This window comes from Hypanus sabinus, chromosome X2 (assembly GCF_030144855.1).
Source record: "Hypanus sabinus isolate sHypSab1 chromosome X2, sHypSab1.hap1, whole genome shotgun sequence".
In the NCBI taxonomy this organism is placed as follows: Eukaryota; Metazoa; Chordata; class Chondrichthyes; order Myliobatiformes; family Dasyatidae; genus Hypanus; species Hypanus sabinus.
In genome coordinates this window covers 24,999,760-25,071,848 of record NC_082739.1, presented here as the reverse complement: position 1 = coordinate 25,071,848, position 72,089 = coordinate 24,999,760, and the positions used below count along the sequence as shown (strand labels likewise).

The following is a 72,089-nucleotide window of genomic DNA, read 5'->3' as shown; positions in this document are numbered from 1 at the left end:
GGTGAGAAGAGAAGGGGTGGGATGGTAACCAGAATGGGGAATTGAAAAAGATACAAAGAAGGAGGGGAGGAGTCTCTCTTAAATATCAGAATCAGAATCAGGTTTAATACGAGGAAATCTGCAGAAGCTGGAAACTCAAAGAACACACACAAAATGCTGATGGAACACAGCAGGCCAGGCAGCATCTATAAGGAGAAGCGCTGTCGACATTTCGGGCCGAGACCCTTCGTCAGGACGGGGTCTGTGTTCCACCAGCATTTTGAGTGTGTTGTTCAAGTTTAACACCACTGGCATATGTTATGAAATTTGTTATCTTAGTGGCAGCAGAACAATGCAAGACATGATAAAAGTATAAAATAAAAAATAAAATAAAATATTTTAAAAATAAAATAAAAAAGATTTACAGTAAGCATATGTAGGTATATTAAATAGTTAAATTAAAATAAGTAATACAAAAACTGAAATTTAAAAAAAATAGTTAGGTAATGTTCATGGGTTCAATGCCCATTCGGAAATTGGATGTCAGAGGGGAAGAAGCTGTTCCTGAATCTCTGAGTGTGTGCATTTATATTCCTGTACCTCCTTCCTGATGGTAACAATGAGAATAGAGCATGTCCTGGGAATATCCCTAATGTATCTGCGTTTTCCACAACTCACGGCAACATGTTCCACACACCCACCACTACTGCAATGGGTCAAATAGCCTCTTTCTATATTACAAGGGAACATAAATATAATAAGAAATCAAAGCAATTTATCTAAACTTCTATTCGCTTATGTAACAGGCAGTTGCTAAAGACCCATCCAAGATAATACAAGACTAAAGTTAAACAGAACACTGACTTTTCCACTGACTCAGTCTCAGCACTGAACAGGGAGGGACTCCTACATCATTACTGTACTCACCACAAGCTTCCTCCTCTGTCCCTCTTTCCAGCTCCAGCACAAAATGTTCCCGGTGAATGTTGGCCGCGTTTTGTGATGATGCATCAAAACCTTTATCAGCAGTTCTGTAAATCTGCAAGCTTCAAGTTATTCCATCATTCGGGAGAATGGTCCAGTTCTGATTTTCTTCATTATTTTATTTTTTTATTTATTTAGACATATAGCATAAAAACAGGCCCTTCAGTCTCAATGAGCCCCAACTGCCCAATTACACTCATGTGACCAATTTATGGGGGATATACTAACTCCTTACAGACAGTAGCAGGAACTGAACCCCAGTCTCTGGTGCCGTAATAGTGTTACACTAACCACTACACTACTGTGCCACTTGAAGTTGGATATCAATACCTCTGTGACCCAAAGGTCCTTTGGAAGGCAAAAATGAGACACAAAACTTGTCGCTTATGGCCATTTTGTTAAATGTTATGAAGAACAAACAAGAGGGAGTTGAGAGAAAGACAAAGGAAAAAGCAGGTGGAGTTGTCTCAGAGATAACAAAAACTCCAGTGATAACATGTAACCTATAAAATAGCCAGATTCAAGCAACGTGACACCTGCTACAGAAAATTATGCTGTCTCTAGAAAACTACAGAAGCAACTGTACCATAATTGCTGGAAAATTCACTGAACAATTACATGATGCAAGTACAAAGAAGGCACATCATAGGCTATATTTCATTAGGATTTTGAGGACACATGGTATGTCACAGCAAATTTCTACAGATATACCCTAGAGAGCATTCTAACTGGTTGCATCACTGTCTGTTATGGAGGGGCCACTGTACAGGATTAGATCAAGCTGCAGGGGGGTTAGAAACTCAGCCAGTTCCATCATCGACATTAGCCTCCCCACCATGGAAAACATCTTCAAAAGACAATGCCTCAAAATGGTGACATCTATCATTAAGAACCCCTACCACACAGGACATACCCCCTTTGCATAACTACAAACAGTGAGGAGGTTATTTATCTATCCATCTATTCATTTATTTAGCCCTGGCATGATGGTGGCACGACTGCTCGAAGCGACTTCTATGGGGTCAACAAAAGGTGCTACCATTATATTTAAAAGTACGCTTAATGATCACAGGATCCTGCTATATATTAAGAATTCAAAGTACTGCGGGTCTATACCTTCTGCAAGTAGCTCGCTGGCACAGATAATGAAGGAGCTGTGCAATGTGCTGTTGCTTGAGTCGATGGAGGCTTATAGTCAAATAGTGAGTGGCCATCATAGTTGCTTTTCTTGTGATAGCAAGGCCCCTTTGGACATTGTTAACCTGGTACGCTGCAAGTTCGATTCACTGATTTATGAATGCAAGCAGGGGCAGATGGAGGGGGCCTAATACTTGGCCATAGTCAGTATTAGGCCTGAAACCACAGTGCCAGCTGTTGAAGCCACCTGGAGTGAGGGGACGAAGCCATTGCAGTTCACTGGGAACAGTGTGGCACAATGCCCAGAACGGTGTTGGAGCTGCCCTCTGAAGGCTTCGCTTGTTGTGGCTGACTGAAGAATTTTTAGTGGCACTCAATGGACTCAGGCTTCAAACTGCGGGGTAGCTTGTTTGTCAGCCGTCCGAGCCACCGCACTCTACTGAGGTGGCATAGCACAGTTGTAGCGACTGAAGATTTAAAATGGACTGATGCATCTGAACAATATGTGTGTGTGTGTATGTGTATATACACACACACACATCTGGGTGTGTTTTGACTAATATTCTCTAGGTGCATGTATGTGTGAGGACTGGGCCTCAAAGCCATGGATTCAGCTCGCAGGAGTTGGGGGCCAGTTGACAGATGATATCAGTGGGCTGGGGGGGGATAATGGGGTTCTTGACTATACACACACACGTATTCTGCACCATTATATTTGTACTGATGTTCTCTGTGGGTTTGCTGACGTGGGGGGTGGGCCTCGGGACTCTTATTATGTGATTACGATCTTGTGTGTGCTTACTGTGTGTAACTATCAGTATTGTGTTTTGCACTTTGACCACACAGGAGGGCTGTCTTGTTTAGCTGAACTCATGAGTATTCATATATGGTTAAATGACAATTAAACTGGAATTGAATAGAATTATTTATTTGCTTGCTTGTTTGTTTGTTGATCTATTTATTTATTGATACAACGTGGATTAGGCTCTTCCAGCCCTTCAAATGCGCTGCCAGCAATCCCCTGATTTAACCCTAGCCTAATTAAAGGACAATTTACAATGACCAATTAACCTACTAAACAGCACATCTTTGGACTGTGAGAGGAAACTGGAGGAAACCCATGCATTCACGGGGAGGACGTGCATACAAACCTCTTACAGATGATGTTGGAATTGAACTACCATGGCACCCCACAATCAACATTTTGGGAACAGTTTCTTCCCCTTTGCCATCAGATTTCTGAATGACCTCACGACCTCACCATTTCAATCAACTTAAATAGATATATTTTCATGGAAAACCACAGGTTCCCAACACAGTGCTGCCACACGTCCCTCATTCTATCCTTTATATATGCTGTCTCTGATTTTTTATACCTCCCGCCCTTGGCACTCCTTCTCTGTCACCTGTCCCACACCCCCCGTGGTACTCCAACCTCGCCATCCCCAACACCCTTTGTTCATGCCAGATTTACAAACTTGTTCTCCGCTCCACATTGACAAATACAGGACTGTGCAGAAGTCTGAGGCACCCTAGCTGTATACTATATGTGCGTCTAAGACTTCTGCATGGTTCTGTATATAATAATACATTAGCATTTTGAACAACTTTAATAGCGCCATTTTTATGGAAAACCACAGGCTCTGACATCCTACCTACCTCCCTCATTCTATCTTTTATATAGACTGTAATTTCTTTTTCTCACCCCTTATACGTGTATTTTTCCCTCATTCTCGGGTTCTCTACCAGAGGTCTGGGAGCTTGAGGGTTCAGCACAGTAGCCTTGCTGTTCCTAGTAGAGTGCTATTCTGGACCAAAATCTCAGATATTGTTCCTGTGATTTGTTGGAGCCACTCTCCCAGTCCAGGTGTCACAGCTCCAAGTGCTCCTATCACCACCGGGATTACTCTGGCTTTAACCTTCCACATCCTTTCTATCTGCTCTTTCAAGCCCTGGTATTTTTCCAGCTTCTCATATTCCTTCCTTCCTGATGTTACTGTCATTTGGGATTGTCACATCTATGACTATTGCTATATACACAGTATATATATATGTGTGTGTGTATGATGTATATTATATAATATATATATATATATATTTCTTCATGTAATTTATAGTTTATTTAATATACTACAATGTACTGCTTCCACAAAACAAAAAATTTCATGACATGCTCTATGTCAGTGATAATAAACCTGATTGTGATGACACCCCACTCCCTGACTAGATGTGATTATATAAAAATACAAGCAAGCTTAGGAAGGTTAAACTACAAGAAAAATAATAATTCTACACCCTAATCCAAAATTTAATCTAGATCAAATCTATCTTTTTCAAAAGCAGAAAACTGGTGCTACAAATTCCATTATTGTTGCTCTGACTTGGTCAGTCCTTTTTAAGCGCTACAATATCTTCTTGCTTTCATCTACACTTTGTTACATTCCTAAAATTCTCTGCAAGAACTCCCCCAGCTTTTGAACTTAAAGCATTGAACAAGGGAGTCGGGCTATTGGCAAAGAGCAGACATAGATTACTTCTGTCCTTGAATCTGTCTGTAATTTTTCAGACAGGCTTCAGTGAGTTTATCCGTCTTATAGTATCCATGGTTAAAAAAGTTTCACAGAAGCAAAACATATCAAAACATTCTGATTCCATGTCGCAGAGAAGACAGAGAGCAGCTCTCCACAAAGGGAAATTGGGGTCAGATCTAATTAGAAACAGTGGGAGTCTGTTCAATTTTTTTTTCACAACAAATATATTAAAGATCTGTCTCTTAAACCAAGCCTTAAGCGCACAACAGCCTGTTTTATTGTATCGGAGATGACAGGACATGCATTGATCTCCTCATGGGCTTTAAGCATATCAGCATTCAGAACAACTTTAAGTGACATTGTCATGGAACACCACAGGTTCCGACAACCTGCTGGCTTGCCTCCCTCATTTAATCCTTTGTACAAAGTGAGGTCACCCAGAATTCTCCTGCCTGTGCTTCAAGTGCCAATATTCCATTCCCTCATCACCGGGGCTCACTGTTTTAGTCAGGTTTATTGTCAGATCCATAAGTGCATGCATGCATCTCTTGCAACAGTATGACAGGCAGATCACATCAGATACACGATAGTTGCAGAATGGTGGGCTAATGGGTCCAATCTAGCAAGTGCTTTCAGTGAAATTAGGCCGAATGGAAAGTTTTTACTCATCTTTTCCAGGGCCAGTGGGACCTCTACAAGATGGACAGATTGCACATAAAGTCAAAGCTGAGTTTATTGTCATAAGCACATGTATGCACAGGTGCAATGAAAAAACTTACTTGCAGCACCATTACAGACACATGGCATTGGATACACAACTGTTATGGTTATTATTCTGTAGATTTATTGAGTATGCCCACAAGAAAATCAATCTCAGGGTTCTACATAGTGACATATATGTACTTGGGTAATAAATTTACTCTGAACTTTTTCTACCATTTCCACATTCTATCTCTCATTTACAGACTAGGTTCAGTTTACAGCAGCCAAACAACCTGCCAGCCTGCATGTCTTCCAGATGTGGGTCACAGCGAGAATGTGCAAACTCCACCCAGATTGCTTCTGAGGTCAGGATTGAACCCAAATCATTGATGTTTTGAGCTCAGAGCTGGGGAGCCATTTAACATCCTGTTTCTCCTGGTGCCCAACACAGTTTGGTAGTGAGAATGAGCTACACCAGGGTACAGTAATGAATTTTGTCACAGTTAGACTGAAACCAGTTTCAATGAAGGCAATATAAATGATTATATTCTCCTGACAGGGCAGCATGGTGGTGTAGTGGTTAACACAACACTTTACAGTACAGGCACCTGGGTTCATTTCCCGACGCTGCCTGTAAGGAGTTTGTACTTCCTCGTCATGATGCGTGGGTTTCCTGCAGATGCTCCAGTTTTCCTTCACATCAAGCCGTGCCGGTTGGCAGGTTAATGAATCATTGCAAATTGTCCTATGATTATGCTAGGATTAAATTGGAAGATTGCTGGGTGGTGTGACTCTGTATCCCAATAAGTAAATAAATAAACAGCCCGAGTAAATAGTTATAGATGTATTCTGTGGCAAAAGCAGAATTTCTAGCACATTATTGTTGCTGGTTCTGATAGATGTAACAATGACCAAAATTTCAATTAGAATGCTGAATGTATCTTGCCATTTACACTTTTAATTTAAACTGATGCTAAGTGGTTCCAGAGGAGCGCTGAGGCTGCCAAACCTCTGACTATTTCTGAGCTGGCGACTGTACAAAACGGTCATCATCGAGTGAAGATTTGAAAGTTACAGAATACTTTATACAGCAGATGGATCTCGGTTATCTTCTTTAACACAAGCAATACTGTTTTACAGCAAATCATAAACACAAGAGATTCTGCTGATGCTGGAAATCCAGAACAACACACATAGAATGGTGGAGGGACTCAGTAGGTCAGGCAGTATCTATGGAGGGAAATAAAGAGTCGACACTTTGGGCCAAGACTCTTCATCAGGACTGGAAAAGGAAGCGGAAGGAAAGCAGTGTCTTGTGTCTCTCTTGCTTCCAGTTCTACTCCTTCGACTCTATGGTAATAGAATATAAATTCTGAGTTTGAAAGTCTGAATGGTCTTCATCTATTATCCAGTGGTACCTGCTGCACTTGTCCTCCTGATAATTGTTCAAAATGGGACCTTACTTACCCCGCAGACAACTGCTGGAGGCTCATATCCTTCTGCAGGTGCATAGCGGAGAGCATCCTAACAAGATGCAGCACTGCACTGCAGCAGACAGGAAGGCTCAAACCGCCGACTGCAACAACAGCAGCAGCCCACCCACCATCAAGAACACATATGCAGAAAGGCCAGCAATATCATGTGAAGGATCCCACCTACCCTGCTCATGGCTATTTGTCCCACTCCCATCAGTGAAGAGATTGTGCCAGGACCACCAGACTCAAAAAGTTACTTCCTTCAAGCAGCAAGGCTGATCAACACCTCCACCCACTAACCCACCCCTCCTCACCCCCAACCACCACAACTTCATCAATTCCTGTCAGTCACCTTATGTACAGACACTCCTATACCTAGTGTCACTTTATGGACATACAACCAGTCTATGTAATAAGCAATCTTTTGTATTTGTATTTAATGTTCTTTTTAAAAATTATTCTTTATCTTATTGTTTTTCTTTTGCTGCATCGGATATGGAGTAACAATTATTTCATTCAACTTCTTCGAAGGATCGGTGATCAGCTTCAAGTTCCCAGATGTTAACATCTCTGCAGATCTATCCTAGACCCAACATATTGATGCAATTACAAAGGCATAATGTTTCCTTTAAACTTTTCCCGCTTCACCCTTAACACATGTCCTCTGTTTTTTTTTCTCCCCTAGCCTCATTCTTCACTCCTCTTTTCAAGGTTACACTGGATGACAAATTTTTTTCAAAAGTGTTGCTTCCTTAGGTATTTTTTGTTTATGATAGACCATTTGAAGCTGAACACAAATACAATTTCAGACTACTTGTATCACAAGGAATTTGGAGAAGCAAGTATTTAACTTTTATTGAATATAATGCGTTTGATTAAACGACAACTTAAATTTTTCTATGCTGTGGGTATTTATATAGTAGTTGTATTATATAGTATACTGTGATGGTACACCTGTAGATATTTGCTAGAGTCTTTGATAACATACCGTTTCCTCAAACTCCTAATGAAATATAGCCACTGCCATGCCTTTGTAATTGCATTAATATGTAAAATCAGACAGAGAGTGGTTGGAGTGTGGGATGAGTTTTAAGAAAAATTTGGACAGGTACATGGATGAGAGATGTATGGAGGGATATGGGCCAGGTGCAGGTCAGTGGGACTAAGCAGAAAAATGGTTTGGCACAGCCAAGAAGGGCCACAAAGGCTTGTTTCTGTGCTGTAATGTTCTATGGTTCTATGGTAAGAATCTTGAACTTATTCTAATGTGACAGGAATGTGTTACACTGGATCAATTTTTCAAAGGACCATCTCTGGTCTGATGGGCTGAATGGCCTTTACCTTTCTGCAATGCATTCCAATCTCATGAAGAGATCAGAATAAAAATAATACAATTAAAATATTATTTATAGACATATATAAATGTTGAATATAAATGTTTAAATATCAATATAAATATTAATATTCTATTAAAACTTTAAGAATATTGTCCATTTGAGAGCAATTATCTTTTGGCAATTCATCCACAACAGGATCACAGCAAGATCTTGCAAAGAATCTTGCTGTCTAACTAAACACAGCACCGCTCAGGGTTTGAATTCAGTGGAGCAGCTTATTAAAACACAAGCATAATAGCAAGTCGTTTGCAGTGCACTGACCCCAGTGATCCAGTATCACAGTGGGGAAACTCTTCCGATTCAGCAGTAATGACATTGCTCCTCTTTATTTCAGATTAACTCAAACCTGCAACATTTACTGACTCCACTGGACTGTATGGCTTCTGCAGTTAGCCCGACAGTCTAAGGTTCAGCCAGACAGGATTTGAAGTTTAATGTTTTCAAGGGAATTATAAAGGAAAGGGTTTACCTTGGATAAGTATTTTCTACTGTATTGATATATTTAGACAATTGAAATGAAAATATTTTATTTTATTTTGCAATACAGCATGGAGTAGACCATTCCAGCCCTGTAAGCCAAGCTGCCCCAGCAATCCCAGAAACCCGATTAACTCTAATCTACTCACAGGACAAATTACAACAATCAGTTCACTTAACTGGCACATCTTTGGACTGTGGGAGAAAACTGGAGCACCCAGGAAGAACCCACACATTCCATGGGGAGGACGTACAGAGACTCCTTACAGAATAGCGCCAGAATTGAACTCCGAAATGCCACAAGCTGTAATAGCATCGTGCTATCCACTGTGCTATCATGGTACCCAACGTTCTCTCTCATTTGTAATGACCAGTGTGTGCAAAAACCTCGTGCTCTGCAACAACATGACAACATGTTCACATTGAATCTTTAAATGGAAATAAACTGAAGCTATTCTAAGGATAATTCATTGGTCATTGGGTTCATTGTTAATTTGTTGTTCATTGTTTAAAAGAAATAAAATAATACACATCAATGAGTCTTATTTCTCATATACTATATGACAGCATGTCAGTCATTTCACATGTTATTAAAGCACTTTGCTTCTTTGGAATTCAACATTGTGAATTAATAATTTATTCAATAAAAACAGTATAAATAAGCCAGTTCTAAAATCTGCAGACAAATCATCGCAAACTCCACTTTGTCAACAACGTCCACATCAGAAACCAGAAAAGGAAATGATCGTGTACAATCGTGAAATATACTTAACATACCAATGAGGTAAAGGGTGACAACTTTTTGTGCGCAGTTTAAATTCCTTTGTATGTTAGTAGCAGAAGATGTGTGTGCATGTGCAACCTTAGAGGGAACATTGATGCCCTCCATATACATAACAATGCAAAAATAATTTACATTTTTTCCTTTATTCAAAATATTTTCTTATTTAAGTAATATAGTCGAAGATTTTTGGATTTTTCTGGAGGTTATCCAGTGCTGACTCATTTATACAATTTGCTATGGTGTACTTTGTTTCCCTGACCACCTCTGTAGGATTCCAGCAATGCACTGATTAGAATTTGGTTTTCTTGGTGATCACCCAATAAACTGTCAGTACAATAGAATAGGAAAATGTAGTAAGGGAATGCAGGGATACCAGGACTGGCTGAGAAAGCATTAAGACAGCACAGTAGTGCAATGGTTAGCAAATGCTTTACAGCACCAGCAACCCGGCGGTTAAATTCCCACCACTGTTTATAAGGAGTCTGTATGTTTTCCCCATGACCATGTGAGATTCCGCAGGGTGCTCCGTTTTCCTCCATATCCCAAAGATGTACAGGCTAGGGTTAGAAAGTTGTGGGCATGCTATGTTGGCACCAGAAGCATGGTGACACTTACAAGCTGTCCTTAACAAATCTTTGGGCTGTATTGGTAGTTGACACATTTCTCTGAAAGTTTCTACATACAAAATATGCATAAAAGGACTTAAAGGACAGATGATCAACCCATCATGCTATTGAAAAATGGAGCAGACTCAACTGGCTGACTCACCTATTCCTTCTCCAAAATCGTATGAAGTCTTCCCAAAAAAAAGTTACCCTGTTGGAAAATCAAAATCAGCACAAAAGTGATTCATTTACTATTTAATAGGCAGGTTTACACTGGTGAGCTGACTAAATTTTTAAAAAATTGTTATTCCTTATAAAACAGCCATAATGAACACATGGTGAAGAGTTCATTAGTCAGTAGATATTATCTATACCTTAGAGATTCTGCAGATACTGGAAATCTTGTGTGACACACACAAAATCAGAATCAGGTTTAAGCCCATAAAACATTGGAGTAGAATTAGGCCATTTGTCCCATTGATTCTGCTCCGTTTAATATCACCGGCATTGGTCATGAAATTTATTGTTTTGTACATTGCAAAACATAGTAATTAAAAGAATAAATTACTGGAAATAATTCAGAAGATGTGTAGCTCGGGTGATTGATGGTTGGTTTGAGTTGTTCTCCAATTTTGGCAATTTACTTGCAAACATTTTGTCACCATCATCAGTGCACTGTTAATTGTGGTGTGTCCTTTGAATACTTGGCCTTGAAATGAACACTAACATGGCATTTGCCTTCCTCACCACCAACTCAACCTGCAAGTTAACCTTCAGGGTGTTCTGCACAAGGTCTCCCAAGTCGTTCTGTATCTCAGATTCCTGGATTTTCTCCCCATTTAGAAAATATTTCCGCACATTCATTTCTACTACCAAAGTGCATGACCATGCATTTTCTAGCATTGTGTTTCATTTGCCACTCTCTTGCCCATTCTCTAATCTGTCCAAGTGCTTCTGCATCCTACCTGTTTCCTCAACACTAACTACCCCCCACCAATCTACATATCATCTGCAAACCTTCATATCATCTGGTCCTTAATGATGGATGTCACTTTTTTGAGACATTGCCTTTTGAAAGTTCTTGGATGTTGGGGAGGCTAGTGCCCATGATGGAGCTGGCTGAGTTTACAACTTTCTGCAGCTTTTTCTCATCCTGTGCAGGGCCGCCTCCATACCAGACAGTGATGCATCTAGTTAGGGTACTCTCCATGGTACATCTGTAGAACTTTGCAAGTGTCTTTGGTGACATACACAATCTCCTCAAATCCCTAATGAAGTACAGCTGCTGTCGTGCCTTGTGTGTATGGTACAGGAACTCAGCAAATCAGGCAGCGTCTAAGGAGGGGAATAACCAGTCGACATTTTGGGCCAAGACCTTTCATTGGGACTGGAAAGGAAGGGGGAAGAATCCAGAATAAGGTGGCAGGGGAGAGGAAGGAATGCAATCTGGTAGGTGAGAGGTGAGATCAGGTGAGGTAGAAGGTGGATGGGTGGGGAGGGAATGAAGTGAAAATCTGGGAAGTAATAGGTCAAAGAGGTAAACGGACGAAGAAGGAGGATTCCAATAGGAGAGGAAAGTGTACCCTGGGAGAAAGGGAAGGTGAGGGGGTACCAGAGGGAGGTGATGTACAGGTGAGCAATAGAGAGAAAGTGAGAAGGGATTCAGAATGGGGAATGGTAAAAGAGAGGAAGGGAAACTGGAGGGGAATAAACTGATGAAGTCCATCATAGGCAATAGTCTCTGTAGTATCCAGGGCATCTTTAAGAAGCGATGCCTCAAAAAGCTGGCATCCATCATTAAGGACCCCGTTGTCCAGGTCATCCCTTGTTCTTATTGCTACCATCAAGGAAGCACAGGAGCCTAAGAACACGCACTCAACGATTCAGGAACAGCTTTTTTCTCTCTGCCATCAGACTTCCAGACATTAAACCCATGAACACTATCCTCAGTAATTTTTATTTTTGCACTACTTATTTAATTTAACTATTTAATATTTATATACTTTCTGTAATTCAACATTTTTTCTATTATTATGTATTACATTGTACTGCTGTCAGAAAGACAACAGATTGTATGACATATGCTAGTTTTTTTTATGCGGAGGAGGTGTAATGTATGGATCTATTTCTTTTAGAGCAAAGACGCCACCCCCCCCCCCCGTCCCTTAGCCCTACATACTGATCTGTTGTCCACACATTGTGCATTGTTCCCTTTCTCCCTCAGTGCAATGTTAAAGAAATCCCCTGTGTGTGTATTTATTTAATTGGTATTTAGTTGTGCACAAACGCAATAAATTGATGGCGAGTACAAACCTGAATGCCAGAAAATATCACAGACTGCACCGACACTTATGAGACAAAACAGCAAGAGTCAAACAGCACAAGAAAGCCATCACGGACACTAACAAAGAAACACATGAGTAACAGTGAAAGACATGCTGAATTTAATGTGAAAATAATGTGGTGATGGCTTCAATCGGGAAAGTTGATAAATCTGACAGTGCTAATGTAGGCTGGGAGATTTATATTGAGAGGGTTGAACAGTATTGTAACATGAACAACATGGAGGAGCAAAAGGAAGTCCCTGCACTTCTTAGCTTAATGAACGCAAGTACTTACTGTCTCTTATTTAACCTAGTATCTGCCGAAAAGCCAACAAGCAAGACGTTTGACGAAATTGTTGCAATTTTACAAAATCACTTGAGCCTTAAATCACTAGCAATAGCAGAGAGATTTAGATGTTATAAAAGGAACCAGTCAAAAGATGAAAGCCTTTCTGAATACATTGCAGAACTGTACAAACTTTCCCAGAACTGTGAATTTAGAGATGGACTTCCTGATGCATTAAGGGACAGACTTGTATGTGGCATGCATAGTCAAAGCACTCAATAGAGGTTACTGTCAGAAAGAGACCGAACAGGCATTGACCATTGCAATAATTGTTAGAGACTGCAGCAAAGGATGCAGCAGAACTACAGAAAAGGAGACTAGAATATGAAATGCACAAAATATCCCTGAATGGTGCAAAACGCCAAAGATGTTATCAATGTGGCAAATCCTCCCATGATGCAAATCAACTGTTGGCTCAATGAAAAGGTCTTCAAGTGTCACATACAAGGTCATATAGAAAGAGTGTGCAAGGCAGACAAAAAGCACAACTGAATGAAAAGTTTCCAACATAAAAATAAGCAAATGCATAAAGTTACCGAATGTAAAACAGAATCAGGCAACATAGAGTTTGAGAAAGGTGAACTGCATAGCATAACTGAAGCAGATCACAAAATCATCTGGATCACAATAGACGTGTCCAAAGTAAAACTGAAAATAGAGCTGGATACAAGGTCAGCTTTGTCCATAATTCCAGAGACTGACTACAACAGACTAAGATATCATTACAGAAGACCTCTGTGATGCTAAAGACGTTATCAAAAGTCTATGAAATCACCATGCAAGCATGGTCAGATCATGGTAACCTGTTGGTTCCAGAGTTCTCAGCGAGACAGGACCAACTGTTGGTATGTCAAAGAACTCTGATGCGTGAATCTCCTGTTGTGGTTCCCTCTAAACTGCGCACCAGAGTGTTAGCAAATTTGCAAGAAGGGCACCTGTTCAATTAGAGTAGGGGTCTAGCCAGTTCAGCAATTCACACAGTTGACCTGATTAATCTTGAGGGGGCAATAATTAGGTCAGCTGCAAGCTCAGAAAGATCAATACACCCAGAATAATTGCAGCCCAACTCCAGCCATAGACCTTCACTACAAAGGAGCAGTGGAGTCAGTTATTGCGAAATGCAACATTATCCACTACAAAAATAATGTTTGCACAATTGCTCTCTGTAATACTATCTTTGCATAAGTGTTATTAGGGCTGATCAGTGGTAGGAAGATAGACTAAACTCTGTGATTTTGAGTTGATGTAAATTTGACTGTAACAAATACGAGTCCAAACGTATGTTCATTTATATTAACTTGTTTAGTCGGTAAGTGTCTTCTTAATGACAGTTGATTCACATCCTAAATTTTATTGCGGAGAGTAACACACACAAAATAATGAGGGAACTCAACAGGTCAGGTAACATCAATGGAGAGAAATAAACAGTTACATTTTGTGTCTGTTGCTCTGGATTAAGTCACTAAATGGCTCTCTGCTCTTGGTGCCTGATAAATATTGCAATAATCATGATTAAGCTTTTATTTAATACAAACTAAATATCACAGTCAGTGGCTAGTTTATTAGGTACAGAAAGTACCTAATAAAGTGACCATTGAGTGTATTTCTGTACGTTCATGGTTATCTGCTGCTGTAGCTCATCCAATTCAAGGTTTGACTTGTCACATGTTCAGAGATGCTCTTCTGCACACCACTGTTGTAACACATGGTTATTTGAGTTACTGTCACCTTCCTGTCAGCTTCAACCAGTCTGGTCATTCTCCTCTGACCTCTCTCATTAACAAGAAATTTTTGCCCACTGAACTGCCACTCACTTGATACTTTTTGTTTCTCCCATCGTTCTCTGTAAAACCTAGAGCAGGAGTTCTCAATCTTTCTTTTGCTATGAAGCCTTAACATTATCCAAGGACCCCAGGTTGGGAACCCCTGCTCTGGAGACTGCTGTATTTGAAAGTCCCAGGAGATCAGCAGTTTCTGAGATTCTCAAACCACCCCATCTGGCACCAACAATCATTCCACGATCAAAGTCACTTTGACAACATTTACTCCTCATTCTCAATGAACCTCAAGCTGAACCTCTTGACCACGTCTGCATGCTTTTATGCATTGAGATGTTGCAACATGATTGGCTGATTAGATATTTGCATTAATGAGCTGGTGTACATCTGTACTTAATAAAGTGGGCACTGAGTGCATGGTACAATTAGATCCAATAAAGCATGGAAGATGGAAAGATCTGAAATAAAGTTAGAGACACAAGAGTGGAATCTGAAGCAAGAGAAAACAAACTAGGAGGAAGCTAGCAAATAAGGATCAGAATCAGAATCAGATTTATTATTAATGACACAAGATGTGCTCCAGACACTGGAAATCCAAAGCAACACACACTAATGACTTTGTGTTCTAAATGGAACTTCATTTAGATGGGGCACCTTTGTCAGCAAGGACCTGTTTCCTTGCTGTATGACCTTATGACATTGTGAAAATGCTGCGGGAGCTCAGCAAGTTGGGTAGAGTCTATGGAGGGGAATAACCATTTGATGTTTATTCCCCTCCATATGGTCCATGGCCTCCTCTTGTGCCAAGATGAAGCCACCTTCTTGGTGGAGGAGCAACAGATATTCCATTTGGGTGGCCTCTAACATGATGGTTTGAATATCGATTTCTCCTTCTGGTAATTTTTCCCTCCACTCCCCTTTGATTCCCCTCTCTGACCTCTTACTTCCCCGAGTCCCCTCCTCCTTCCCTTTCTCCTGTGGCCCACTCTCCTCTCCCATCAGATTCCTTCCTCTCCAGCCCCTTTCCTTCCCTAGCCACCTGACTTCACCAGTCACCTTTTAGCTATCCTCCTTCCTCTCCACCACCTTTTTATTCTAACATCATTCCCCCCCCACCCCCATTTTCAATCCCGAGGAAAAGTCTTGTTTTTCAAGTGTTTATTCATTTTCACAGATGCCGCCTGACCTGTTGAGTTCCTCCTGCATCGTAAGACCATAAGACAAAGGAGCAGAAGTCGGCCATTTGGCCTATTGAGTCTGCTCCGCCATTTTATCATGAGCTGATCCAATCTCCCCTTTAGTCCCATTCCCCTGCCTTCTCACCATAACCTTTGATGCCCTGACTACTCAGATACCCATCAATCTCTGCCTTAAATACACCAAATGACTTGGACTCCACTGCAGCCCGTGGCAACAAATTCCACAGGTTCACCACCCTCTGGCTAAAAAACAATCTTTACATCTCTGTTCTGAATGGGTGCCTTTCAATCTTCAAGTTATGTCCTCTCGTACTAGACTCCCCCACCATGGGAAACAACTTTGCCACATCCACTCTGTCCATGCCTTTCAACATTCAAAATGTTTCTATGAGGTCCCCCCTCATTCTTTTAAACTCCAAGCAGTACAGTCCAAGAGTGGTCAAACGTTCCTCATATGTTAACCCTCTCATTCCCAGAATCATTCTAGTGAATCTTCTCTGAACCCTCTCCAACATCAGCACATCCTTTCTTAAATAAGGAGCCCAAAACTGCACACAGTATTCCAAGTGAGGTCTTACCAGTGCCTTATAGAGCCTCAACATCACATCACTGCTCCAATACTCTATTCCTCTAGAAATGAATGCCAACATTGCATTCGCCTTCTTCACCACCGACTCAACCTGGAGGTTAACCTTAAGGGTGTCCTGCACAAGGACTCCCAAGTCCCATTGCATCTCAGAATTTTGAATTCTCTCTCCATTTAAATAATAGTTTGCCCATTTATTTCTTCTACCAAAGTGCATGACCATACACTTTCCAACATTGTATTTCATTTGCCACTTCTTTGTCCATTCCCCCAATCTATCCAAGTCTCTCTGCAAACTCTGTTTCCTCAGCACTACCGGCCTCTCCACCTATCTTTGTATCATCAGCAAACTTAGCCACAAAACCATCTATTCCATAATCCAAATCATTGATATACAACGTAAAAAGAAGCAGCCCCAACACGGACCCCTGTGGAACACCACTGGTAACTGACAGCCAACCAGAATGGGATCCCTTTATTCCCACTCTCTGTTTCCTGCCATTCAGCCAACGCTCTATCCACGTATGTAACTTTCCCGTAATTCCATGGGCTCTTATCTTGTTTAGCAGCCTCATGTGCGGCACTTTGTCAAAAGCCTTCTGAAAATCCAAATACACAACATCCACTGCATCTTCCTTGTCTCGCCTACTTGCAATTTCCTCAAAAAATTGCACTAGGTTTGTCAGGCAGGATTTTCCTTTAAGGAAACCATGCTGAGTTCTGCCTATCTTGTCATATGCCTCCAGGTACTCCGTAACCTCATCCTTGACGATCGACTCCAACAACTTCCCAACCACCGGTATCAAGCTAACAGGTCTATAATTTCCTTTTTTCTTTAAATAGCGGATTTGCAATCCTCCAGTCTTCTGGAACCAGGCCTGAATCTATTGACTTTTGAAAGATCATTGCTAATGCCTTCTCAATCTCCACTGCTACTTCCTTCAGAACATGAGGGTGCATTCCATCTGGTCCAGGAGATGTATCTACCCTTAGACTATTAAACTTCCTGAGTACTTTCTCCGTCGTAATTGTGACTGTGCACACTTCTCTTCCCTGACACCCTTGAGTGTCCGGTATATTGCTGATATCTTCCTCAGTGAAGACTGATGCAAAATACTCATTCAGTTCCTCCGCCATCTCCTTATCTCCCATTACAATTTCTCCAGCATCATTTTCTATCGGTCCTATATCTACTCTCACCTGTCTTTTATTCTTTATATACTTGAAAAAGCTTTTAGTATCCTCTTTGATATTATTTTCCATCTTCCTTTCATAGTTCATCTTTTCCCGCTTAATGACCTTTTTAGTTTCCTTTTGTAAGCTTTTAAAAACTTACCAATCCTCTGTCTTCCCACTAATTTTTGCTTCCTTGTATGCCCTCTCCTTTGCTTTTACTTTGGCTTTGACTTCTCTTGTCAGCCACAGTTGCATCCTTTTTCCATTCGAAAATTTCTTCTTTGGAATATATCTGTGATGCACCTTCCTCACTTCTCGCATAAACTCCAGCCACTGCTGCTCTGCCGTCCTTCCCGCTAGTGTCCCTTTCCAGTCAACTTTGGCCAGTTCCTCCCTCATGCCACTATAATTTCCTTTACTCCACTGAAATACCGACACATTGGATTTCAGCTTCACTTTCTCAAATTTCACAGTGATCACTGCCTCCTAAGGGTTCCTTCACCTCAATCTCTCTAATCACCTCTGGTTCATTACACAACACCCAATCCAGTACAGCCAATTCCCTAGTGGGCTCAACAACAAGCTGTTCTAAAAAGCCATCTCGTAGACATTCTACAAATTCTCTCTCTTGAGATCCAGTGCTGACCTGATTTTCCCAATCCACTCGCATATTAAAATTCCCTACAACTATCATAACACTGCCCTTCTGGCAAGCCTTTTCTATTTCCTGTTGTAATTTGTAATCCACATCACTGCAGCTGTTTGGAGGCCTGTAGATAACTGCCATCAGAGTCCTTTTACCCCTGCGATTTCTTAGCTCAACCCATAAAGATTTTGCACCTTCCAATCCTATGTCAACTCTTTCTAATGATTTAATATCATTTCTTACCATTAAAGCCACACCACCTCCTCTGCCTATCCTTCCGATACACCGTGTATCCTTGGACGTTCAGCTCCCAGAGACATGCATCCTTTAGAGACGTCTCAGTGATGGCCACAACATCATACCTGCTAATCTGTAGCTGTACAACAAGATCATCCACCTTATTCCTTATGCTGTTTGCATTTAAGTATAACACCTTAAGTCCAGTATTTGGTACTTTTTGCTTTGATTGTACTGCAACTCATCCCAATGGCTGCAAATTTGCCCCATCACCTGCCTGTCCTTCCTGACATCTTCACTGTCACTATCTTAGATTTATTTCTGTTTTCCCCCTCCTCCACTCTGTCATTCTGGTTCCCATCTCCCTGCCAACTTAGTTTAAACCCTCCCTAATAGCTCTATCAAACCTTCCCACCAGGATATTGGTCCCCTTCGGGTTCAGGTGTAACCCGTCCTTTTTGAACAGGTCATACTTCCCACAGAAGAGATCCCAATGATCCAAGAATCTGAAGCCCTGACTCCTGCATCAGTCTCTCAGACATGCATTCATCTGCCTGATCCTTCTATTCTTGCCCTCGCTAGCACATGGCACAGGTAGTAATCCTAAGATTACTACCCTGGAGGTCCTGTTTCTCAACTTCCTTCCTAACTCTGGAAATTTCTCTTCAGGACCTCCTCCCTTTTCCTATCTATGTCATTGGTACCAACATGTACCAAGACAGTTGGTTGCTCGCCCTCTCCCTTCATAATATTCTGGACCCAGTCCAAGACATCCTGCACCCTGGCACCTGGGAGGCAACACACCATGTGGGTATCTCTATCAGGCTCACAGAATCTCCTGTCTGTTCCCCTGACTATGGAATCCCCTATGACTACTGCATTCCTCTTCTCCCTCCTACACAACAGCACCAGGCTCAGTGCCAGAGATCCGGTCACCGTGACCATCCCCTGTCAGGTCATCCAGCTCAACAGCATCCGAAACGATATACTTGTTGCTGAGGGGGACAGACACAGGGTGCTCTCCACTATCTGGGCATTTCCTTTCCCTCTCCTGACAGTCACCCAGTTTTCTGACCCCTGTAGCTTAGGGATGACTACCTCCCTGTAGCTCCTGTCTATCACCTCTTCACTTTCCCTAATGAGCAGCAGGTCATTAAGCTGCAGCTCCAGATCCCTAACATGGTCTCTGAGGAGCTGCATCTCAGTGCACCTGGTGTAGATGTGGCCATCAGGGAGGCTGGAAATCTCCCAAGATTCCCACATCTGACACCCTGAACAAAGCACTAACCCTGTAGACATGCTACTTAATTCTACAGGAATAAAACAAGGAAAAATAAGTTACCTCACCAAACACACGAACTTTTTAAACCGTTAGCTGTGTGAGCCCTGCTGTTCCTCCGTCTGTCCGGGCCGATCCGCCACGGGGAAAAAGACCTACTTCTAAGTTAATCAGATTAATTTAAAGGAGCTGACCGGCCTTTCTTGACTTGGGAGCAAGTTCGTTCTCAGCCTCCTAAACCAAAGCCTTCCTACTCTGTCTCCCACTACTTCGTCGCCCGCTCGGTTAATCTGCTCGCTTTTTAAACTCTCCCGCTGTCTCACAGGCTGACCTTCACGCGCTTGCGCAGAGTCGTGCCCGTTCAAACTGCCGAAGAAATGACCTTGTGTGTGTTGATGCTTCAGGCTGTGACCCTCTTCAGGATTGGTAAGGAAGTGGGGAGAGGCCAGAATAGGAAGATGGAAGGAGGGGAAGGAGAAAGGAGGGAGCACCAAAGGGTCTGTTTCTGTACTGTATAACTCTTTTATTCTATGAAGAGAATTGGTCAGTTTCTTAATAGAAGATGAAGAATAGAAATTCCCCACCGTCAAAAGCAGCCATTCACTAGATCAGGACATGATTCACTATTAAAGTACACAGTTTCAGATGCAATCATGTTTTAAAGTGTTGTGTCTTCTTCCTTTTCCATAACGATCTCCACCTTCTTGCTAAATCTATCATTGAGAAGTCTTATATATTCAGAAAAGCCACTGCTACGAGCTGCATAAGGTTGAACCAATATGTAGAATTAATTCAGTAAATTAAGTCATTTAAAGAAATAATAACTAAAGAGTAACATCAATAAAAGAACCACATTGCTTTTCTCCTAATTATAGGCTGTGAATCTTCTATTTAAAAGTGCAAGTGAGAATTCTGCTGGTGCGGAGTTTATATAAACTGCATTCTATAAACCAGGGGTGTCAAACTACTGGCCCACGGGATGATTTAGGGGAAAAAAAAGTATATTCCGACCATTTCAGTACAGCAGCCGTACAATAAGCGGCAGTAAGCGCTGTGCAGAAGCACCAACCACCCTGCACTGAAGACCACTCGGGCCCCACTTACGTAGTCAGACACAGTACAGACACACAGAGTACTCGGGTCAGTAACACCTGTAGCAAGGCTGAGACTGTTTGCTGCTGTGGTTCAAAATGCCTTCCAAGAAAAGAAATGTTGACATCGAAGGTCGGATATTCAATGATAATTGGAAAGATTGTTTTTTCTTCTGTGAGGTCAACGGCAAACCTGTGTGTCTGATATGCTCGCAACAAGTGGCTGTGGCAAAAGAGTTCAATATCAAACAACACTATGAGACATCACACGGAGAAAAATATGACAAATACACAGGACGACTCAGAACGCAAAAGGTAAACGAACTTGAAGCAGCTCTGCAAAAACAGCAATCAGCGTTCACCAAAAGTCGAGAGACTCATGACGGGGCTGTCAAGGCCGGCTATATTATTGCCAGCAAAATAGCTGCTGCGTCAAAGCCATACTCGGCGGGGGGGGAGTTCATCAAAGCATTCATGCCGATGGCGGCTGAGCTGTTGTGCCCTGAGAAGAGACAGGCTTTTGGTAATATCAGGTTGTCAAGAAATATTGTGGCAGAGAGAATCAGGGACTTTGCAGGAGATTTGAACAGTCAACTAAAAGACAAAGTGAAGTCATTTATTGCCTTCTCTATTGCAATTGATGAGAGCACCGACGTGACTGATAACCATATAACAATCACAGCACGGAAACAGGCCATCTCGGCCCTCCTAGTCCGTGCCGAACTCTTAATCTCACCTAGTCCCACCTACCCGCACTCAGCCCATAACCCTCCACTCCTTTCCTGTTCATATACCTATCCAATTTTACCTTAAATGACACAACTGAACTGGCCTCTACTACTTCTACAGGAAGCTCATTCCACACAGCTATCACTCTCTGAGTAAAGAAATACCCTCTCGTGTTTCCCTTAAACTTCTGCCCCCAACTCTCAAATCATGTCCTCTCGTTTGAATCTCCCCTACTCTCAATGGAAACAGCCTATTCACGTCAACTCTATCTATCCCTCTCAAAATTTTAAATGCCTCGATCAAATCCCCCCTCAACCTTCTACGCTCCAATGAATAGAGACCTAACTTGTTCAACCTTTCTCTGTAACTTAATTGCTGAAACCCAGGTAACATCCTAGTAAATCGTCTCTGCACTCTCTCTAATTTATTGATATCTTTCCTATAATTCGGTGACCAGAACTGTACACAATATTCCAAACTTGGCCTTACCAATGCCTTGTACAATTTTAACATTACATTCCAACTTCTGTACTCAATGCTTTGATTTATAAAGGCCAGCATTCCAAAAGCCTTCTTCACCACCCTATCTACATGAGACTCCACCTTCAGGGAACTATGCACTGTTATTCCTAGATCTCTCTGTTCCACTGCATTCCTCAATGCCCTACCATTTACCCTGTATGTTCTATTTGGATTATTCCTGCCAAAATGTAGAACCTCACACTTCTCAGCATTAAACTCCATCTGCCAACGTTCAGCCCATTCTTCTAACCGGCATAAATCTCCCTGCAAGCTTTGAAAACCCACCTCATTATCCACAACACCTCCTACCTTAGTATCATCGGCATACTTACTAATCCAATTTACCACCCCATCATCCAGATCATTTATGTATATTACAAACAACATTGGGCCCAAAACAGATCCCTGAGGCACCCCGCTAGTCACCGGCCTCCATCCCGATAAACAATTATCCACCACTACTCTCTGGCATCTCCCATCTAGCCACTGTTGAATCCATTTTATTACTCCAGCATTAATACCTAACGACTGAACCTTCTTAACTAACCTTCCATGTGGAACTTTGTCAAAGGCTTTGCTGAAGTCCATATAGACTACATCCACTGCCTTACCCTCGTCAACGTTCCTCGTAACTTCTTCAAAAAATTCAATAAGGTTTGTCAAACAGTCATGTAACTGATGTAGCTCAGTTGGGAATATTTATTCATGGTGTCTTTAACCGTCACCGAGGAGTTTGTGGAGATGGTGTCCATGACAAACACCACAACGGCGAACGACATTTTCTCCGGCCTCGTTGAGGCCTTGGATGGAGTGGGGGTTGACTAGTCACGCTGTCAGCATGGCAACAGATGGTGCACCATCCATGGTCGGGAAAAAGGCAGTAGTTGTTGCGAAACTCAGAGAGAAAGTTCAGACAGAGAATCCAGAGCAGGAATTCTGGAATTTTCATTGTATTATACACCAAGAGGTGTTATGTAGCAGAAGTCTGAAAATGGACAATGTCATGGATGTAGTAATCAAAATAGTTAATTTTATTAGAGCTAAGGAACTCAACCACCAGCAATTTGACACTCTTTTGTCCGAAAGTAACATTGGGCACGGCCCACCCTGCCACACTGAAGTCCGCTGGTTAAGCAGAGGGTTTGTGCGCAAACGTTTTTTAAATTACGTGCGGAAATTGGACTATCCATGATTGAGAAAGGGAAGCCAGTGGCAGAGATGGATGACCCAGACTGGCTTCATGATTTAGCATTTTTGGTGAATATAACAGAACAGTTAAGTGTGCTTAATGTTAACATGCAAGGCTGCAACAAACTCATTATGGAATACTACGACAACATTCGTACCTTTCAAATTAAATTAGGCCTGTGGGAGATGCAACTATCCCAGAGCAACCCTGCTCATTTCCCCTCTTTGCAGTCTGTGTGTGTCGCTCATGGGAATAATGACAACATGGACAGGTACAAGGACAAAATATCACGGCTGAAAAGTGAGTTTCAGAATCGTTTCCAAGTCTTCACTCAGCTCAAGAAGGAATTCTCACTATTTTGTCCGCCGTTTGCCGTCACCGCAGCATCAGATGTGCTGGAGGAACTCCAAATGGAACTAATTGAAAGTCAGTGTAACTCGGCTTTGAAATATAAATTTGAGACTGTGGGTCTGGACTCATGCTATCAATACCTGGGACCGATGTACCCCAAGATGACAAACTTTGCCTCAAAGATCTTTTGCATGTTCAGGACAACATATCTCTGTGAGCAGGCGTTCTCCATAATGAACATTAACATCCAAACTGTGCTCGCAGCTGACACACAGACATCTAAATGACATTATGAAAATCATGACTGCCCAGAAAATGGTCCCTGATGTTGACAGGCTGGTTAAAACCAACAGATGTCAGGTGTCTGGAAGCAGCAGGTGTAACATGAGTGACACTGTTCGAAGCACTGCAAAATGCATTATGAAATATTGAGTGTCATAATATTGTAATTCATTCATTCCCTGACTATTCTATTATTGTAAATGTGATCATTTCAATAAAAATTAGAGGCTGACTGTGTTCATTGAGTTTGATTGCTGGAAGCAAGCTATTAAAATTAGGTGCAGTTGTGCAGCCTACATTTACAATTTGTTTCATTAGGTCTACATTTGTGTCTGCTAATGTGCGATTTCAAACGGTTTATTAATGGGAAGGGTGTGGCTCCCAAAACAATCTTAGCCAAAATAACATCGTTTTCTCTGTCTCTCATCACAACTTACTTATAGCCTACGACTGAAAGTTAATACCAATGGTAAAAATAACGCTTGCTCGGCAATCTTCTTCATAAGAAATGGAATTTGTAAAGAGAAACACTTTGTAGTTATAGCAGAGACCGAGACACATGAGAGCAGGCTGAAAAAACGGAGGCAACGAGAGCTGTGGGAGCACATGTGCGTGCACAACTGACCCAGACTACATGAAGTCGCATTTTGCCCAATCCAGCCTGTGACCTAAAATGAGTTTGACACCCCTGCTATAAACGGTAAAGCTACAGGGTCTGTGTTCAATCATCCAATCTTCCTTCAATCAGAGTAAATTAATGGAACAATTAATGAGGTCAAATTCCGTTTTCAAGGAAATTGGCTTATTTTATGCAAAGCCATTTCATCATTTAGTTGAAAGTGAAGGATTCAATCAGTGCCTCAACTTGTACCACCATCACCCCAGTCAGAAAGTTGTTGGTTAAAGTTGCAGCAAGTTATACCGAGACGTCGGTGGCAATAAGGATGTGCTGTTAAATTAAGATCCTAGTTTGCAGTTCAGCTGGATTTTAAACATTCCCAACACATTTCAAAACACAGCTCTCAGTGCTCGAGACAACGTTCTTCCACTGAAATATTCTCATAAAAGCATAAGTTCCATTGTCTTATAGAATTTCAAATGTTAGTGAAAAGCACACAGTTAAAGGAAGAGCACTTAACAGTACTGAAATACAGCAGGGTCTTAGGGTCCAAACCATTAGCTCCTGGAACTGGCCACACAAGTAGACAGGGTGGTAAAGAAGGCAAAGTCAAGTATAAAGTAAATTTATCATCAAAGTAGGTATGCATCACCATACACAACCCTGAGATTCATTTTCGTATAGGTATTCACAGGAAAGCAAAGAAATACAATAGATTCGAAGAAAATTTATGTACAAACAAAGACAGTCAAACAACCAACGTGCAAAGGACAACATGCACAAAGATAGATGGGTAGATGGATAGATAGATAATACTGAGTTGTCGAGTCCCTTAGCTGTGCCTTTATCAGTCAGGGTGTTGAGTATAAGAGTCAGCGAGTCATGTTGTAGCCAGATTAAAGGCTGATGAGAGCACACTCATCAATTGTGTACAATTCTTCCCATCCTATTACAGGAAGGATGTGAAGTCTACGGGAAAGGTATGAAAAAATTTACCGGGATGGGATGCCTGAATTAGGGGTTGGACAAACATGGAAACAAGAGAGAATCTGCAGATGCTGTTAATTCAAGCAACACACATGAAAATGCTGAAGGAACTCAGCAGGCCAGGCAATGTCTATGGAAAAGAGTATAGTTGATGTTTCGGGCTGAGACCCTTCGGCAGGACAAACTTGGGTTGTTTTCTCTGGAGCATCAGAGGCTGAGGAACCTGATGGAAGTTTATAAAATTATGCAAGACACAGACACGTAGAGAGTAGCAGCCAGGGTCTTTCTTCCCTGGGTAGAAATGTAAAAAACTAGAGGACATTGCTTCAAGGTGCAAGAGGACAGGTTTAAAGGAGATGTAGGGGCAAGTTTTATTTCACACAGACAGTGGTTGGTGCTCAGAGTGGGTTTCCAGGTTCTAGATTCAAGATTGTTTAATGTCATTTCCATACATTAGTGTAAAGGAGAACAAAAAAAATTGTTACTCCTGATCCAATGTAGCACAAAATATAATAAAAATAACATAATAATAAAAAAACACAATAAATACAGTGCTGTGCAAAAGCCTTAGACAGATGTATATACATATATCTAGGGTGCTTAAGACTTTTGCACAGTACTGTATTTGTCAGGTTTGTAAATCTGGAGAGAGCAAACGTTTGTTGGGAATGGTGGGGGTGGAGTGCCACAGGAGGGGTGTGGAACAGGAGGCAGAGAAGGAGTGCCAGGGTGGGGTTTGGTAGAGCGGGTACAGACACACCCAGCCCTGAGACACCAGACAAAGTCATTTAATTCCAAACAATTAGTTTATTGATCATTACAGAACATCTCTCTGATGCTCTCTGCTCCTTCAGGTTTATCAACACTCACACATGTCATGATTTTTTTGTGGCAGCAGTACAGTGCAATACAGAAAATTACTACAGTACTGTGCAAAAGTCTTAAGCACCCTAGCTACTGTATATATAAATGCCTAAGATTCTTTCACAGAATAAACATAAATACAGTGCATAAGATGGCTTATATACATATATCAATTGTATGTCCATAAAGTGACACTAGGCACAGGAGTGTCTGTACATGAGGTGACCCTGACAGGAAATGATAAAGTAGTGGTGGTTGGGGGTGTGGAGAACTGGTTTAGTGGGTGGAGGTGTTGATCGGCCTTACTGCTTGTGGAAAGTACTGCAACTGTTTTTGAGTCTGGTGTTCCTGGCATGGATGCAACATAGCTTCCTCCCTGATGGGAGAGGGACAAACAGTCCATGGGCAGGGTGGATGGGATCGTTCATGATGTTACTGGCACATTTCCAGCACTTTTCTCTATATGTGTGAGAGGTAGTGGAAGCAGCTACGATACTAATGCTTTAGACTGATACGTGAATATGCTGGAAATGGGAGGGATATGGGTCATGTGCAGGCCGAAGAGGTTTAGTTTAATTCAGCATCGTGTTTGGGAGAGACATTCTGAATTGAAAGGATTGTTCCTATGCTGGGCTGGTCTATGAATTTTGTGTGCAAGTTGATTACTAAGTTTGCCCACCCAGCCGTAATTTATGATATGGGAGATATTTTCGGTCAGATGGCAAATCAGGGAGCTGACGCATACAATATGTTGAAGGGACTCAGCAGGTCAGGCAGCAGCTATGGAAATGAACAAACAGTCACCATTTTGGCTCAAGAACCTTCTTCATGACTGAAAAGGAAGGGAGAAGATGCCAGAATAAAAAGGTGGGGAGAGGGGAATGAGGATAGTTAGAAGGTACTAGGTGAATCCGGGTGGTTAGGAAAGGTAAAGGGTTGGAGAGGAAGGTATCTGATAGGAGACGGGAGTGGACAATAGGAGAAAAGGAAGAGGAAGGGGACCCAGGTATAATACACAGGTGAGAAGAGGTAAGAGGCCAGAGTGGAAGAGTAAAAGAGGGGAGGGGGATGGGATTATTTTCAATGTAATAGGCAGCTAATGTAATTCACCATTTCAAGGTGAAGGTGAAAATTAATCAATGAAAGGGTGTAGAACCTAGAACAGGATCAGAAAGAGCAAACAGGCTACTGTTGACTTGCTAAAAAATGCATAAGATTCAGATTCTGATTTATTTATCACATGTACTTTGAAACATACAGTGAAATGTGTCATTTGCATTCACAGCCAACACACCCAAGTCTGTGCTGGGCCAGAACAGGATCCGCGCCAACATTCCACGTACATTATGCTCAGCAGAACAACACAGACCACAACAAACTCCATTCCCCCCTCCCAGCCACACCAATACACACAACAAACTCCATTCCCCCCTCCCAGCCACACCAATACACACAACAAACTCCATTCCCCCCTCCCAGCCACACCAATACACACAACAAACTCCATTCCCCCTCCCAGCCACACCAATACACACAACAAACTCCATTCCCCCTCCCAGCCACACCAATACACACAACAAACTCCATTCCCCCCTCCCAGCCACACCAATACACACAACAAACTCCATTCCCCCTCCCAGCCACACCAATACACACAACAAACTCCATCCCCCCTCCCAGCCACACCAATACACACAACAAACTCCATTCCCCCTCCCAGCCACACCAATACACACAACAAACTCCATTCCCCCTCCCAGCCACACCAATACACACAACAAACTCCATTCCCCCTCCCAGCCACACCAATACACACAACAAACTCCATCCCCCCTCCCAGCCACACCAATACACACAACAAACTCCATCCCCCCTCCCAGCCACACCAATACACACAACAAACTCCATTCCCCCTCCCAGCCACACCAATACACACAACAAACTCCATTCCCCCCTCCCAGCCACACCAATACACACAACAAACTCCATTCCCCCCTCCCAGCCACACCGGAGGGACAGATACTGTTGAGGAAGCAGGGAGAATGCAGAAAGGAATTTTTTTTAAGTTGTTTTTATAAATAGCCAAGGTTTGTAATTGTGGGCCAAGCAATAGTATGTAAGCTTTAGATGATTCTGATTTATTTATCACATGTACGCACAATGAAATATGCAATTTGCATTAACAATCAACACATCCAAGGATGTGCTGGGAGCAGCCCGCAAGTGTTGTCACATATTACCACACAAGCATAGCATGCCCATCACTTTCAACAGAACAATTCAAATGTAAGGGGTTTCTTCTCTATGTTACTACATATGTTAATCAAAATGGCTTCTTTGTTTTGTTAAAAGTGAGAATGCTTCTTTGTTATGGTAACTGGTGAGAGAGTGCTTTCTCTCAAAGCTTGTTTGGGTTATAATTACTGATAATGAGAATTGTATTCACTTGTTGACCAATTGGGACAGATGTTATTCTTTCTTGTGGGTCTGTAAGCTAGTGTTGCGCGAACTTTTGGGGAGTTGGAGGGGGAGATCGCGAGGACAGGAGGACATGCTGGATGTGCTCTGGTTGTCCACCAAGGTTGGTCCCAGGCGGCAGGTTGAGGAAGTTGGAGAAGATCAAATAGTGGACCGAAGACTTCGATAGTTGAGCTCCAATGGTTGTGCACAAATTGACTGAACTCTGATAAGTTTTGGCACCTTTTCTTTCTTTTCTTTCATATATATTGTATCGCTATTAATTACCTAGTTCTAGTAAGATTTATAAAGTGTAATTTGTAAAATGTACATTGTGTGCTGGCTGATGATTGATGTTTGAGGCCGTATCAGGTGGCATTGCACAGCAACCGACACAACCGTGAGACAAGGTTGGGCGGGGAACGGGGTCTCCCCTAGATACATACGAGCTGATATAGCTGAGCGTTACACAAGCAACAACAACAACAGAACAAAACAAGACAACAGCAAAACAAACCCCTTTCCCACCCAACCCCACTCACCCACACAGACGGCAACGGAAGCCCAGGACAGGCTGCCTCCAGACCTCCAGTCCTTGGCCCCGGAATCTCAGATTCACAGACACTGGCCGTCCAACCTCCAGTCCCTGGCCTGGAGTCGCAGACTTGACCTTTGGGCCTCTACCAGTCCCTGGCCTGGAGTCGCAGACTTGACCTTTGGGCCTCTACCTCTGGGATTGCCAAGTTTGGTGTTTGGCTTTTCGGGCTTTCTACTGCTGGAGTTACTGAGCTCTCAGCTTCAACCTTTGGTTTTGTCCTCTGGGAATCGACTCCAGGACTCACTGCTTAGTGGTTTGACCTTCAAGCCTCAACCCCTTGACTCACCAATCACAGGTTAGAATAGGTACACAACACTGGAAGAACTCAGCAGGTCAGGCAGCATCTGTGAGAAAAGAGCAGTCAACGTTTCGGGCCGAGACCCTTTATCAAAAAGGTTAGGATAGGCTAGGAATTGGAGGATGGTTGAGAAGGATCAATGGTGAAGAGTAAGGCAAGCGTTTGGAGGGGGAGTAAGATGAGCAGTGCTTCGGAATGTGACCAGGATTCCACTGATCTGCTCTCTCTAATTATTATTTTCCTTTTCAGTTAAAAATGGCCACAAATCACTATGGTTTCCAAAACAGGTGACTGTGAAAATGACTACTTCCTAGAGCTGTCTGTGCACTAAGCAGTTAATCTTGCCTAATGCAGCATGCAATCACTCAGTGGGTAGAAACCTTCAAAATTATTTCATTTCCACAAAATATCATCTGACAGTTGTGAGGACTGTTGGAATTTTGTTGGTTCATCATGATGCTCTACCTGTACTGAGGCTGGAACAAGAGACTTTTCTTTGGAGCTTGAACTTACATTTAGTCCACACTATTGACGAAGCAATAAGTTCAGAATGAAATACTGGTGAATAATTCAGGGCTGCTAGTTGCTGCCAATATCCCTAATAGGGCTGTTTGCAAACATCAAATAGGCAGCCCCTCTTAAGAAGGGGGACATTTAAAATGAAATACATTTATGGATACATAATGAAAAATGTATCAGTCACACCAGAATCAGATTTATTATCATTGACATATATTGTGAAATTTGTGCCCGGTCTCAGACCAAAATGTTGACTACATAGTTGAATTCCCCTACATAGACACTCCCTGACCAGCTGAGTTCCTCCAGCATTTTGTGTGTGTTGTTCTGGATTTCCAGCATCTGCAAAACCTCTTGTGTTTATATTGTGAAATTTGTGGAAGAAATATAAAAAATATAAATTAAAATATGAAATATATAAAATAAATAAGTAGTGCAAAATATGAGCAAAAGTGAGGTAGTGTTAATGAGTTCATGGTTCATTCAGAAATCTGATGGTGAAGGACAAGAAGCTATTCCTAAGATGTTGAGTGTGTCTTTAGGATCCTGTACCTCTTCCATGATGGTAATAACATCCTGGATGGCAAGGGACAATTTACATTCCTTCACCAGCCAGTAGCAGTTATTTATTTGTATAATTTTATTGAACAATACTGAATGGAGTAGGCCCTTCAAGCCACACTGCCCCAATTAACCCTAATCTAATCACAGACAATTTGTAATGACTAATGAACCTACCCGGTACATCTTTGGATTGTGGAAGGAAACCGGAGCATGCGGGTAAAACCCTAGCATTCCATAGGGAGGATGTACAGAATAGCAGCAGAATTGGACTCCAATCTCCGGTACGCTCTGAGCTGTGGGGGTGTCACACTAACGGGTACGCGACCGTGGCGCACAATCACGGATGTTGTTTCCAATTTAAATGAAAATTGATGTGCGTAGCATCACAGATCACTGGATCGGTGAAGCTACCTCCCTCATGTGCCGTAATGGAATGCTGTGCTTCACCCTTTTCCCTTCTGACCTGATGCATCAATTCCAATCAACGTGGCATCCACCCTAAAATATTGCAGTTGCATAAGCAGTAACAGTAGCTGAATTGCATTCAATTACCATATTTTCCTATGATTAATTTGGCTCATTTGGTCTTAATTGGTTTCCACAGAATGTAATTCAGGAAATAGCCTCAGGCTAGACCATATGACTTGCAAAGGAATTCTTGGCTGCTTCATAACGATAGTGTCAAACCAGGTAGTTAATTTTGCACATAGATTTTAACCTCTACAATTTCAGGCAGAAGAAATTCAGTAAGCAGACATGTAATGAATCTAAATGCTAACAGGAGACATAGTCCTTCATTTCAGCTTGACTGTGCCTCTTGAAATAAATATTCCTTGCTTAAATGTCTTCAAATTCCTTGCGGCATGATAGCACAACACTTTACAGTACAGGTGATCCAAGTTCAATTCCTGCTGCTGCCTCTTTGGAGTTTATACATTCTTCCCGTGACCTTCGGGTGCTCCAGTTTCCTCCCACTGTCCAAAGACATATCAGTTGGTAGGTTAATTGATCACTGTAAATTGTCCCATGATTAGGGTAGGATTAAATCATGCTGAGCGGCATGGCTCAAAGAGTCTGAAGGACCTATTCTGTGCTCTGTATCTCAATAAATAAATATATTTAATCACTGAACATCAGAAGCACAAAATTCAGTCATCAAAATTGAGCACATCTACAAGGAGCACTGCTAAAAACAAGCAGCATCCATCATCAAAGACCCCTACCATCCAGGCCATTCTTTCTTCCCACTGCTGCCATCAGGAAGGAGCCTTAGATCCTACACCATCAGGTTCAGGAACAGTTATTACCCCTCAACCATCAGACTCCTGAACTAGCATGGATAACTTCGCTCACCACAACACTGAACTGATTAACAGTACTTATGGACTCACTTTCAAGAACTCAACAACTAATGATCTGAGTATTATTTGTTTGTTTGTTTATTTATTTATTACAACTGTTTAGTTTTATCGTATTTACATGTTTGTTTGTTTGCACAATTGTTGTTTGTCCATCTTTGTGTGCAGTTTTTCAGTGATTCTATTGTGTTTCTTTGTTCTACTGTAACTGCCTGCAGGAAAATGAATCTCCGGGTAGTACATGGTGACATATATGCATTTTGATAATAAGTATATTTTGAAAATTGTGGCTGCAAATACCAAGTCTGTTATCATGGGATGTGTTCTGTTCTTATTTATATTAGGAGCCTTAATCAAAGCACCGGGAAGGTTGAGTTCATCGTTAGCAACTGCCTGAACTGAACAAAGACAGTTCAAGGAGGTTTCCGTCCTCCTATATTCCAAAGATGTATGCATTACAGTTCAAAATTTTGGGCATGCTCTGTTGTGCTGGAAGCTTGGCCCCAGCACGATCCTTCTTGATTTGTTTTGATATATTTCACTGTATGTTTCAATGTGCTCGTGACCAATAAAGCTAATCTTACCTTGAGACACAAGACACTGCAGATATTGGAATCTGGAGCGACACAGAGTCACAATGGCCCAAGAGTGTCTATGGAGGATCTAGAATTGGAATTAGCATTGGCTTAGGAATGTCATATGTATTGAGATACAGTGTAAACCTTGTCTTACATACTGTTCATGCAGATTAATTCATTACACAGTGCATGGAGGTAGAACGAGCTAAAACAATAACAATGCAGAATGAAGTGTCACAGCTACAGAGAAAGTGTAAAGCAGCTAAAGTTGCAAGCTCATAATAACATTCAGTACTGTCTTAGACACGTGCAAAAATCTGTAAAGTGAAGATACTTCCAAAAATAATGGAATGAAAAATTCAAAGTACGAAGTTCAAAGTTCAAAGTAAATTTTATTATCAGCACGTACAACCCTCAGATGCTTTTTCCTGTAGGCATACTGAATAAATCTATAGAACAGTAACTATAAACAGGATCAAAGAACAACCAACTGTGCAAATGCAAATATAAGTAAATAGCAATAAGTAGTGAGAGCATGAAATATCAAGATAAAGAGTCATTAAAGTAGCTTGGATACATCTCAATAGATGAGTGTAGCTATCTCCTTTTGTTCAAGAGCCTGATGGTTGAGGGGTAGTAACTGTTCTTGAACCTGGTGGTGTGAGTCCTGAGGCACTTGTACCTTCTACCTGATGGCAGCAGCGAGAAAAGAGTTTGGCCTGGATGGTGAGGGTCTTTGATGATGGATACTGCTTTCCTACGACAATATTTCTTATAGTTGTGTTCAATGGTTGGGAGGGCTTTACCCGTGATTTACTGGGCAGGATCCACTACCTTTTGTAGGATTTTCCTCTCAAAGGTAATGGTGTTCCCGTACCAGGCCATAATGCAACCAATCAGTACACTTACAACTACACATCTATAGAATGTTAGGGTCTTTCATGTCATGCTGAATCTCCACAAACTTCTCAGGAAATAGTTTCTAAATACTGAAGACATTTCTATAAAGAGCATGTCATGGTCCAGTCCGTGAAATCCACATTCCGGTTCACGGTCCAGTCCATATTCCTTATTCCGGGTTTTCTGGGTTTCCCCAGTTTCTGTTGAGGCAGCTGATTCTCGTTTGGTCTGGCTTCATAAATAGCTTCAAGATTCAGCCTCTGGCTGCTGGATTGTTCCTGTCTGTATCTCTTCCCTTCACCTTGTCCTGCCTCTGCCTGGAGCCTTGCCCTGTTTGAAACTGTCTGTCTGTGTCCATGCTGTTTTGCCGCTACCTAGCATTGGGAACTGCCTTGATGTGTCTGTGCCTTTGCTAGGTAGGTCTAGCTGTTTTGCTGCTACATAGCATTGGGAACTGTCTTGTTGTGTCCATGCCTTTGTTAGGTAGGTCTGGCTGTTTTGCTGCTACCTAGCATTGGGAACTATCTTGTCGTGTTCAGTGTTCTGTGTAATGAGTCCTGGCCCTACGTCCTGTACCCATGGAGGGGTCCTGGCTTGGTGTTCCATGTTCCTGTTCTCCCTTGACCCAGGCTCTGTGTTCTGTGTTCCTGTTCTCCTTTGACCAAGGTTCTGTGTTCTTGTCTTGTTGATATGCCTCACCCAGCCCAGTGCTGGGATTCCCTCATCCTGTGCTGGGGTTCCCTTGTCCTGTTCAGGAGTCTCACATCCTGTCCTGTAGCCACGTCATGTCCATGCTGGGTTCTGGAGTCCAAGCCCGAGTCAAGACCCAGGTTCTGGGTCCTTGTCCAGTCTCTGGCTCGGAGTCCAAGCCCAGGCTCCTAATTCCCAGTTCCATGTCCTGGTTGCGCTGTCCTTGTCAAGTCCTAGCCCAGGCCCGGGATCCTTGTCTTGTCTGGGGCCCATGTCATGTCCAGCATCCTTTTCCTCATTTCCCTTGCTTCCTTCTCATGCCTAGTCCTGTTCCTGGTAGTTTAGTGTCTGTGTCTTGCATATGGGTCCACTCCCAATGCCCACCTTATGACAGCAGTAAAGAGTAACAAAATAAATCAAATCAATATTTGGTGTGACCATCATTTGCCTTTAAAACTGCATCAGTTCTCTTTGGTACACTGTCATGTAGTTTTATAAGAAAATTGGCTGATAAATTGTTCCAAGCATCTTGGAGAACTTGCCACAGTTCTTTAGTAGACATTGGCCATCTTGCTTGCTACTGTCTCTCCAATTAATCCCAGACTGCCCCAATGATTTGAGATCAGGGATCTCAGGCGGCCATACAGTCTGAAACCATATGAAAAGTCTAGAGTGTCTAAGACTTTTGCACAGTATTGTAGATTGTGAAGTCATGTGTCTATCTTTCTGTATCAGGGAACTACAGTCTTATGACAATGGGATAGAAGTTGCCCTTCAACCTGGCGGTACTGCATTCAGGCTTTTCTATGTTCTTCTCAATGAAAGAAGGGAATCTCACAAAATGCTGGAGGAATTCAGCAGGTCAGGCAGGCAGCATCTATGGAAAAGAGTCAACATTTTGGGCTGAGACCTTTCATCAAGTCCTCAAAAAACTGATTTTTGAGGTATCTGATCAGCAGCAATAAAGTTTCCAGTAACAGATTATAGTTATTCAGACTCAATGAATAATGCACAGTAGATCTTGTTTGGATTATATAAATGTGATGTCCAGCCTTTTAAATTTAGGAACATAGAAACATAGAAAACCTACAGCACAATACAGGCCCTTCATCCCACAAAGCTGTGCCGAACATGTCCTTACTTTAGAAATCACCTATGGTTACCAATAGAACTCTATTCTTCCAAGCTCCATGTACCTGTACAGGAGTCTGTTTATATAAAAAAAAAACAACAACCCTATTGTATCCGCCTCCATCACCATCGCTGGCAGTCCATTCCATGCACTCACCACTCTCTACATAAAAAAAAATTGCCCCTGTAATTTCCTTTGTACCTACTTCCAAGCACCTTAAAACTGTGCTCTCTAGTGCTAGCCATTTCAGCCCTGGGAAAAAGCCACTGACTATACACATGATCAATGATAGAGGTCTTGTATACTCTATCAGTGCGTGGCCAAGTGGTTAAGGCGTTTGTCTAGTAATCTGAAGGTTGCTAGTTCGAGCCTTGGCTGGGGCTTGCGTGTGTGGCCTCGAGCAAGGCACTAAACCACACATTGCTCTGCGACGACACTGGCATATGGGTCCTAATGCCCTCCCTTTGGACAACATTGGTGGCATGGAGAGGGGAGACTTGCAGCTTAGGCAACTGCCAGTCTTCCATTTTAATAAAAAACCTTGTCCAGAAACTTTCCAAGGTGCAAATCCATGGTCTATCGAGACTAACGGAGGCCTACACTACACTCACATGCCTCTATTAGGTCACCTCTCATCCTCCATCACTCCAAGGAGAAAAGGCCGAGTTCACTCAACCTATTCTCATAAGGCATGCTCCTCAATCCAGGCAACATCCTTGTAAATCTCCTCTGCACCCTTTCTACGGTTTCCACATCCTTCCTGTAGTGAGGTGACCAGAACTGAGCACATTACTCCCAGTGGGGTCTGACAAGGGTCCTATATAGCTGCAACATTACCTCTCGGCTCTTAAACTCAATTCCACGATTGATTAAGGCCAATACACCGTACGCCTTCTTAACCATAGAATCAACCTGCGTAGCAGCTTTGTCCTATGGAATCGGACCCCAAGATCCCTCTGATCCTCCACACTGTCAAGAATCTTATCAGTAATACTATATTCTGCCATCATATTTGACCTACAAAATGAACTACCTCACACTTACCTGGGTTGAATGTAATTTAATTTATTTTACTTTATTTAGGGATGCAGTGACGAACAGGCCTTGCTGACTCACAGCCTCAGTACCTAGCAAACTACTTATTTAACCCTAGCTTAATCACAGGACAATTTACAATGTGCAATTAACCTACTAACCAGTATGTCTCTGAAATTGGGGAGAAAACCTGAACACCATGTGGTTCAAGAGAACGCAGAAATTCTTTATGGGTGCCACCGGAAGTAAACTCTGATCTCCAGAACATCCTGAGCTGTGAGAGTCATGCTAACCGCTTTCCTACCATGCTGCCACAGTTAATTGAAATTAATTATGTGAATTGAGATTGGAGACTGACAGAAATTCTGTTTTATTGGAGTGTACAGACCTTCACAATCTTTCATTAATTTCTTTTTGAATTAAATGAGGGGACGACAGAATGGGGAATGTCTTGCTGACAGCATTAGCTCAGAGTGTAGCTACATCAGAATAGCATCAGAGTAGACCAGAGTTCAGAAGTTTAAACATTGTATAATTATAGTAATTTAGCTCAAACACTTCAATTCAAAAAATTCAATCAGCCATGAAAAATCAAATTATCATTTAAAAATACTCCAGCTTTATTTGGAAAACATTCATTACGATCTCAGCATACAATAGCACTTGTTCACAGTGTCATTTATGGTTCTCTCCACCAGGGTAACTGAACACTTCAGAATTGGGACTGAGAATGCTGCAGAGCAAGTTGTACATTTGATTGCACATTGGATCACTTCCCTCACTTTTCCACAGTGGTCTGGATGATCTGGCACTTAGAAATAATTTTTACAATCAGATGCGACTTCATTTTCTGATTGCAGGGAAGATGAAAAGATAGTTAACTGAGGAAGAGACGCTAAGAAATGTTACTCTCAGATAAAATAGGGTCAAACACAAGGCTGAAGTGTTGGCAACCATCAGGTGGGAAAGGATACACCAACTTACCTCTATAAAGTTCACCACCCCATATGTTAATTATATACACTTGTAGTATATAGAACATTACAGGCCTTTTAGTCCATGATGTTGTCCTAACCTACACTAAGATCAATCTAACCCTTCCCTCCAATATAAACCTCTATTTTTCTATCATTCATGTGCCTATCTAAGAGTCTTTTAAATGTCCCTAATCTATCTGCCTCTACCACCACCAAGCAGCACATTCCAGACATCCATCACTTTGTTCATAAGACCATAAGACAAAGGAACAGAACTAGGCCATTAAGCCCATCGAGTTTGATCCACCATTCCATCATGGCTCATCCTGGATCCTACTCAATCACAAACACCTGCCTTCTCGCTATATCTTTGATACCTTGATTAATCAGGAAACAATCAACTTCCACCTTAACTATGCACACGGACTTGGCTACCACAATCTGTGGCAGAACATTCCACAGATTCACTACTTTCTGGCCAAAAAAAATCCTCCTTACCTCTGTTCCAAAAGGTTGCCCCTCAATTTAGAGGTGGTGCCCTCTAGTTCTAGATACCCCCACCGTAGGTAACATGCTATCCACATCCACCCTATCTAGTCCTTTCAACATTCAGTAGATTTCAATGAAATCCCCACACATTCTTCTAAATTCCAGTGAGTACAGGCCCAAAGCTGCCAAATGGTCCTCATATGTTAACCCCTTCATTCCCAGAATCATTCTTGTGAACCTCCTCTGGACTCTCCAATGACAACACATCCTTTCTGAGATATGGGATCCAAAGCTGTTGGCAAGACTCCAAGTGCGGCCTGACTAGTGTCTTATAAAGCCTCAGCATTATCTCCTTGCTTTTATATTCTATTCCCCTTGAAATAAATGCGAAAGTTGCATTTGCCTTCTTTACCACACTCAACCTGTAAATTAACCTTCTGGGAGTCTTGCACAAGGATTCCTTCAGTCACTTTGTACCTCTGATGTTTGAACCATTTACATATTAAGTCATGATGCTCCCACATGATATGTGTCTGCCTCGCTTATAGAAATCACAAAGTTAGACTCACGTTTCAGACTCCCCTGTCTTCCTTTGAAATAGTTTAGTGTTTTGAAGCTACAAATCTTAACATTGCAGAAATGACTAACTAACACATTCCATTGGGGTAGTCTCTAGGTTTTGTTCTATGTGAGCCGTGTTCAGTTGAGACAACGATAGTGATGACACATCATCTTCAATCTCTCCGGGCCAGGGAGATGTCATTAAAAAATTAGATTTATGTGCTGCTGCTCTCTGCCCCGACACTGAAAGTACAAATGAGGGAAACATTGAAAATGTCTGTGTTGCATTCCACTAATACTCAGCCAATTGACTCTCACAGTCTAGACTTGACAAAAAAAGAGGGCAAATTTGGACAAAATACCAAAGCCTCAGAGATAACCTTTCTTTATTCCACACATGTACATCGAAACCTCATGAAATGCATTGAATTGGCTTCATTTTCTTACAAAAGTGGAGCTTAGGAGGGTTACTGGCGCCTTTGCTTGCATCTTTGGAAACAGCTCTATTTCTAACTTTAATATCTCTATTTTTCCCTTTCAGGGTTCTTTTGAAGACCCTGACCTGGAGTTACACGCTAACTACGGTTCTTCACAGGAATGGCCACTATTCGATATGCCAAGTACGCAGCCTAGAAGACCAGCTCGCCTTTGGAATTCTGGGATTTTGTGGCTCTGGAGGCAGGTGGACTCAAGGTCAGTGCCTCCGCAGGAAATTGGTGTGTCATGGGAGTTCACAGAAAATCAAAAGCAGCAAGCTGGCTGTGTGCCCAGAGACCCAAGTTCTTTGGACACAGAGCTAGGAAGAAGCGACGCAATGGACTTTTAAAGTCATAAATCAGTGAGTTGTTTCTTATGTCTCCCCTCTTGCTGTGAAACAGGGACACTTCTTTTTCCCTTATTAGGGAGAGAGAACCTGTGGTATGTTGAATACCAGCTGAACGAGTCATCTTCGGGGTACTGCATGTCTGTGTCTTTATTGATGCTTTGCTGCATGCTTGAGTGCTCATGGGGGGGGGTACTGATGCTTTTTTTGATGGCGGGGGAGGGTTGCTTTGCTGTTGTTTATGCGTGGGGGGGAGCTAGGGGGCTTTAGGGTTCTAAAATTTAACTGCCATTCATTCTTTGGGGGCACTCCTCTGTTTTCATAGATGGTTGCAAAGAAATTTCAGGATGTATATTGTATATATTTCTCTAACATTAAACTTACCTTTGAAACCTTTGAAACATCCTTCACATACACAAGTAGTAAAAATCTTTACATTACGTCTACATCTAAATGTGCAATGTACAATCATAGTAATTTATAATAATTTATAATAAATAGAACAGTCAATGTAACATAGAAATACACTCAGATCAGCATGAGTTAATCAGTCTGACGACCTGGTGGAAGAAGCTGTCCTGGAGCCTGTTGGTCCTGGCTTTTAGGCTGCGGTAACATTTCCCGGATGGCATCAGCTGGAATAGATTGTGGTTGGGGCGACTTGGGTTCCCAATGATCCTTCAGACCCTTTTTACACACCTGTCCTTGTAAATGTCCTGAATCATGGGAAGCTCACAACTACAGATGTACTGGGCTGTCCACACCACTCGGCAGAGTCCTGCAATTAAGGGAGGTACAGTTCCCATACCAGGCAGTGATGCTCTCAATTGTGCCCCTGTAGAAGGTTCTTAGGATTTGGGGGCTCATACCAAACTTGCTCAACCGTCTGAGGTGAAAGAGGCACTGTTGTGCCTTTTCACCACACAGCTGGTGTGTACAGATCACGAGAGGTCCTCGGTGATGTGGATGCTAAAGCTGCTTACCCTCTCAACACCAGATCTATTGATGTCAGTAGGGGTTAGCCTATTGTATTATCAACTGTATGTTTTAATGTTTCAAACATCAATCTTTCAATGTCCTGAGTTGATTGGGTCCATGAGCCCATGGACACCATCTCATAATTCCTTTATCAAGCTATTCATTTACTTCAGTATTTCCAGTAACTTTACACCTTTGCACTATACTGCTGCCGTATAACAGCAACAACACTAAGTCGGTGATAATGAATCTCTTTTTCAGATTAGTCTCTTCAGGGTTGGCACGGTCGTGTATCAGCCAGCACAATGCTTTACAGCACCAGCTGTAAGATCAGGGTTCGATTCCTGCTACTGTCTGTAAGCAGATGTAAGGAGAATTCCCCATGACCATGTGGAATTCCTCCAGGTGCTCCGGTTTCCACACACATCTCAAGGAAGTACGGGTTAGGATTAGTAAGTTGTGGGCATGCTTGGGCGTGCAGAAGCAAGGCAACACTTGAAAGCTGCCCCTAGCACATCCTTCTTGATTTAATTTGATGCAAATGATGCATTTCACTGTATGGTTCAATGTACATATAACAAAGAAAATCAATCTATCTTTATCTTATGTTCTTGCACTGTACTGCTGCCGTAAAACAACAAATTTCATAAACTCTGAGTGAGTGATAATGAATGTGATTCACTATCTTCAGAAAAAGAGAGAAATTGTTAATACATTGGAACAAAATTGAAAAGAGTTGCAAGAGGAACGAGCAGTACCTCTGATGAGTGCTGGCTTTTATATTCAAAGTTCAGTTGGTAACTATTTCAAGGATGGACATTAACTTTCCTTGAGTAGGAATTATTTATTTATTGAGATACAGTGCAGAATAGGCCCTTCCAACCCTTCAAGACACACTTCCCAGCAATCCCCTGATTTAACCCTCGCCTAATCACAGGACCAATTAGCCTACCAACCAGTAGGTCTTTGGAGGAAACCCACACAGCCATGGGGAGAACAAACAATCTCATTTCAGGCAGCAGTGGGAGTTAAACCCGGGTTGCTGGTACCGTTGTGCAAACCACTAAGTTACTGCGCCACCCATCATGAATACAGTTACCAAACAATTGGAATATGTGTCTTTCAAACTAAAGTTTCTAATCAGTCTTCAAAATTCAAAGTTAATTTTTTTCAAGGTATGTATATGTCACCAGATACTACTCTGAGATTCATTTTCTTGCAGGCATTTACAGGAAAATATAGAAATACAATAGAATCGATGAAAAACTACACATAAAAGACTAACAAACAACCTATGTGCAAAAGACATATAAAAAGGCTGACAATCTATCAATGTGAAAAAGAAAAGAAAATGCCTTAAAGATCACTGCATTTTCTTTCTTCAAACATACTTTTCATGATGTTTAAATTGTACCTAAACAACTCAAACAAAAGAGGAAGTCAGCACAATTTCGACAATGTTTTTCAATGATGATTGCTAAGAATGGAAATGTTTCGGCAAACTCACTCAGGCAAAGAGAGAACCAAATGGAAGTTTTTGTTGAGGTGGCAATGAAGGAAGCAGATGAGCTGAGAGTCAGAACGGCTATTAGGGATCAAGTGTACAACACCATCAAACATGAAGGAATTCCCTTCGGATCCAGGAGGTTCATCAGGCCAATTTGGAGCATGAAACATGATTATAAGCCGGTGCCATTACCCACACTGTTAACCAACATGTTCTTAAAGATGAAGGAACAACTGCCGCTTTGTCTGACAGTGATTAATCACCCAAAACAAACCTTGAAAAAGAAACAGTTCGTAACAGCATTGTGAAAAGTGGCAGGATGGTGAGGTCACTGCACAAGATTAGAAAAAGTTGCAGAAATGTGTAAACTTAGCCTCCCCACCATCGAGAACATCTTCTAAAAGCGATGCCTCAGAAAGGTGGCATCCATCATTAAGGACCCCTGTCACTCCAGACATATCCTCTTCTCATTGCTACCATCAGGGAGGAGGTACAGGAGCCTGAAGACACACACTCAACATTATAGAAGCAGCTACTTGCCCACTGCCATCAGATTTCTGAATGGACTGTGGACACATGTACACTACCTCACTGTATATATGTCTCCTTTTTTGCTCTCTTTTTCCACTACTTATTTAATTTAAACTATATATGTCTTATTGTAATTAATTGTTATTATTATATATTGCTATCTGCTGCAAAACAAAATATTTTATTACATATGCCAGTGCTTAAACCTGATTCTGAGAATCAATAGCAAAGACTTAATGGACAGATTAATCATAACAAATTATAATTAAGTATCTAGAGCTTAATAACAGTGGCATCACTGAAGTCGAGTATGATGGTCTCCTAAGAGGTTATTCCCTTAATGGAGAACGCCTGTGTGTGACTTTGTTTAACGTGGGGAGACAGATGCACGATCAGGTCGGGGTCAGGATCCAGTGGCGTGGAATGCAAAGCAACTGGGAACCCTTCACTGCTGCAGCCTTCTTCTGGCTTCACTGCCATTGTGATGTGTCATCATCATCTGCCAGTTCCACTGTTAAGGTCTTGATTGGATCGATCTTTGAACCTCCCCCTTGACCTTACTTCCATGGGTGACTCTGCCAGGAGCTAAGCTCCAGACTGCATCGCTCTTGGGATCTCAGAAACTCACAAACTTCTCCACCATAAAACGTGACGATCCTTGGAGAAGAGGGCTGAATGGCACTACTTATACAGATAATGTTTATTTTGTAAGATTATTCTGTTAACACTAGTTGGATGCCAAAGTTCGTGCGGTCCTTCTCTGACTCTATTATGGTTATTATTGTATTATGGATTGGCTGAGTCTGCCCACAAGAAAATGAGTCACTGGGTTGAATATGGTGACATATATAGCATGTACTTTGATAATAAATTTAGTCTGATCTTTGAAATACTGTAATCTGTGGAGGAGCTACTTTTATACAGAATACACACAATCGAATGTAATGAAGCCAGGAATAGTTATCAGATACCAAAGTTTTATGTACAAGTTGATCTACCTCTGTATATTCATTGTCTCTTTAACATCAGACATCTCTGTAATCGTGCCATCAGCATGCATAGTGCTCATTTCTGCATGTCTTGTCAGTAAATTGGAAAGGGTGCAGAAAAAAGGCATGACCGTCTTAGAATTGGAATGGAGTGTTAAGACCATAAAACAATCTGCGTCGGGTCTCGCCGATGTAGAGGAGGCCGCACCAGGAGCACCAGATGCAATAGATGACCCCAGCAGACTCACAAGTGTTGCCTCACTTGGAAGGACCGTTCAGGGCCCTGAATGGTGGTAAGAGATGAGGTGTAGGGACAGGTGTAGCACTTACGCTTGCAGGGATAAGCGCCAGGTGGGTGATCCGTGTGACGGAACTGACGAAGATTGGGGGACCGCTTCGTCGAGCACCTCCGCTCCATCCACCACAACAGACAGGATCTCCCAGTTGCCACCCACTTCAACTCTGCTTCACATTCCCATTCAGACATGTCCATACATGGCCTCCTCTACTGCCATGATGAGGCCATACTCCGGTTGGAGGAGCAACACCTCGTATACCGTCTGGGTAGTCTCCAGCCCCTTGGCATGAACATTGAATTCTCCAACTTCCGGTAATTCCGTCCACCTCCCTTCCCCCATCCCAGTTTCACTCTGCCTCCTTCTCCAGCTGCCTATCACTTCCCTCATGGTTCTTCCTTCTTCTACTACACACAGTGCTTTCACCTTACATTCCTTCTTCACCTTTCCTGCCTATCCCCTCCCCCACCCCTTGATCTTTCCCCTTACTGGTTTTTCACCTGGCACCTACCAGCCTTCTCCTTTCCACCCTCCCCCCACCTTCTTTATAGGGCCCCTGCCCCTCCCTCTTCAGTCCTGACGGAGGATCTCAGCCCGAAACGCTGACTGCTTGTTTTCACGGATGCTGCCCGACCTGCTGAGTTCCTCCTGCACGTGTTTGTACGTGTTGATTTGACCCCGGCATCTGCAGTGTATTTTGTGTTTGCCTTCTTGATGGACTGCTGCAGCTGCATACCAACCTTTTGTGATTCATGCAGGAACTCTCAAGTCCTTCTACACATTTAAATAATAATCTGCTCTTTCATTTTTTCCTTACAAAGTGACAACCTCATGTATGGCACCTTATCAAATGTCTTCTGAAAATCCAAGTAAATGACACCCACTGCCTCTCCTTTGTCCACCCTGCTTGTTACTTCCTCAAAGAACTCTAGTAGATTTGTCAGGTAAGATTTCCGTATCATTAGTCTCCAAGTACCTGAAACCTCATCCTTAATAATAGACTCCAACACTTTCCCAACTACTGACATTAGGCTAACTGGCTTATAACTTCCTTTCTTTTGTCATCCTCTCTTCTTAAAAAGTGGAGTGACATTTGCAATCTTCCAGTCCTCTGGAACCATGCCAGAATCAAGTGATTCTTGAAATATCGTGACCAATGCATCTATTATCTCTTCAGCAGCTTCTCTCAGGACTCTGGGATACCGTCCATCTGGTCCAGGTGACTTATTCACTTGAAGACTTTTGAGTTTGTCTAGCACTTTTTCCTTTGTAATAGCAATGACACTCACTCCTGCTCACTGACACTCACCGACTTCTGGCACACTGCTAGTGTTTATCACAGTGAAGACAGATGCAAAGTACCCATTAACTTCATCTGCCATTTCTTTGTCCCCCATTCCTACCTCACCAGCATCATTTTGCAATGATCCAATATCAACTCTCACCTCCCTCTTACTCTTTATATAACTGAAAAAACTTTCGGTATCTTGCTTTATATTAAAGGCTAATTTGCCCTCATATTTCATATTTTTACTTCTTATAGCTTTTTCAGTTGCCTTTTGTTGGATTTTAAAGACCTTCCTAACCATCCTACTTCACACTCAATTTTGCTATCTTATATGCTCTTCCCTTGGCTTTTATGCAGTCCTTAACTTCCTTTGTCAGCCAAAGTGCCTACCCTGGCCATTCAAGAATTTCTTCCTCTGAGGGACATATCTATCCTGCGCCTTGTGAACTATTCCCCAAAACTTCAGCCATCTCTGCTCTGCCAGCATTCCCACCAGTATACTCCTCCAATCCACCGGGGCAAGCTCCTCTCTCATGCCCCTGTAATTCTCTTTATTCCATTGTGATACTGATACATGTGACTTATGCTTCTCCCTCTCAAACTGCATAGAAATGTAGAAAACCCACAGCACAATACAGGCCCTTCGGCCCCACAAAGTTGTGCTAAACATGTCCCTACCTCAGAAATTACTAGGCTTCCCTATAGCCCTCTATCTTACTAAGCTATCTAAAAAGTCTCTTAAAAAACCCTAACCTATCTGCCTCCACCACCGTTGCCGGCAGCCCATTCCACGCACTCACCACTCTCTGAGTTAAAAACTTACCCCTGACATCTCCTCTGTACCTACTCCCCAGCACCTTAAACCTGTGCCCTCTTGTGGCAATCATTTCAGCCCTGGGAAAAAGCCTCTGACTATCCACACGATCAATGCCTCTCATTATCTTATACACCTCTATTAGGTCACCTCTCATCCTCCATCGCTCCAAGAAGAAAAGGCCGAGTTCACTCAACCTATTCTCATAAGGCATGCTCCCCAATCCAGGCAACATCCTTGTAAATCTCCCCTGCACCCTTTCTATGGCTTCCACATCTTTCCTGTAGTGAGACGACCAGAACTGAGCACAGTACTCCAAGTGGGGTCTGACCAGGGTCCTCTATAGCTGCAACATTACCTCTCAGCTCCTAAATTCAATTCCACATTTGATGAAGGCCAATACAGCATATGCCTTCTTAACCACAGAGTCAACCCGCGCAGCTGCTTTGAATGTCCTATGGACTCGGACCCCAAGATCCCTCTGATCCTCCACACTGCCAAGAGTCTTACCATTAATACTATATTCTGCCATTATACTTGACCTACCAAAATGAACCACTTCACACTTATCTGGGTTGAACTCTGTCTGCCACTTCTCAGCCCAGTTTTGTATCCTATCAAGGGATATGGGGACAAGGCAGGAACCGGGTATTGATAGTAATTGATCAGCCATGATCTCAAAATGGCGGTGCAGGCTCGAAGGACTGAATGGTCTACTTCTGCACCTATTGTCTATTGTCTAATGTCCCGCTGTAACCTCTGACAGCCCTCCACTCTATCCACAACACCTCCAACCTTTGTGTCATCAGCAAATTTACTAACCCATCCCTCCACTTTCTCATCCAGGTCATTTATAAAAATCATGAAGAGTAAGGGTCTCAGAACAGATCCCTGAGGCACTCCACTGGTGACCGACATCCATGCAGAATATGACCCGTCTACAACCACTCTTTGCCTTCTGTGGACAAGCCAGTTCTGGATCCACAAAGCAATGTCCCCTTGGATCGCATGCCTCTTTACTTTCTCAATCAGCCTTGCAGGGGGTACTTTATCAAATGCCTTGCTGAAGTCCATATACATTACATCTACTGCTCTTCCTTCATCAGTGTGTTTAGTCACATCCTCAAAAAATTCAATCAGGCTCATAAGGCTCGACCTGTCTTTGACAAAGCCATGCTGACTACTCCTAATCATATTATACCTGTCCAAATGTTTAGAAATACTGCCTCTCTGGACCTTCTCCATCAACTTACCAACCACTGAGGTAATACTGCCTCACTGGTCTATAATTTCCTGGACTATCTCCACTCCCTTTCTTGAATAAAGGAATAACATTCGCAACCCTCCAATTCTTCAATTGCAGTAGGAATTCTATCATATTATGATCGCTGTCTCCTAAGGGTTCCTTCACATTAAACTCCCTAATAAGATTTGCGTTATTACACAGCACGCAATCCAAGATAGCCTTTCCCTGAGTAGGCTCAAGCACAAGCTGCTCTAAAAAGTCATCTCATTTGTATTCAACAAATTCCCTCTCTTGTGATCTGACACCAACCTGGTTTTCCTAATCCCCTTGCATATTGAATTACAATAATGTAATTCCCCTTGTTACATGCCTTTTCCAACACCCTTTGTGATCTTAACCCCACATCTTGTCTACTATGTGAAGGCCTATATATGAGTCCCATAATAGATTTTTACCCTTCCAGTTTCTTAACTCCAGCTACAAAAAATTCAACATTCTCTGACCCTATGTCACCTCTTTTTAAGGATGTAATTCCATCTCTTACCAACAGAGCCACACAAATGCCTATGCCTTCCTGCCTGTCCTTTCAATACAAAGTACATCCTTTGATGTTAAGCTCCCAACTATGGCCTTCTTTCAGCCACAACTCAGTGATGCCCACAACTTCATACCGACCAATCTGCAGTTGCACCATGAGTTCACCCACTTTATTCCGAATGCTACTTGCATTTAAAAACAGCATCTTCAGTCCTGCATTCTTGGCCCTTTTGGATTTTGCCCTTGTGGTACAATTTAACTCTTTGCACTGTCTGTATTTGTACCCAATTATTGACTTGTCTCTCCTTACATTCATATTATACCCATCATCTAGTTGTAAACCAGGGCTGAAATGGTTGCCACAAAAGGACACAGGTTTAAGGTGCTGGGGAGTAGGTACAGAGGAGATGTCAGGGGTAAGTTTTTTACGCAGAGAGTGGTGAGTGCATGGAATGGGCTGCTGGCAATGGTGATGGAGGCAGATACGATAGGGTTTTTTAAGAGACTTTTAGATAGGTACATGGAGCCTAGTGAAATAGAGGGCTATAGGTAAGCCTAGTAATTTCTGAGGTAGGGACACGTTCGGCACAACTTTGTGGGCCGAAGGGCCTGTATTTTGCTATAGGTTTTCTATGTTTCTATGTTTTCTAAACCTGCTGGCTATATTATACTGGTTCTCATCTCCCTGCCATATTAGTTTAAACCACTCCTAATAGCTCTCATAAAACTGCCGGCAGGAATATTGGGTTCATGGGTTCAATGTTCATTCACAAACCAGAGGGGAAGAAGCTGTTCTTGAATCATTGAGTATGTGCCTTCAGGCTTCTGTACCTCCTTCCCGATGGTAGCAATGAGAATAAGGCATGTCCTGGGTGATGGGGGTCCTTAATAATTGATGCCGCCTTTTTGAGGCATCACTCCGTGAAGATGTCCAGTATACTATGGAGGCTAGTACTCATGATGGAGCTGACGGTAAGTTTACAACTCACTGCAGCTTATTTAATCCTGTGCAGTAGCACACCCCCCTACCATACAAGATGGCGATGAAGCCAGTTAAAATGCTCTCCACAGTAGATCTGTAGAAAATTTCAAGTGTTTTTTGTGACATTCTAATTCTTTTCAAATTCTTAATGAAATTTAGCTGCTGTCATGTCTTCTTTGTAGCTGCATCGATATGTTGGGACCAGGTTAGATCCTCAGAGATCTTGACACCCATGAACTTGAAATTGCTCACTCTTTCCACTTCAGATCCCTTTATGAGGACTGGTGTGTGTTCCTTCATCTTGCCCTTTCTGAAGTCCACAGTTAGTTCTTTAGTCTTTTTGATGTTGAGTGCAAGGTTACTGCTATGAAACCACTCAACTACATGATATATTTTGCTTTTCTACACCCTCTTGTCACCATCTGAAGTTCTGCCAACAATGGTTATATCGTCAACAAATTTATAGATGGCACTTGAGCTGTGCCTGGTGTAAAGAGAGTAGACCAGTGGGCTAAGCACATTCCTGATGTGTACCAATGTTAATTGACAGTAAGTTGGAGATGTTGTTTCTGATCTGCACAGATTATGATTGACTGGTGAGGAAGTTGAAGATTCAGTTACAGAGGGGATTATAAGGACCCAGGTTCTGGAGTTTTTTTTATCAGAATGTAGGAATGATGGTGCTAAGTGCCGAGTTATTATCGATAAACAGCATCCTGACATATGTACTTGTATTGTTTAGGTGATCCCCAAGGCCGTGTGAAGGGCCATTGAGATCATTTCTGCCATAGTCCTTTGTGGCAATAGGCAAGTTGCAGTGGGTTATAAGGAGTTATAACGGAGTTACAAGGAGAGGCTGGACAGGCTGGGACTGTTTTCCCTGGAGTGAAGGTGGTTGAAGAATGACCTTATAGAGTTTTGGAAATGACCAGAGACATAGATAAAGTGGAGAGTTACAATCTTACATTTGAGGCTTTATAAAGCATTGGTCAGACAGCACTTGGAGTATTGTGAACAGTTTTCTGCCCCTTATCTAAAAAAGTTGTGATGGCATTGAAGAGGTTCCAGAGGCAGTTCACAGGAAAGATCCCAGGAATGAAAGGGTTAACGCATGAGGAGTATTTGATAGCTCTGGGCCTGTACTCTCGGTGAGATGAGAGTGATAGCCCTCAACATCAAGGCGGCATTTGACCCAGTATGGTATCAAGGTTCCCGAGCTAAAATGGAGTCAATGGGAATTAGGGGAAAACCCTCCACTGGTTGGAAACATACCTGACACAAAGGAAGATGGTTGTGTTGGTTGGAGGTCAATCACCTCAGGACATCGCTATTGGAGTTCCTCAGGGAAGTATCCTAGGATCAACCATCTTCAGCTGCTTCATCAATGACCTTCCTTCTGTCATAAGGTCAGAAGTGGGGATGTTCGCTGATGACCGCACAATGTTCTGCACCACTTGTGACTCTTGGCTTGGAAACACCGTTCCTTCATTGTCACTGGGTCAAAATCATGGAATTCCCTTCTTAACAACACTGTTTGTGTACCTACACCTCAGGGACTGCAGCGGTTCAAGAAGGCAGCTCATCACCACCTTCTCAAGGGCAACTAGGGATGGGCAATAAATGCTGGCTTAGCTGGGGACGCCCACATCCCGTAAATTAATAAATAAAAAAAAATCAGCAATGAATGAGAGGCACAGCTGAATTAACGGGCTGAGTGGTCTAATTCTGCTCCTATGTCTTATGGTTTTAGATTCAATCTGTGATCTAAAGGTAGTTGGCAGAAATTTTTCATAGCTTTTGGACTGTTTCCCACTGCTTTATATCTACTGAAATATCAAAGAAAATTCATGTGTACTAGCTAGGCAGCATTCAGGAGTCATTGAGTACCATGACATGTCATTTGCTGCTTGAATTTTCAATGTGAAAGGAAGTCTAACTGAACATAATAGACAGGTTAATTTAGTCTTCCAGTTAACACCTGGAAGTGGTCTTGCCTGAATCTTTCATTGTTAGACAGTAGATCATTAAGGAATGATAAGTGGTTTGTCACGTTGCATTTCTAAATAATTACTGGGAAAATGACAACAATTACTCTCAGCTGAAAGAAAGTATGAGCAGTTATAAAAATCTTTTCACGTCTTCAGGATAAGGCACACTGCTTCATGCACAATGGAACTCTAATCAGTTCACTCTACTGGGAGATCTGTCAGTCTGCCAAACACTCCAGCCCCAAGCAGAGCCAATAAGTAACGTAACTATTTTTGACAACTTCTGACATGAGTTAACTCTTTACCTGGACAATAAGGACTATAGGGGACTCAGCAATGAATGCGAGCAAGATTAGATCAGACTATGAGAGGCATAGATAGGGTAGATATTCAAAATAATTCTCCCATAGGAGGGACACTCTTTGTTCATCAGTGGTCCACGTGGAATGAGGTGTTTCAGGGAAGAGGATCTTCACTGATGAGCATATTGTATCTCCCAAAATGATATCTCTGGCCCACCCCGAGAGAGCGTCAATCCTGCAATAATGGAATAGAGTCATAAAAAAGTATAGCTCAGAAACAGGGCTTTCAGCTCATTAGTCCATGCTGAACCATGTAAACTGCCAACTCCCATTGACCTGCACCAGGACCACAGCCTTCCATATCCCTACTGTCTATGTACCTATCCAAACTTCTCTTAAACATTGAAATCGAGCTCACGTGCACCACTTGTGTTAGCAGCTCGTACCATACACTCACAACCCTTTGAGTAAAGAAGTTCTAAGTTAAGTCAAGTCAAGTTTATTGTCATTTAACTATATACATGTATATAATGTATATAACCATATAATGTTTATAGAAATGAGACAACGTTTTTCTGAACCAGGATGTAAAGCACAGTAGTACACATAACACATGAAACTTATGAAGGTAAGAATAAAATCTGCAAATGCATCATAAATAACTAACTAAGGTGCATTAATATTAAATATTTTACTGGAACAGATTAACCATTGACACTTCAAATATAATAAAGCCAAGAGTTCAACGCCTAATGGCCTGGGGGAAAAAAACTGTTTCTCATTCTGACCGTTCGTGTTTTTATGCATCGTAGTCTCCTACCTGATGATAGAAAATCAAAGAGAATGCTGGATGGATGGGTGGGATGCTTAATAATACTAAGGGCCCTGCGTTCACAGCACTCCTGATAAGTATCCCTGATGGATGGTAGGGAGACCCCTATGATCCTCTCAATTGTTCTCACAGTCCTTCTGGTCCGATGCTCGGCTGCTCCCATACCAGATGGAGATGCAACTTGTCAGGATGCCCTCAATGGTGCTCCTGTAAAACACAGTTAAGATGGGGAGTGGGAGCCCTGCTTGCCTCAGTCTTCTTAGGGAGTGGAGGTGCTGTTGTGCCTTCTTGTTCAGAAAGGTGATATTAAGGGACCAGGTGAGATCATCCGTGATGTGAACTCCCAGGAACTTGGTGCACTTAACTCTCTCTATGGAGGAGCCATGTATTTGCAGAGGAGGATGGTTCTCCTGCAACTTCCTGAGGTCCACAATGATTTCCTTTGTTTTCTGCTTCGGTTGCTCTCCTCACACCAATCCACCAGTCGCTCCACTTCCTCTCTATGCTCTGCCTCGTCACTGTTCTTGTTAAGGCCAGCCACTGTTGTTTCATCCACAAACTTGATAGCACGGTTTGAGCTGCATCCCGTGATGCAGTCATGGGTCAGCAGTGTGAACAGCAGCGGGCTGAGCATATAACATTGGGGAGTGGTCAGTGCTCACCGTAATGGGACGAGAGACATTACTGTCCATGTGGACTTACTGTTAAGAAGTCCAGTATCGAATTGCAGAGGAAGGTGTTGAAATCCAGTGAGAACAGTTTCCCCATCAGTTTCTAGGGTACAATGGTGCTAACCACCCAACTGAAGTCTATAAACAGCAGTCTAGCATATGAGACCCCATTTTCCAGTTGGGACAGGACAGAGTGGATGGCAGAGTCTGCTGCATCACTGTGGATCGATTTGAGCGATAAGCAAACTGGAAAGGGTCCAGTGTAACCAGAAGTAAGGTTTTAATGTGCTCCATGTCCAGCCGGTCAAAGCATTTCATAATGGTTGATGTTAATGCCATCGGAGAATAGTCATTTAAGCAGGATACTGTCACCTTCTTTGGCACTGGAATGATGGTTACCCCCTTGAAAACCAAGGGGACAATGGTTTGTCCCAGAGAGATGTTGAATATGTCCCTCAGCTGGGCTGCACAGTCTTTCTGAACCAGACCTGGTATATTATTGGGCCCTGCAGCTTTGCATGGGTTGACTCTGGCCAGGGCCTTCCTCACCTTAGGTTCAGCCAGACGGGGTGTCTGCTCCCCTGGGGGGGAGGGGTGCCTTTGGAGAGATTAGCTCCTGCTCACCTGCTTCACAACATTTTGGAACAGCTCTCAAACATTGTGGGCATGCTACGTTGGCGCCGGAATGTGTGGCAACACTTGCGGGTTGCCCCAGCGCATCTTTAGGTGTGTTGGTTATTAACACACATGATGCATTTCATTGTTCCTTTCAATGTCAATGTGATCAATAAATCTGAATCTGAGTCTGTTGCATATCTTTTTTCCCAGTAACTGCATCTTAAAAGAATCCTGACACAATGCATCACATGTGCCTCATAGCTTTGAGGAAACTTTAATCAAGTGAAAATCACTCTTGCACAGAAACCACAATGACGTATTCATGTCTGTGAAAGAACTTTAACATCAATAAAATCCCTGCTGTGTATCCTGAAAACTAAGCAATGTTAAGTTGAGTTCAAGAGCTGCAAGGTAATATTACAGCTCTATTAAACTCTGGTTAGACCATACTTGGAATACTGTGTTCAGTTCTGGTTGCCTTCTCATGTGGAAGCTGTAAAGTGGGTGCAGAGGAGGTTTAACAGGATGCCGCCTGGACTCTTGAGGTTCAGTGAGCTAGGTCTCTCTTTGAAGTGAAAGAGGATAGAAGTTGATAGGTGTGTGCAAGATGATAAGAAGCATTGATTGAGTGAATAGCCAGAGACTTTTTCCCAGGGCTGAAATGGCTAATATGAAGGGGCATAACTTCAATGTAATTAGAGGAATATATAGAGGGAATATCAGAGGCAAGCGCTTCCACAGACAGTAGTGGGAGTGTAGAATGCCCTACCAGGGGAGGTGACAGAGGCAGATACATTAGGAGAATTTCAGAAACTCTTAGATAGGCACATAAATTATAGAAAAATGGAGGTCTATCTATGTAGGAAGAAAAGGTTAAATTAGTCTTCAAGTAGGTTAAAGGTTCTTCACAACCTCATGGACAGAAGGGCCTATACTGTACTGTAATACGCTATGCTCCATTTTCGAATTTCAGTGCTCTGTGTTCTATTTTCTGCATTAATCTTTGTGTCTTCACCTAGATGATCTGTGAAATACAAGTGAATTTTTATGCAAACCAAACAAAGCAGAGATATTGATTCCAACACAATCCCTTTTTCATCGAAAATGAGGATGAGGTGGAATGAGGTAAGTTTTAATCTGTAAATACGTCCTGAATTCTCTTAAATTTTTGCCTTTGATTTTTGCTTGTACTCAGATCAACAGGAAGGATGCCATTAAAATGAAAGATTGCAGAGGAGATTTATGAGGATATTGCTGAATTTGAGGGATTAAGTTATGGAGAGAGTTTGAGCAGAATGGGACTTTTTCTCATTGGAGCTTTGATAAATGTGATTTTACAGGGGTGTATAAAATTATGAGAGGAATAGACTGGGTGTCTGTTCAGTCTTTTACTTGAGGATGGGGAATTAAGATGGGCAGAAGTTTAAGATGAGAAGAGAGAAATTTATTATTTTTTTGTAATCTATTTTTATTGAAGTTCATCATCAAATATTTCCTTAAGATGTATTTCAGACATTGTACATATATATCATATAATCATATATATCACAAATCTCCACAAAGTATTTATCTGAGGTACACACTTATAGAAAAGAGTGGAAAGAAAAAACAAGCAAAAGGAAAGAACTATGTACAAGTAGGGAAAGATCTTTTTTTTTACAACAGATTCATTGATTTGTGAGAATAAAATCAGACCTATGAGGCATTATGTAGTTAAACCATTTTTCCCAGTATGAATCAAATTGTTCCAGCTTATGATTAACAGATGCTGTTATCTTCTCCATTTTGTAAATGTCCATTGTAATTTCCATCCATGTATTTAAAGTTGGGCTCTCCTGTGATAACCATTTCCTAGTAAGATTCTTTTTACCAGCCACCAACAGTATGTTCATTAAATATTTATCTCTTTTTAACCATTCTTGAGGTATATATCCAAAATATATGGTCTTACTCGAGAAGAGAGAAATTTAATAGGATCCTAGGAGACAACTTTTTCACCCAGAGAGTGGTCAGTGTATGGAATGAGCTCTAAAAAGTTGAGGCACGTATATTAACAACAATTAAATGATATTTATAACTTCAAAACATTATACAAATTCAAAAGAAGACACAGGTGTCGGGAATTCAGGTCTAACTACGTGTTTACTTTAAACAAGGTGCACACTGATGTGGTAGCATGATGGCATATGCAATTAATGTATTTATAATACAACCCATAATGAATAATTGAAACAGACAAGAATTTTCAATCAAACCATATTATTTTCAAGATTATTCAAATATTACTTAAATATTAAATACACAACAGGAAGCTTGGTTAATTGGCTCTGGGCCTGTACTCACTGGAGTTTAGAAGAATGAGGGAGGATCTCAGTAAAATCTATTAAAAGCAAAGATAGAGTGGACATGCAGAGGATGTTTCATTGTCACAGACAACTGTGGAGGCCAAGTCATTAAAATGGAGGTTGATAGGTTCCTGCTCCACTGAACCTTGACACAGTTATCTACCTCCTACCCAAGATTCACAAACCTGCCTGTCCAGGTAGACCCATTATTTCTGATTGTTCCTACCCTACTGAACTCATATCTGCATAACTCAACTCAGTTATTGACCTTTTCAATAATTACAAGTTACCTGGCCCTGAGTCATTGATATCCAGTCCCTATACACCTCCGTCCCCACCAAGAAGGCTTCAAAGCTCTTCATTTCTTACTAGACACCAGACCCAACCAGTTTCCCTCCACCACCGCTCTCCTGCATCTGGCAAAATTTGTCCTCACTCTCAATAATTTCTCCTTTGGGTCTTCCCACTTCCCACAAACAACAGGCGTAGCCATGGGAACTTGCATGAGTCCCAGCTATGCCTTCCTTTTTGTCAGCTACATGGAACAGTCTATGTTCCAAGCCTACTCTCCCACTTCTGCTATGCTACATCGACAACTGCATTGGTGATGCTTCCTGCACCCACGCCGAACTCATCAACTTTGCTTCCAACTTCCACCCCGCCCTCAAATTTACCTGGTCCATTTCTGACACCTCCCTCCCCTTTCTCAATCTCACTATCTCTGTCTCTGGAGAGAGCTTATCTACTGATGTCTATATTAGACCCACTCATTCTCATGCTACTTGCACTATGCCTCGTTCTACCCTGGTACTTGCAAAAATGCCATTCCCTTCTCTCAATTCCTCTGTCTCCATTGTATCTGGTCTCAGGATGCGGCTTTTCATTCTAAAATGAAGGAGATGTGTTACTTTTTCAAAGAAAGGGGCTCCTCTTCCTCTACCATCAATGCTACCCTCAACCACATCTCTTCCATTTTGCACGTCTGCCCTCAGCCCATCATCCCACCACCCCACCAGAGATAGGGTTCCTTTTGTCTGCACCTACCACCCCACCAGCCACTCCATAATTCTCCATAACTTCCTCCATCTCCAATGGTATCCCATCACCAACCACATTTTCCCGTTCCCCTCACTTTCTGCTTTAAACAGGGATCGCTCCCTATGCAACTCTCTTGTCCATTCATCCCTCATCACTGACACTTACCCTTGCAAGTGGAACAAATGCTACACCTCCTCTCTCACTGCCATTCAGGGCCCCAAACAGTCCTTTCAGGTGAGGCAAAACTTCACCTGTGAGTCTGTTGACATCATTTATTATGTTCGGTGCTCCTGGTGTGGCTTTCTGTATTTCAGTGAGACCCGACCTAGATCGGAAGACTGGTTCGCCAAGCACCTATGCTCCATCTGCTAGAAAAAGCAGAATCTCCCAGTGGCCACCAATTTTAATTCCAATTCCCATTCCAAAATGTCAGTCCATGGCCTCCTCTATTGTTGTGATGAGGCCACACTCACTCAAGTTGAAAGAGCAACAGCTTATATATATTCTGTTTGGGAAGCCTTCAACCTGATGGCTTGAACATCGATTTCTCAAACATCTGGTAATGCCCCCCTCTTCACCATTCCCATTTCCCTCTCTCACCTTATCTCCTTACCTGCCCATTACTTCCCTCTGGTGCTTCTCCCCCTTTTCTTTCTTCCATGGCCTTCTGTCCTCTCCTATCAAATTCCCCCTTCTCCAGCCCTGTATCTCTCTCACCAATCAACTTCACATCTCTTTACTTCACTCCTCCCCTCCCAGTTTCACCTATCACCTTGTGTTTCTCTCTCCCTTCCCTCCATTTCTTACTCTGACCTCATCTTTTTACCTTCAGTCCTGATGAAGGGTCTCAGTCTGAAATGTTGACTATACTCTTTTCCATAGATACTGCCTGGCCTGCTGAGTTCCTCCAGCACTTTGTGTGTTGCTCGGATTTACAGCACCTGCAGATTCCTTGTGTTTGTTGATAGTTTCTTGATTAGTAAGGACATCAGAGGTTACTGGGCAGAAAGAAGGAGAACGAGTTTGAGAAGGATAACAAATCAGCCATGATGGAATGGCAGAGCAGACGCAATGGGCTAAATGGCTTAATTCTGCTCCAGTGTCTTATGGTCTTATGGATGACAGTAGTTGCTCCAAAGGCCCTGTCTCTATGTTGTGTGACTCACTGACTCCAACCTCTTCTTGTTTCTTTCAATGCAACAGCTCTCTCTGTTTATTTTCCACATAGGTCTGGCAGACTGACTGAAGTACATCTGAGATAAACAGGCTCTTCCACTTTTGTCATGGAAACCTGTGTTTGCCCTTTCTAAATATGCACCTACTTGGCTTCTAGATTAAGCTGTTGGAATCTACAACTGTTCATCGATAGTTCTATAAAGAATCTTCATGAATTAGAGTCTGTATTGAACAAAGGACAGGTAAGAACCCTTGTAGCAAAATAGCTTCTTCAGTGATCGACTCTCTCTAAATGAGAATCTCCTTCATTTTCTGCAGAGGACAACTTAGACAACACATTTAAAAACACATCTGGTGTGTGTTGTTCTACAGAATACAGCTGGGACAATAAATCTACAACTGATTTTATGTTGCTGTGCTGTGATCTGGAGCCATTTTTGATACTTTCTGATTATTAAAATAATATTGAATAACAGTGAAACCTGCCACATGAAACTCACACAACAGGAAGCACATGGGCTGGCAGGGGATATCTGAGCTGCATCACGCCCAATGTTATTTCGGCCAGAGTGAGTTAAATCGGGTGTGAAATCAATGTTATGTCTCATCTCATCCATTTCATGATGTGGGGGTTAGATTTTAAAATTGGGTGTGAATTCCAAAATCTGTCTCTTGCCTCATCATTGGTGTGTGTTCCCCGATGTATGGAGGAACATATTTCATCTGGGAGCTGAAATCCAACTCAGAGTTTGACAGATTGTGGTTTTACTTTAAGTTTTGAGCCAAGCTCAGTCCACACACCCTGCTGTACTTAAACACCAGCTGACTGACACTATGTAGAGGGAGAGGTCCAATAACTGCTTACAGGATACCAGAGCCAATGTGATATTGTACTGTAAATACCTGAAGAAGAAAAATATGTGTAAAACAGTGTGATGCAGTGTTCGGACACCCAAGGTGGCCAAACATATCTCAATTTAGCTCTTGGAATTGACCATTAGCCCTTGATTCTGAGTCCAATGACTCAGAATCAGATTTACTGCCATTGAATTAGACATTCATTGGAGATTTTTTGTTTTTTTGCACCATCCTCTGACCTTCTCATTAACAAGACATTTTTCCCATAGAACTGCAGCTCACTGGATGTGTTTTTGTTTTTCGCACAGTCCTCTGTAAACTCTGGAGACTGTTTTGTGTGGAAATCCCAGCAGTTTCTGAGATACTCAAACCACCCCATCTGGCACCAACAATCATTCCACGGTCAAAGTCACTTAGATCACATTTCTTCCCCATTCTGATGTTTGGTCTGAACAACAACTAAACTTTATGAACATGTCTGCATCCTTTTGTGCATTGAGTTGCTGATTAGAAGAGGCCTTTGTTGGTCAGATTCGATCATGCATGTTGCATCCTACCTGCCTAGATAAGCAAGCCAGGACAGTATGATATGGAGAGCAAGGTGTTGCTTATGTAACAAGCTTTCCCTTTCCATGCATCTGATAAATCCAAAGGAACTGATACATTTTGGTATAGGCAGCATTGCAGAGAGTTGCCAATCAGTGTTGAACTCAATGTAGGATTGCCATAGGGATTCCAGCTCCAAACATTTCCTCGGAGTTTACTCCAGAAGCCTTCCCCATGAGTGAGTATAGCCGCAAGGCAGCGGAGGTTTGAGATCAGAGTTTTCCTTCTTCTTGGTGAGTTGGCTGACAAGCCCCATCTGCCTGACACAACTGATTTTATGGTGTCAGTAACCCGCCTTTGTCCCTTCTCCTGTCAGTAGAAACGGTTCCGCCGGGCTTAGTTGCTAAGCCACACGTGAAGGCCAGGAGATGGATCTGGTTGTCAGAGGCTATTTGAGATGCACGCCATTGGAAACATTTAATAGGTAGTGGGAGCTTGTCCCCATTACTATCCCTGGCAAAACAACCTTGAGGAACCAATGATCAGCTGATCAGATATTGCCATTAATAGAGAGGCGTACAGGTGTACCTAATAAAGTGGTCTCTGAGTGTATGACGTGAAATTTGTTGCATCGTGGCAGAAGTGCAGTGCAAAACCCCAGAAAGAATGAAGGTAGTGTTCATGGGTTGATGGACCATTCAGAAATCTGATGGCAGACAGGAAGAAGTGCTTTCTGAATCATTTGCTGTGGTTTTTCAGGCTGCTGTTCATCCTCTCCAATGGTAGTAATGAGAACTTACTTCAAAGATTGATGTTGAGTTGCATGAGTTACAAAGACCACAACCCTGATTCAGATCTATGCTGAATCTAAACAGCACAAAACAGATCTACGGGGATGAAAATTGTCTGACAGACTGACTTATTTCAGTTACTGTTACAGCATTTGCCTCACCCGTCTTCACGAAGCTTTCATTGTGAATCTCACCACAGTTAGCATGATGCAATTACAGCTCAATGTGTTGGAGTCCTGAGCAACCTTCTGTCTAATTATTTACAGCTGCATCACCCAGCCAGTGCTTTGATCAGGAACTTTTCACACAACCTGAAAACTACGCGGCACTTTAAATGTTTTTTTTCACAATTTGCATACTATGAATATTTAGAATGAAAATTGAAAGATCACATACTATTGATTTCAGTATACTATTGAAGTACAGTACAACTAAGAAAATCTTTCACAGTTCATAAACTTTTTCTAGGTGCGTCCAATTGCAGCTGCACAGTAAAGATGTACCAGTCAGGAGGTTAATCGGCCATTGTAAATTGTCCTGTAGTTAGGCTAGGGTTAAACGGGTGGGTCACTCACTGCACTATATCGTAAGTAAATAAAAATAAAATGTTACAATCAGAATCAAAATCAGGTTTAATATCATTGGTAGACATCTTGAAAGCTGTTGTTATCGGTACAATGCGATACATAATAATAGAAAAAACTGAATTCCAGTAAATATTATATATAAAATTGTTAAATTAAGTAAATAGTGCAAAAAAGAAAATAAAAAGTAGTGAGGTAGTGTTCATGGGTTCAATGTCCATTCAGAAATTGGATGGCAGAGGGGAAGAAGCTGTTTCTGAATCATTGAATGTGTGTCTTCAGGCTCCTGTACCTCCCTCCTGATAGAAGCAAAGAGAAAAGGGCATGTCCTGGGTGATGGGGGTCCTTACTGATGGACACTGCCTTTTTGAGGCATGTCTTGGATACCACGGAGGCTATTGCCCATGATGGAGCTGGCTAAGTTTATAAATCTACTGCATCTTGTGCAGTACCCCCCCCCCCCACCCCATACCATACCATACTAGAAATTTGCGTGTGTCTTTGGTGACATAGCAAATCTTCTCAAATTCCTAATAAAATATAACTGCTGTAAATGTATGTTGGGACCAGAACAATGCACACTGCAGAAATAACACTATGTACAAGTATGTTTGCTGAGACTATGTTTGGAATATATATTCGAATCAGATATGTTTACAGATGCTGGAAATCTAGAGCAACACACACAAAATGGTGGAGGAACTCAGCAGGTCAGGCAGCCTTTCTATTTTTATTTCATGTTGAATCATTTCACTCTGTTGCTGACCAGAGCTTGAAGGCAATATACTTCAGAGTCATAAAGTCATAGAGAGATACACCATGAAAACAGGTCTTTAAACCCACTGAATCCATGTTGAACATCAACCCCCATTTACACAAATCTTATATTGATCATATCCTTCATTTTACCCACATTTTCACTTTCTTTCCCCCACTTCTATAACTAATCTACATACTAAGGGCAATTAACCCATCAAAGCATGCAACTTTGGGATGTACAGTGCTGTGCAAAAGTCTTACACACACATATATAGATATATACTGCATAAAGCTAGGGTGCCAACGACTTTTGCACAGTACTGTATTTGTCAATGTGGATAGGAGAGCGAGTTTGTAAATCAGGCAGGAGCAAAGGATGTTGGGAATGGTGAGGGTGGATGCCATGGGAGGGGTGTGGGACAGATGGTAGAGAAAGAGTGCCAGGGTGGGGCTGGTGCAGGTGCAGACACACACAGCTCCGAGACACCAGGCAAGGTCATTTGATTCCAATCAACTGCTTTATTGATCATTTGAAAATGTCACTCTTTTGACATCTTCCTGCTCCCTCATCTCTCTCTTCCCCTTTTCCCAACCATGACTCCCCTCCCTCTGCCCCCTTCCCACTCTCAGTCCACAATAGGGACTCATATCAGAATCAGGTTTATCATCACTCCACATATGTCATGAAACTTGTTTTTTTTTAGTGGCAACAGGACGGTGCAATACATACAACTACTATGTGCCTGAGGCTTTGTCACAGTACCTTAGGAGGAAACCAAAGCACCAGGAAGAAATCCATGCAGTGACAGAAAGATCGTGCAAACTCCAAATCGACAGCAACCTAGATCAAGATGGGTTGTTGGCATTGTGAAGTTGCAATTGTATTAGTAGAATCAATAGTTGCCTATTGGGCACATCTGTAACTCAGTGATTAAAATTTAACTCAACTATGCATTAGATTCCATCTGAAACTCATAATGAGGAAACAGAGTAAATGTGTCCTGAAGGATTTGAGCTTCTGAGCAATGGGATCTTTGTTACAATGATGGTTTGAGAAGTCAAACCCACATAAACTTGGCAAGTTCAGTCACACTGGGCTACATCTGGGCTTAAATCACCGCAGTTTGGGAGAAGTGTAGTCCATAAAAATTGGTGCAAATAGATTTTTATTTGTGCCATAATTTTACCTGTGTGATCAGTTTTGAGCTAAATATTGGCTTGATGTTGATCTAAGTTTGGGTTGGATCAAGGCTGGTTTACTCATTGGACTTGTTTGTTTAATGCTGAGACAAAGAATTTATTATATTGTTAGAAAATCCCATAGCAACATCTTCTGCTTAAACTGGAAACAAATACCCTTTTTCTTGAATTCATATGCAATATTCCCATAAATGGATTAGATATCAACAATGATGAATAATCTGCAAGTGTTCAAAAATATAAGTACCTTGCTCCTCAACACTATAATAGACATTAGAGGAAGGAGCATCAGTAGGAGATTGTAAAAAAGTGTGGCTTCATTCAAGATAACTACAACCTTGCCGTAGGGTTTGGTTGTTGCTGTGTCTTAATGACCCAGACAGCTATGCTGCCTGGAGTCAGGGCCTTGTGCTTTGACTCTTAGTAGGGTCACGCATGCGAAATAGGTCAAAGGGTAGAGGCCAGACTAAGAGTGGGCCACTGGTTCTCGAGATTCTGGGGTTGCTCAAGGCTAACAACTCTAAATGGTAAAAAACAAATTGTTATGAAAATTGCAATGAGGAATCCTTTTACATCTGAGTGTGACAGTATTCTTGGCTAAGGGAATTCATTGCTGTCCTAAGTACCAATGGTTTAATGGTCTGTAAGCAAGTGTAAAGCCCTGGTTTAGATTTTTACTGTCATGATGTAGGTATTTTATTTTAGTCACTCAGTAAGAGCAGTCTGTTCTACTTTTAGCATGTTTGGGTTTGAGCTGAGATCAGGGGCGTTGTTGTTCAACTTAGGAATGTTAGGTCAGCCAGTCAGGGTGGTGGAATTAGGAGAAGGTTCTAGAGAATGCTGGGCAAAGAGGTTTTGGTTACAGACACCAGTGTGGGTCGAGATCTTTTTGGCAGGAGCTCGCAGAAGACAGGAGGAAAGGTGGCTGAGAATGCCATCCCTGTTGCACAAGGTGCTTTGTGCAGATTAATGGTTTCAAGGAAGAAGGGCCAATACTCCTGTGGGAGAGTCCATTTGTTCAAGATGGCTTGCAAGCGACATTCAGAAGGTGGTGTGTGATTTCACACAGACCAAAGGTCCAGCGCGTTAAAGACAACTTCAAGATGAGCTCCAACCTATGTGCACATTTGGACTGGGTTAACTGTAAAGGGCCCTTTTTACTTTTTTCTTTTCTTTTCCCTACTAACTGTTCAATAAAGATGACATTTGTAAATATACTTACTTTATAATTGTATGCAGTGTATGATCTGTTATTTCTTGCTGACAGCTAATTAAATACAGGCTGTATTTACACTTACTTCCCCAGTAGAGATCCCAATGATCCATAAATCTAAACCCCTGTACCAGTTCCTCAGCCATACATAGATCTTCCAGATCATTCTATTCTTACCCTCGCTGGCATGTGGCACAGGCAGCATTCCAGAAATTACTACCCCAGAAATCTTGTTTCTCAGCTTTCTACCTAGCTCCCTAATATCTCTCTTCAGGACCTCCTCACTTGGTCTACCCATGTTATTGGTGTCAATATGTGTCAAGGCTTCTGACTACTCACTCTCACCCTTGAGAATGCCATGGATCTGATCCAAATCATCCCTGATCCTGTCACCAGGGAGGCAACATACCATCCAGGTGTCTCTATCACACCCACAGAACCTCATCTCTATTCCTCTGAACAACGAATTTGTCAACACTACAGTCATCTTCACCTCTCTGGTTTTCTGATCCTCAGCACCAGAGCCGTGGGGAAGCCATAGTGCTTCCACAGGGATAGGTCATTCTCTCAATAGTACTGAAAGTTGTATATTTATTATTGTGGGGAACGGCCACAGGTGTGCTCTGCAATGACTGTGCATTTTCCCCTCCTTCTCCTGACAGTCACCCAGTTACCTGTCTCCTGGAATCTAGGGGTGACTACCTCTCTGTAACTCCTCTCTATCACCTCCTCATTCTCCCGTATAAGTTAAAGGCCATCGAGGTGAAGCTCCAGTTCTTTAATACGTTCTCTCAGGACCCTCAGACTTCCCGCATCCCACACATAGTACAAAACAAAGCTCCTGTGCCCTAACAAATGATCAAATAAGGACAGCGGGAGTAACTTACTTTTTTTTTATTAAACAAAATATACTTTATTCAAAAATAAAATTATGTACAATAAACCATTCAATGGCTCTCAGTCCTTTACAAATGATTCCATTACAGTTCTTACATTCCCACACTTTGCCACCCAGGTGGCATTCTGTTACTTCATATTTACTTACACTATCCACACGATCAATGCCTCTCATTATCTTATACACCTCTATCAGATCACCACTCATCCTCCGTCACTCCAAGGAGAAAAGGCCGAGTTCACTCAACCTATTCTCATAAGGCATGCTCCCCAATCCAGGCAACATCCTTGTAAATCTCCTCTGCACCCTTTCTATGGTTTCCACATCCTTCCTGTAGTGAGGCGACCAGAACTGAGCACAGTACTCCAAGTGGGGTCTGACCAGCATCCTATATAGCTACATTACTTTTTGTCTCCTAAATTCAATTCCACGATTGATGAAGGCCAATACACTGTACGCCTTCTCAACCACAGAGTCAACCTGTGCAGCTGCTTTGAGCGTCCTATGGACTCGGACCCCAAGATCCCTCTGATCCTCCACACTGCCAAGAGTCTTACCATTAATACTATATTCTGCCATCATATTTGACCTACCAAAATGAACCACCTCACACTTATCTGGGTTGAACTCCATTTGCCACTTCTCAGCCCAGTTTTGCATCCTATCAATGCCCCGCTGTAACCTCTAACAGCCCTCCACACTATCCACAACACCTCCAACCTTTGTGTCATCAGCAAACTGACTAATCCATCCCTCCACTTCCTCATATAGGACATTTATAAAAATCACAATGAGTATAGGGGTCCCAGAACAGATCCCTGAGGCACTCCACTAGAGAACGACCTCCATGCAGAATATGACCCATCTACACCCACTCTTTGCCTTGTGTGGGCAAGCCATTTATGGATCCACAAAGCAATGTCCCCATGGATCCCATACCTCTTTACTTTCTCAATAAGCCTTGTATGGGTTACCTTATCAAAAGCCTTGCTGAAATTCATATGCACTACCTTTACTGCTCTTCCTTCATCAATGTGTTTAGTCACAGCCTCAAAAAATTCAATCAGGCTCATAAGGCACGACCTGCCCTTGACAAAGCCATGCTGACTATTCCTAATCATATTATACCTCTCCAAATGTACATAAATCCTACCTCTCAGGATCTTCTCCATCAACTTACCAACCACTGAGCGAAGACTCACTGGTCTATAATTTCCTGGGCTATCTCTACTCCCTTTCTTGAATAAAGGAACAACATCTGCAACCCTCCAATCCTCCGGAACCTCTCCCGTCCCCATTGATGATGCAAAGATCATTGCCAGAGGCTCAGCAATCTCATCCCTCGCTCCCACAGTAACCTGGGGTACCACTCATCTAGTCCCGGTGACTTATCCGACTTGATGCTTTCCACAAGCTCCAGCACATCCTCTTTCTTAATATCTACATGCTCAAGCTTTTCAGTCTGCTGAAAGTCATCACTACATCACCAAGATCCTTTTCCATAATGAATACTGAAGTAATGTATTCATTAAATACCTCTGCTATTTCCTTCGGTTCCATACAAACTTTCCCAATGTCACACATGAAAGATCCTATTTTTTAATGTCTTATTCTCTTGCTCTTCACATACTTGTAGAATGCCTTGGGGGTTTCCTTAATCCTGCCCGCCAAGGCCTTCTCGTGGCCCCTTCTGGCTCTCCTAATTTCCTTCTTAAGCTCCTTCCTTTTAGCCTTATAATCGTCTAGATCTCTAACATTATCTAGCTCTCTGAACCTTTTGTAAGCTTTTCTTTTCTTCTTGACTAGATTTATTACAGCCTTTGTACACCACGGTTCCTGTACCCTACCATAACTTCCCTGTATCATTGGAACATACCTATGCAGAACTTCACACAAATATTCCCTGAACAATTGCTACATTTCTTCTGTACTTTTCCCTGAGAACATCTGTTTCCAATTTAAGCTTCCAATTTTCTGCCTGATAGCCTCATAATTCCCCTTACTCCAATTAAACACTTTTCTAACTTGCCTGTTCCTATCTCTCTCCAATGCTATGGTAAAGGAGATAGAATTGTGATCACTATCTCCAAAATGCTCTCCCACTGAGAGATCTGACACCTGACCAGGTTCATTTCCCAATACCAAATCAAGTACAGCCTCTCCTCTTGTAGGCTTATCTACATATTGTGTCAGGAAACCTTTCTGAACACACCTAACAAACTCCACCCCATCTAAACCCCTCGCTCTAGGGAGATGTCAATCGATATGTGGAAAATTAAAATCTCCCATCACGACAATTCTGTTATTATTACACCTTTCCAGGATGTGTCTCCCTATCTGCTCCTCAATGTCCCTGTTACTATTGGGCGGCCTATAAAAAACACCCAGTAAAGTTATTGACCCCTTCCTGTTCCTAACCTCCACCCACAGAGTCTCTGTAGACAATCCCTCCATGGCGTCCACCTTTTCTGCAGCTGTGACGCTATCTCTGATCAACAGTGCCATGCCCCCACCTCTTTTGCCTCCCTCCCTGTCCTTTCTGAAACATCTAAAACCTGGCACTTGAAGTAACCATTCCTGTCCCTGAGTCATCCAAGTCTCTGTAATGGTCACCACATCATAGCTCCAAGCACTGATCCACACTCTAAGCTCATCTGCTTTGTTCGCAACACTCCTTACATTAAAGTAGCCACATCTCAAACCTTCGGTCTGAGCGTGTCCCTTCTCTATCACCTGACTATCCTCCCTCACACACTGTCTCCTAGCTTTCTCTATTCGTGAGCCAACAACCTCTTCCCCAGTCTCCTCAGTTCGGTTCCCACCCCCCAACAATTCTAATTTAAACTCTCCCCAGTAGCCTTAGCAAACTTCCCCGCCAGGATATTGGTCCTCCTGGAATTCAAGTGAAACTGGTCCTTTTTGTACAGGTCACACCTGCCCCAAAAGAGGTCCCAATGATCCAGAGATCGGAATCCCTGCCCCCTGCTCCAATCCCTCAACCACACATTTATCCTCCATCTCATTCTATCCCTATTCTTACTGTGACGTGGCACAGGAATTGCTGAGATTAGTACCTTTGCGGTCCTGCTTCTCAACTTCCTTCCTAACTCCCTGTGGTCTTTTATCAGGACCTGTTCCCTTTTCCTACCTATGTCGTTGGTACCAATATGTACCAAGACCTCTGGCTGTTCTCCCTCGCACTGCAGGATATCGTGGATGCGACCTGAAACATCCCTGACCCTGGCACCTGGGAGGCAAACTACCATCCGAGTTTCTTTCCTGCATCCACAGAATCGCCTGTCTGACCCCCTGACTACAGAGTCCCCTATCACTACTGACTTTCTCTTCCTTTCCCTACCCTTCTGAGCCACAGGGCCAGACTCTGTGCCGGAGGCACGGCCACTGTTACTTCCCCCGGGTAGGCTGTCCCCGCCCCAACATTACTCAAACAGGAGTACTTATTGATAAGGGGTACAGCCACAGGGGTACCCTCTAGTACCTGACTCTTCCCCTTTCCCTCCTGACTGTGACCCACTTGTCTGTCTCCCATGGCCCCAGTGTGACCTATAACTCCTTTCTATCACCTCCTCACTCTCCCTGACCAGGCAAAGGTCAGTTCAATGCTGACTGGTAACTCCTACATCACTGCTGGTGCCAAACTGTATCGGTCTCTGCCGTTCCTTTAGGTTCATCAGATTCATGGAAAGGGGTTGCTTGCTATATGGGCATATCATACTGCCCAGGCTTGCGTATCTAGACAGCTCAAATCTAATACCATGGTTGACCCTGATCAGTGGAGACCTCATAATAATATTGTAAGTTATAGTTTGTTATGTATTGCACAGTACTGCAGTTGCAAAATAACAAATTACATGACATATGTCAGTGATATTAAACCTGACTCTGATTCTGATTCTGTCTCTTTAAATGATTTTTTTCATGAGATTCTGGGAGTTAAAAAATAACTGAAGTTCTCTAAGGGAAGTTTTATATACATAGGGAGTCAATACCCATATCCCTCAGTGCTGGGCTGTGGATTTGTTTCAGCATCAGTTCACACTAATCATTCCCACAGTTATAATGAACATTTCCACTGTAGGTCAGGGCACTTCTCTTTATAGCACCTCACTCATGAGATACTATTGCTTTCCCATGACATGGTTTCTATATACTTCCCTGTAGCCAAGCTGAGAACATGGCTTACAAAAGTATTTGCCTCATCACTGGAGTGATAGGAATGTACGGATAAACCAGCCTGTTATCTCATCACTTGTGGATTTCCATCAGACTATGTCCTGCTCAGAAGCCTGCTGCAGAGCTCTCTTCTTGCTGCTACCATGGGGCAGGAGGGACAGGAGCCTTTAAGTCCCACACCACCAGGTTTAGAAACAATTATTAACATTCAGCCATCAGGCTCCTGGACCAATGTGGTCACCTCAACACTGAACTGACTCACTTTCAGGATCCATAACTCATGTTTTCAGTATTATTTATTTTTATTTGTACAGTTTGTCTTCTTTTGCACATTGGTCATTTGTCAGTCTTTGTTTAGGTATAGTTTCTTATAAATTCTATTGTATTTCTTTATTTCCTTTTAGTTGACCAAAAGAAAATGAATCTCAGGGTAGTATATGGTGATATATACATTCTTTGATAATTAGTTTACTTTGAGCCCAGTGGAACAGTGGGCTGACAAAGCACCACTCCCATGTGTACTGCAGAAGGACTTGCAGCAGATCATTCCACACACAGTTAATTTTCCATTTCAACAAGGAATTTCCTGTCATTAGGAATGAGAAACATTAGACATCCCAGAGCACTAGTTCATACTTCCTAGTGACTGATTGGATGACACCTGTGGGAGCCGAGGAGAAAATCACTATGAGTACATGAAAAAATCATTCTTAAGGAGACAGCCATGGTACTGAATATTTGATAAGCTAGTTAGAATATCTTGGAAATCATTCTTATATCCATATTCAACATGCCAGGCCACATCTAAAGAGGGGAAATGTCTCCCCAAAACCACAACTGTTAATTTGTCTCCTTAGATTAGGGGTTCCCCAAACTTCTACATGCTGTGGACCCCAGGTGGGAAGCTTTGCCTTAGATGCTGCCTGACCTGCTGAGTTTCTCCAGACTTTTGTGTGTGTTACTCTGGATTTCCAGCATCTGCAGAATCTCTTGTCATTGGATCCACATTCCACTATTTGCCTTCCTTCCCATTGTAAGTAACAGAGCCTTTCTTTATCAGGAGAATAGCTTTTTTTTGCTTTCAAAGAAATGCTGTAAGATTCTATAAAATTATCTGTATTTTTTTTATTCTGAAATCCCAAATTTAGGTTTCTAGAAAATTAGGCTATTATAATTTTGGGAGAAATTGTTAATGCCACTTTGAGTGACTGGAACCCAACCAAAGTATTAATCCCGAGTGACTTCAGAGTGGAAAGAGCTCTTGTAATAAGGCAAAATGTGAACGAACATGGTTTTTCCATGACCATGATTGCTTTTGGCAATTTTTTCTACAGAAATAATTCGCCTTTGCCATTTTCTGGGTAGAATCATTACATTACATTTTGGCATTTTTTTAACTGCATTGCATTTGTGGTTTTTAAATGACAATAAACTGAATCTGAATATGTGTAACCCCATCCATTATCAGTACTCTTCAGAGATTGTCTGCCTGGCATCAGTGGTCACATAACCAGGATTTGTGATAGGCACTAACTACTCATACGACCATCCACCACCAGCTCCCATGGCTTCACATGATCCTGATCAGGGGGCTAAGCAGGTGTTACACCCTGCCCAACGGTGACCTGCAGGCTAGTGGAGGGAAGGAGCACCTTACACCTCCTTTGGTAAAGACATATCTCCACCCTGTCACACAACAAAATAATTAGTCTAATATTTGTGTTTGAAATAAAGATAAAAGTAAAGATTAGCTTTATTTATCACACGTGCATTGAAACACAGTGAAATGAGCCATTTGCATCCAGTCAAATCAGTGAAGATTGTGCTGGGGACAGCCCACAAGTGTCACCATGCTTCTGGCACCAACATAGCATGCTCACAACCTTACATCTTTTGGAATGTGTGAGGAAATTGGAGCACCCTAAGGAAGCCCACACAGTCAAGGGGAGAACGCATAAACTCCTTCCAGAGAGCGGAGTGAATCAAACCCTAACCTTACTACTGACACTGTAAAGCTATGTGCTAACCACTATGCTACTATACTGCCCTACAAGAGCAGCTGAGCATTGCTTTGTGAATATTTGTCTACTAATATCAATGACTGTAGCATCAGTCCTTTATTCTTTGACTCTATCAGCTCTGTGATATTTTGATTGCCGTCACCCTTAACCTTTGACTTTGATTGCCCATTAACAAATAGTTATTACTTTCTCTTTTAACTTCCTTCTCTATAACTAAGTTTCCAGAGTTGCAAATTGGAGAGGAGATAGCCAGTATAAAAAGGCAAAGCGAAGGGATGGAGAAAGAGCTAACAGGTGAGTCCAGGTGAGGGGTTGCTCGGAAGATGGAGAAGGGGAGAGACTGGGAATGGTGTTGGGAGCTGGGAGGTGATCGGTGGAAATACCAAAGAGCTGAAGATGAATCCTTCATGGATATATAAAACCATTAACAAATACAAAATGCAGGTTCACTGGTTTTGAGGGAGAACATCTGATAATAGCTGTGAGAAGATGGTCCAGAGGGTTGGGATCTTTGATGATGAATCAAATCAAATGAATGGTGGGGGGGTATGGAGGGCTATGGACTGGCTGCGGGTTGATGAGAGTATGGTTTAAATAGACAGCATGGACTCAATGGGTCGAAGGGCCTGTTACTGTGCTGTACTTTTCTATGACTCTATGACTCCAAATTGAGTCAATCAAATAAAAATGTTGGAAATCAAAAAAAAATCTGAAGATGATGAAAATCTGCAAAGACAACATCTGGAAACACTCAGCAAACACTGTGGAAAGAGAAAGTGGTTTAACACCATGGTAGTGTAGTGGTAAGCACGATGCTATTACAGCTCAGGGCGCCCTGGAGTTCAGAGTTCAATTCTGGCTCCGTCTATAAGGAGTTTGCATGTTCTCCCCAATGACCACCTGAGTTTAACCCAGGTGTTCCAGTTTTCTCCCACTGTCCAAAGATGTAGCAGTAAGTATATTGATTGGTCATTGTAAATCGTCCTTTGATTAGGCTAGTGTTAGATTGGTGGGTTGCAGGGCAGTGCAGTTCTTTGGGCTGGAAGGGCCTGTTCTCTAAATAAATAAAATTAACATTGCAAGTCGGAGTTCAAACAAAAGGCTTTTCACCTGAAATATGAATTTTGATCTTCTTTCCACAGAAACTGCCTAATATGCCATATTAGTAGAATTTTCTACATTTTCTTTTATTCCAAGTTTCTCCCAGCAGCAGAAATTTTGCTGTTCACTTCAATAGGTTAAGCTGGGACATGTTCAGAGGACACAGTTAAAAAATCTGCAGAAGTTGGAGCTGAGTTGGTGGATAGATACCGGCAGATGATTTTTAAAGTCCATTTTCAATAACAAACCATCACCTTTGAATATATGTTGCATCTGTGGCAGTTTGGTATGCTAATGTAATTTTGATATGCTGAGATTTCCTGTCGAATTTCTGAGAAGAATTCAAGGTCAAGTTGGCTTCTCGCTAATGTACAAAGGTGATAGGATTCGGAACTTTGCAGCTGTAGTCTCAGCAGCTTAATCTGAGTCCCATGGTAATCGAACTCTGTAGAGTTCACAATTGAAAAGCAGTAACTTTCACATCTTCGGGGCCCCTGATTAATAACAGGTGTGGAGCTGCCTTTTACCAAA

General features: G+C 42.2%; 1 long non-coding RNA gene across 1 annotated transcript; it reads left to right on the top strand.

The window, feature by feature from the left end:
• Positions 1-20,012: 20,012 nt before the first annotated feature.
• LOC132385303 (uncharacterized) lies at positions 20,013-64,544 on the top strand. Its single transcript, XR_009509144.1, has 5 exons — positions 20,013-20,068; positions 38,974-39,125; positions 53,854-53,959; positions 57,446-57,635; positions 61,636-64,544. It is a non-coding gene; the product is annotated as an uncharacterized LOC132385303 (long non-coding RNA).
• Positions 64,545-72,089: the final 7,545 nt, after the last annotated feature.